The sequence below is a fragment of the Prunus mume genome, linkage group LG5 (assembly GCF_029339155.1).
Source record: "Prunus mume cultivar Tortuosa linkage group LG5, ASM2933915v1, whole genome shotgun sequence".
In the NCBI taxonomy this organism is placed as follows: domain Eukaryota; kingdom Viridiplantae; phylum Streptophyta; class Magnoliopsida; order Rosales; family Rosaceae; genus Prunus; species Prunus mume.
This window is the reverse complement of record NC_142702.1, coordinates 4,658,068-4,730,156: the sequence shown is the minus strand read 5'-3', so window position 1 is coordinate 4,730,156 and position 72,089 is coordinate 4,658,068. Positions and strand designations below refer to the sequence as shown.

The following is a 72,089-nucleotide window of genomic DNA, read 5'->3' as shown; positions in this document are numbered from 1 at the left end:
TTTATTAAACGGGTGGGTTTCGGGTCAACCCACCAACCCGTTAAAACACATGTTTAACCCTTTATTAAACGGGTCGTGTCAACCAGTGTAAGACACGTCAACCCGCGAAAAAATATAGAGAAATAGAGACTTCAAAACACACATATGGGGGGTTTTGAACCCCCACGATCCTCATTACTCTCCAACACCTTATCCACTATGCTAGATACAACTTTGTGATTATATACTATGCCTTTTGATATTTATAATGTTTCTTTGTCTTCTTTTGTTTTTCTTTATTTTCCGTCTATCTTCTCTTTTGTCTTTTTTAATTTCTTTTCCTTCTCTCTTTTCTCCTCTCTTTTTTTACTTCTCTTTAGTTTTCTCTCCTCTCTTATTTTTTTCTTTCTTTTCCTTCTCTTTAGTTTTCTCCCCTCTTTTTTTTTTTTTTTCTTTCCTCTCTCTCTCTCTCTCTCTCTCTCTCTCTATCCTTTTTTTCTTTCTTTTCCTTATATTTTCTCTCCTCTCTCCATTTTTTTTATTTAAATTTTTTCAGTTGTGACTTTTGTAACATGCATGTTATTATTTATCAACCCGTTACACGACTCGAAACCCACGATAAAAGACGACCCGAACCCGACACGACACGCTTATTAAATGGGTTGGGTTCAGGTTGAGCATTCTTGACAAGTTTAATATCCCGACACGACACGAACCCGACACGACCCGACCCATTGCCAGCCCTAGTTTTAGGCAAAGTCGGTTTTACATAACAGAAACTCTGGATTCCACCTCTTCCCATCCTTGGCGACGATGGTATGCTGCTCGACTTTCAGGTTGTGTTGAGCTTGGATCTACAGAGCTTTGACATATTTCAAGACACGGCGGATGCGCTCGTAAAAACAAGAACAAGATCAAACCAAACCCAAAAAAAGCCACCTCTATCACGTCTTCCCTAACCCCAACCCAACCTCTCCCCATACCCACCATCTAGATCCACCAGTGTAGGGCAGTGGGTGGATGTCAGATCCAAACAGAGTGCATCAAGGCCAAGTGGTTGTCTCCTCACACGATTTCTGCGACTGAGACCGAGTTGGACGAGTCGGTATTTGAGCTGTAGGAGAGTTTGGGTGAGGAAAACAAGACGATAGTGTCGAAGGAATGAAAACCGCCGGAGTTGAAGCCCAAGAGATCTCAGACTCGGGTTAAGATGGGGACTGGTTTAGCTTCTGCCATGGAAAATGAGCCATAACAGTAATATTTTTATTTGGATTAACTACACGTTAGTCCCTGGAGGTTTAGTATAAGTATCGAAATGAGCCCCAAGGTTTCAATTTAATCAATTTCGTACCCAACATTTCGAAATATTACCAATTTACACCAGCCGTTACATTGACCGTTAAAGTCGGATGTTAAATGTCTGACGTGGCGATCATGGGACCCACCTCATAACCAAACAGCAGTTAGAAAGAGACGAGACGATGGGCAATTTCAAAAAAAACACACATGGTCGGCCGCACGCGTTCCAAGGCATGCTTCGATTACTGTGCTTGGAAAAATCGAACAAACTCAGTTTCTGAGTTGTGTTCGTGTATTGAGACATAATAGAGGAGAGGGTTTGATGGTTTGTTCGTGTTTTGGAGTGCAAAAATTTGAAATAGACTGCAAAAATCATACTGAAACGGAGGTTTCGGAAAGATTTGAAGAATATGAGTTGGGGACTTCGTCTGGAAGGATATGGAGAACCTTTCTACAGTACGTATGGCTTACTATTCAAATAGAGTCAGTTTCGAGTTTGATGTCGACTGAAAGTTTGGCTTTTATAATGGATTGTGAGTTTTGAGTTAGGTGTCGGTATCACTGTGTCTATTTAATTGGTGGATGGAATGGTGTGAATGGTAGGTGGTATGCGGAAGTAAACTTTGGCTTTTGTATGTGGTCCTACAAACATTGTGAATCTTACCTTTTGTTTATGTGTTTATTGACATAGAAACCTGCATTTGTATATGTGTGTTTGTATTTGTTTGTTTGTATATCTGCATTTATATATCTGTATTTGTATTTGTATTTGTATGTTTATTTGTATGTGTATTTGTAAACAGGAGTACATGTATTATTTTTGGGTAAAATTGGTAAAATTCATGTGTGGCTTTCGACTTGTAGGGGATGAGGCAGGATTTTCTATTCAAATGTACCATAATGGCGAAATAAGAGGTAACTATTATGTGAATGGGTCTATGGATTGATTTGATTATTGTGATAAGGATAGAATGTCAATGACTGAGATAGATGCCATGGTGAAGGAGTTAAGGCACGAAGGTTTGATTAACCACTGGTACAGTATTCCAGATGATAGTTTTGATGGTGGCCTAGTTAAGCTGAGTGAGGATACAAATGTCTTAGACATGCTAGTATTTTTGCCGGACACTAGGGTGATAAATATATTCTTAGAACATGTCTTGGCATGCAGTCAAGAGCAGTTTTACATTCAAGTGGGTTCAAACATATTTATAAATCTGGATGATGAATTTGGGACCAATAGTGGGGTAGTTTTACAAGAGCTTGATGACAATTATGGTGCCATTGTTCCAGTGGGTGGGGGAGTTGGTAAGGTGCAAAAGGTGAAAAAAACAAGTGTTGTAATAGAAGAGTTGAATCAAGAAGCAGGTGGAGAAGGCAAAGAGTTGAATGAAGATGGGTTGATTGATGAAGCTTCTAAACAAGGCAAAGAAACTGCCACTGTGCATAATGAGGAGAATTCTGACAAGGGCCAAGAAAAGCCAAGTCAAGGTTGTTATGATAAAGGCAAAGGCAAGGATAAAGACATGTCACATAGGGTGAAGCGTGCATTTGGTAAAAAACGATGTGGCAGTTTGAGGAGAACAAAGATTGTTCACCATAAATACAAAGTTGTGGAAGGAATGGTTGATGGCGTCAGGACCGAGTTTCAAAGGCATTCCATGATGTTGAGAAGTGGAAGAAGAATGGCAAATGCTGTAGACTTTGAAGATGAAGATGATGATGCTTGTGATAGTGATAGTGAGGACTCAGATTATATGATTCCCAAGAACTTCAGTGAAGATGAAGATGATGTTTTTTTTTATGAATAGGTGGATGACCAAATTGAATGGACAGGGGTTAAAGAAACTGGGAATGAGGCTGCTCTTAATTGGCCTACAGATGTTGAATTGGATTCAAGATTCTGAGTGCAGGGATTACGCCAATTATAATTCTGCAAGGAAGTTGATAAGAATTGGCCAGAGTTCAATGCTGCAACTGACATGGCAGATCCAAAGTTTGAGATTGGGATGTTGTTTAGTGATTTTAAGGTGTTTAGAGCAGCTCTCAAAGAATACTCCATATTGCAGAGAAGGAATGTAGTGTTCATTAGGAATGAGGCTTTGAAGCTGAAAGGCAGTTTGTAGGGACCCAGATTGTGGGTGGATGATATATGCTTCAAAAATTCAACATGACAACACATTGCAAGTGAAGACATATGTAGGTGAGCACACATGTACACAGCTATGGGAGAACCCTACTGTGAAGTCAACATGGATAAGCAAGAAATATGTTGACAGTTTGAAGTCCAATCGTGGCAGTCAGGTCATTCAAGCAGGCTGTTGAGAAGGATTATAATACAGGGGTGTCAAGACAACAAGTGTATAGGGCAAAAGAGAAGGCACTAAAGCTGATTGAGGGCAGTTTCAATGAACAATATTCAAGAATTTGGGATTACTGTGAGGAATTAAGGAAAAGTAACCCAGGAACCACAACAATGGTTAAGTGTGATTTCCAACAACAGTTGGGGCAACCAAAGTTTCAAAGGTTGTATGTTTGTTTAGGAGCTGCTAAGGAAGGCTTCAAGGCTAGGTGCAGGCCTATTATAGGTTTAGATGGGTGCTTTTTGAAGAGTGTTTATGCAGGGCAACTATTAACTGCTATGGGTATAGATGCCAATAATGAAACCTGGGTAATTGCTTATGCAGTTGTGGAATCAGAGTGCAAGGAATCTTGGATTTGGTTTCTAGAGCTATTGGTTAAGGACTGTGAGATTGTGAATCAATTTGGCTTCACCTTTATATCCAACAAACAAAAAGGTTTACTGCCTGCTTTTGAGCAAGTGGCCCCTAATTGTGACCACTGGTTCTGTGCAAGACACCTGTTTTCCAACTATAGGCTGCTTTTCAAAGCAAAAAGCCTCAGAGACAAGTTTTGGGAAGCATCATATGCAACCACTATCCCCCACTTTACAAGGGCCATGAAAGACCTGAAAAAACTGTCAAATGATGCATATGAATGGCTAACCACTCCAGATAAACCTCCAAGGCATTGGTCCAAGTCACACTTCAACACTCATTTGAAATGTGACATGTTGTTGAATAATCTTTGCGAGTCTTTTAATGCTACCATATTGGAATGTAGGGATAGACCAATTATGTCAATGTTTGAGTATATTAGATGAAAGCTGATTAGGATAATACAAGGAAGAAGGGACAAAATGCTGACATGGAACAAGCCTATCTGCCCAAGGATATTTAAGAATGTGGAGGGAAATAAAGCCAAGGCAGGTGATTGTGTGGCAATGTGGTCAGGTGGAGGTAAATTCCAAGTGTCAACTGGTGGCCATGCACAATATATTGTGGACTTGGAATTGAGAACTTGTTCTTGTAGAGCTTGGGATTTGCAGGGATGGTCTTGTGTTCATGCTATTGCAGCCATAAATTATAAAGGGGGTCTTAATGTCATGGATTTTGTGGATGACTGCTATTTGAAAACAACTTACTTGAAGACATATGAGAATCTCATACTGCCTATGAATGGGATGGATATGTGGGATATGAGTGACTTTCCGCCATGTCTTCCTCCTTCTTACTCTAAATAGCATGGAAGGCCAAGAAAATGTAGAAACAAAGAACAGGAAGAGCACAAGGGCAAGATGAAGATGAGAGCATCAAGCAACCAATCTGAAACTACATTGTCTCGCATTCCCAACACACAGGACTCTCTCAAATGTGGCCAATGTGGTAAAAAAGGGCACAATAAGAGGACTTGCCATAGGAATCTTCCCCCAAAAGCCAAACCTGCAACTAAGAGAAAGAGGGGTACTGAAGACACCTAGGTATAGCAACTCAATCTTGTTGAATTCTATCCCTTAATAACCCTAAGCTTTTGTTGCAAACTAATGTAGTTTTTAGGTTATAGACCACTCCATCTGACGCATCCACTCTAGCTGGTGGTCTAAGCACCCTAAAGAAAAAATCCAAGCCTCCAAGGCGTGTGCAAAAAGGGAAGCCAAAACAAGTAAGAAAGGACATGCCACTTCTGAAGCACAACCAGCCTTCCCTTCATGTCCTCATGCATCAACTTCTGTTTCAACTGCATGATCAAATGTTGTACATTGAAGCTGATTGAAAAAGCTATTTGATGATTTTGGTTTAATTTGTTAGACTGGCAGTTTGTGATTAGAAGGTTTTTGTTTTTGATAAATTAGTCCTGTATAACTTAAGTGCTAACTTTTTTTATGGATGTAATGGCATTCACATAAGCCTTAACCACTGTGAATGCAAATACATCCACTGAAGATGATGTTTTGGAATGAATTTGAATAGACATGAAATATGTACGATATGCAATGTTATTATCTGGCTATTTTGAGCCCATTTTGAATGTAGAATTTTCTGAGTTTTTGGGTTGCCACTTTGCTCAATTATTTTGTTCATTCACTTCATTGTTCCATGTGCATCCATTTTCTAAGCCATTTTATAACTTCCCTGCTGCATTTTTTTGCCATTCCATTTTCTACAAATTTTGCCATTCCATTCACTTAATCAACTTACAAAAAGTCGGCAATTAAGCCCTTAAGCCTTACCTCTAAAACCCTAAACCCTTACATAACAATTAAACCATTACAAAATGCTACTAACAACCCAACACTTACAGAATCACAGAAAATACCCTAAACATCCCATAAACAATACATTCATTCAATGGCAGAAGCTAATTCCAAGCTCCTCTTTTTGTTCACTCCACATCCACACATCCCTCCCAAAATTATGCTTGCAAATAGAACCCATGAAGCCACCAACAACACCCAAACGACCTTTTCTCTTTGTCTTGCCTTTGCCACTGACTTTCTAGCTTATTCCTCGATTTTAGAAGCCCAAGAATCACTGCCTTCGACCGTTCACACATGGTCGGATCAAACCATACCCAGAATTGACAGCTCTTAAAACCCTTCTTAGTCTCACGTACCTTTACTGCACACATGGAAAATCACCTCCTAGGATTCGAATCTGTCTAAGAGGTTCGAATTGGACAGTTCGAATTGTTGCAGCCTTTCGGCACCAACACATCGCGCCTTTTCATTCATTTCGCCCACCAATCGGATCTTCTTCGATTTCCCTCCACTTTTTCCTCGCTCCTTTGCTCTCCAAAACATGAATCCAATCCATCCGAGTTTGTTTGATTTTGGAAAACACAGTAATCAAGCACGCATTGAAACGCGTGCCAATCGTGTGTGTTTTTTTCTTCCAAATTGCCCATCATCTCGTCTCTTTCTAACTCGCTATTTGGTTATGAGGTGAGTCCCATGACTGCCACGTCAGCATTTAACGTCGACTTTGAAGGTCAATGTAACGGTTGGTGTAAATTGGTAATATTTCAAAATGTTGGGTACGAAATTGATTAAATTGAAATCTTGGAGCCCATTTCGATATTGACACTAAACCTCCAGGGACTAAAGTGTAGTTTATCCTTTTTATTTTTAATAGTTAAACTAAGTTTTTAAAAGACTTTTTTTTTTCTTCACACATGGCACTTAGTTTAGCAAAATAGTTGGTCCTATTAGTGCCACGTCAGCATTTTTAATGGACTTTTTAACAGACTTGACGGTGATGGGCAAAGTGAGACAAAACATCACTCAATGAGGCAAAGTGGGTCACTTTAACTTTAAGGGCGTTTAGTGGGAATTGACCAATGTTTCAAGGGGCATTGTAGAACTTAAGCCTAAATAATAATTAAAACATAATGTGATTTGAAGGAGCAGTGATAAGTGAAGGTCCCCGTACATCATAGTGAATTAACGTAAACGGAGTAGTACACTTGTTCGACTCAACAAATAGGGCACACGGTGACTCTTGGCCAAATACAAGTATCACATGTGAAGTCGGAGTCCTTGAAACCTGAGAATAAATCTTGTATAAGATGCTTCATATAACTAAGAGACGGATGTCCCAATCGACAGTTCCATAACCAGATTTGCTTTGTTTGCTATTAGATGGATGCGTCATACTATTTGCCATGCTGGAACTGAAGTCATCTACATAATATAGCGCCCTTTTCTTAGTACCACGACCAAGAATCTCCTTCGTGTGAATATCTTGAAGCACACAAAAATTCAAGTAAATGAGTACACAACAATTCAATTGGTCAATAAGTTGACTAATGGACATCAATTTATTGGATAAAGATGGAACAAGTAAAGTATTAGACAGTGAGAGAAAGGATGAGAGTGCAACAGTGCCAGCCCCTATCACGGGATAAGTAACTCCATTGGCATTAGCAATACAAGTTCATCAGGATTGAGTAGTATTCATAAAATCATTAGGATTAAACGTCATATGATCAGTTGCACCAGAATCAATTATATGGTGCGTGGAGTCAATCTTATCCGAAGTATGGAATCCATAACCAGTACAATTACTAGTCGTATCGCGTTGTGTTCGATCTTGAGAGTAGCCCACCATTCAGAGTAGCCATACAATTTAAAACAAGTCTCACAAGTATGTCTTGGATCACCACAGTATGTGCAATCTTGTCCATGTGTCGGGGTCGTTAGTCGAGAAGTCATAATTTGTGCAGTGGAAGATGCATAGGATATATGTTTAGTAGGAATCCAGATCGGGATCTGAGCCGGAGTACGAGTTGGAGTCGGAGTCAAAGTCGATTTGGGTCGAATCATAGACAGATTCGGGGTCGAGTTCAGGGTCATCATCGTCATAGTCGGGGTAGTTAAAATAGGATCTTGATTAAGGATCTAGTTCGAGGTCATCAAAATAAGATCCTGATTCAAGATCGGGTTTGGGGTCGAAGTTTACATATGTAGGAGTTGAGCCACTTGGGCACTCAACTCGGCTATGGTGGGTTGAGAAGGAGAGAAGGAGTCATTGGTGTTACCTCCATGAAGGCTGAAAAAATCTTCAACCCCCATAGCGGCAGCGGGGGTTTGAAACTAGAGTCAGCAATTCCAAGATCGCCACTCTGATACCATGCTAAAATATAAAACCTAATATGAGAATATTTATTTGTGGAAATTTTCTATATATTCCTCTCCTTGTATGAGATCATATTTATAATACAACGGAGCCTTAGTGGCCAAGTAAATAATAAATTCTTATTTCTATTTACAGTAGGAAATCATGAATTAAAGTAAATCAAATATAATTATAATGGGAATCCTTCGTGTATATGGCGATCACTTTGTGTTTCTTGCTCCATGTTTTACTAATTTGGCCAATTACATTGATCCTTATGTTTTAATAATCCTTCAACTATCTTAGTTGTTATTCAATTAAATCACCACCATGCTCTTGAGTTTCTAATTAATTAAGTTGGTGGATCAATTGGCCAAGTTCATTGCGTTTTAAATTGTACTGGATAAGACCGCCATCTTCTGTTTTTTTGCTTCTCCATGTTGTTACTGATTTGGCCAATTACATTGATCCTTATATTTTAATAATCCTTCAACTATCTTAGTTATTATTCAATTAAATCACCACCATGCTCTCGAGTTCCTAATTAATTAAGAATCTTGGCGGATCAATAGTGGCCAAGTTCATTGCTTAATTAGTGAGAAAGAGTCAACGAGCCAGTACTAAGAGTCTCAATTGGTTGAAATATACAACTAAATAATAATAAAAACATCTAATAATGTTCCTTTCTTTCAATATTTTGTAAGATGTTGGAAGATTAAGGTCTCGTTTGGGATTGCTTTTTTTGGCCAAAAATCTGTTTCACTTTAATGTTAAGTAGTTTAAGGTGTTTGGTAAAAATAAAATATCATGAACAGTTTAAGTGATTATTAGACAAAATAAAAAATATAAGTCAACAAATAAATTAAATGGACTATGTTTCTTATATCACCATCTCTTAAGTTTATTGCTACTTGTTTTATCTGATTTCTTTGATTTGGGTTGAGTTTTGAGTTACATCGTACTTATGATATTAATTAAAATATTTAAATACTAATTCTTCACTAAATAAATAAATAATAATTAAAACATAATGTGATTTGAAATCATTTAGAAAAAAAAATTGAAATTGTCCTCAAATTACAGAAGAAAAAATTGCATTATTGTTGTTTTTTGAGTTCTTCATAGCAACTCCAGCGAGGAGCCCAAGCCCGAGGCATTTGGGAGTCCAAGCCAAAAGCAGTTCCAGGCCACGTTTGCCCAAGCAGGAGGTGGGACCCACGAAGATGGCCTGCCCGAGTGGGGAGCCGTCGCCACCATGACGTCAATGCATGGTTCAAAAAATTATCATTGGCGCGTGCATTGCACGCTCAATAGTAAAAAAATTTGAACTCGCTTGTGACGCCACCTGCGCTAACGGCTAGAAGACAAGTGTCGTCGTCTAGGGACTCCGATCTCCTTCTCTCTTCCAATCCAACAGCTGGCCTTTTTTTTCTATAAAATTATGAAAAAAAACCAAAAAATTCAGGATTTTTTTTACTATAAATACCTACCATTACTCTTTACTTTTAACACCAAATCCTCATACATTTTTTTTTTTAGTTCATTGTCTTTCATTTCATTGTATTTTAATGTTTTGTTATAAAAATTTGTTGTAATTCATGTATTTTATTTAATTAGTAGTAATTCTTAATTACTTGTAATGGTTTTCTTTGAGTGAATAAAGAAAGCATTAAAAAAAAAAAAAACCTTTATTCAAAACCAAAACCAAAGCATAACTAAAAACAAACTACAACCAAAGCATTAAAAAAAATAAAACCACAACAAAAGCATAACTAAAAATAAAACACAACCAAAGTAAATAATATATATATAATAAAATAAAAAATCTTCTGATCCAGGAGGATCTACCAACAAAAATAAACATAATATAATATAATTATAATTAATTATATTATATTATATTTTTACATTATTATTACATTATTTAAAACCATAAAAACTAATGGTTTATAACGAATTGTTATAAACCATAAAAAGTTAATGGTTTCAAAATGAGTTAGATTTTAGGCCATTCATTCTTTATGGCTTAAATAATTTACTATTTTAGTTTAGTTAATTTTATCAACCGAACCTTGTATAAATACGTAAGTTATTCATTGAAATGAATCAAGCAATTCTGAAAGCAGAACTCAAAACAGTTCCTTAGTTTCTTCCTTTTGTTTATCTAATTGTCTTAAAATTCCTCTCATTCCCTTATTCCTATAAACTAGGAATTCATAGTTCTATTGACTAGAAGTTTTGGATCAAGTGGTATCAGAGCTCCAAATCCGAGAGGGTGATGGTGGTTTATGGTCTCAACTCGCAATCAACGCAAAGCCTTTGGAGAAGAACTTTTAGGCCCTTTGCTCGTACACCAAAAGCCAAGGTTCAAGAGAGACAATATGACTGGAGAAAACAAATAGCATACATCTAGTGATGGCGATCGCATCACTAAACTTGAGCAAGAAGTTGAAAACTTGTCTGCATCAATCCTTAAACTCGTGGAGAGTTTGAAGACTGGAAAATCTTCACGTCTATCAACTTCATTTGAGCCTGATCAAAAGCTCAAGAAAAAGGTTGTTGAGGATAGCGAAGATGAAGACGACACACAAGCTGATCCAACGAAAAAGGAAGCTGAATCAGGTGACAATAAAAATTCTATTGATACCTTAAAGATTGATTTTAAGGTTGACATCCCTATATACAAAGGAGATGTTGATCCTGAAAAGCTAGATAACTGGATAGACACATTAGAAACTTATTTAACAGTTTATAAGTATTCTAATGTGCAAAAAATAAAATTTGCGAGTTTGAAACTTTCAAGCCATGCCCTTACATGGTGGAAGTCCTATCAGATATGGTATGATGTCTCATAATTGACTTGGAAGAACTTCAAGAAGCTTTTGAGAAAATAATTTTATCTAGTTGGCTATGAAGATGAAAGATGGTATAAGTGGCAACACTTCAGACAAAGATTTGGGCAGCTTGTACAAGAGTATACAATAGAGTTCCACAGCCAAGCTATGGTTCTGGACATTGACGCCAACGACTACAACATTTTCATGAAGTATACCGAAGGTCTTGCTGACTACATACGGAAAGAACTAAAATTGTTCACCGTAGATACTATTGAAGAAGCTACTGTGAAGGTCATCGTCATTGAGGTGAAAAATAAAAGAACTGAAAAGAAGGATGACATATCAAAATGGGAAGCAGAGCAAGGAAGGTCAGACACATAAGGTCTACTGTGATCATTGTCAAATTAGCAGACATGCCAAAGACAAGTGCTGGATACTTCATCCTGAGTTATGACCAAAGCGCTAGAAAAACAACCAGGGGAGAAATGACAAAAAAGCCACCTTAATTGCACAACAGGCAGAAGAGCTTCCAGAGTTGAAGCAACCTAATGTTACACTTACCCTTATGACAAGACCAGCAGAATCGAAGACACGTACAAGTTGTAATACGGTACAACCGTGAAGAGTTGTTTCATGTGAATATTCAGGTGAAGCAAAGTGTTGTACAAGCTATCATTGACCCTGGAAGTCAGAAAAACCTAATTTCAGAGGCTTTAGTAAGAAAAGTGGGTTTAAACACCACACCACATTATAAGCCGTACCCGTTAGGATGGATTCAGAAGGACGTTGACTTATAGATCACAAAGCAATGTACCTTCAAATTTGCTATCACCAATCGATATATCGATGAGGTGACATGTGAGGTGGTTCCTTCGGACGTTTGCCAAGTCATATTAGGCAGTCCATATTTACGGGATCGAGATGTCATTCACTATCGGAGGCTTCGCAAGTATCGACTTGTGAAAGATGAGAAGGAGTTCCACATCAACGCTTGCAAGCCTCAAGCTACAAATAATTTGCTTACAGATAATTTACTGACAGCTAACCAAGCCAATAGGTTAGTCAATTCATGTGGGCGATTTGTTTTGTTGATGATTCGACCGCAAGATCAGAGTTTTGGAGCTGTAACATTGTCTACTTTGTCTTTATCTCTTATGCAATGCTCAAACATAGGGAAATTACAGGAGAAGTTCAAGGACTTATTTCAAGATGTGCATGGTTTGCCACCACGGAGAGCTATGGAGCATGAGATCCAGTTGGTAGGAGATTCACCTATACCAAACTTGGGTTTGTATCGTACTTCTTTGATGGAATCTGATGAGATCAAGAAGCAAATTCATGGACTTCTTGAACAAGGAGTCATCAAACCTCGCAGCTCACCATGTGGTTCGCCAGTGTTACTTGTGCTTAAGAAAGACGGATGCTGGCGTATGTGTTTTGATTATAGGGCACTCAACAAAATAACCATCAAGAATGGATATCCATTGCCGAGGATTGATGACCTGCTAGATCAACTATATGGTGCACGCTACTTCACTAAGCTTGATCTAAAATCTGGCTATCACCAAGTTCGCATCCATGAAGAAGATACTTGGAAGATTGCATTCAAAACAAAGCAGGGACTCTTCGAGTGGTTAGTCATGCCATTCGGGTTATGTAATGCTCCAGCTACCTTCACACGATTTATGAATGAGGTACTCCGCCCTTTCATTAACGACTTCGTCATTGTATACTTAGATGACACTCTCACATTTAGTATCACATGGGAGGACCATCTTCATCATATTGCTCAAGTTTTAGAGGTTCTACGAACAAATCAGTTACAGTTAAATGGTAAGAAATGTGAATTTTGGAAACAACACCTTGTATACCTAGGATTCATTGTTGATGCAGGAGAACTGAAAATGGACCTAAGAGAAAGTACATGTGATTTCTCAATGGCCTACGCCTTCAGAATCAAGTTCTGAGCTTTATAGTTGCATGTCAATATTTGCGAAAGTTTATTTGGCACTTTTCACAAATTACAGCACCCTTACATTCTCTTACAAAGGCCAATCAAATGTTTGAATGGTCGAGAAACCATGAGGAATCTTTCCAGTTGTTAAACGGAAGATTACAGAGGCCCCAATATTAGCATTACCGAATTTGCAAAGACCATTTGAAGTGGAAGCTGATGTATCGAACTATGCCATGGGAGCTGTATTATTTCAGGATGGGAAAACATTTGCATACCATTATGAGATGTTTAGTGGACCAGTATTGAACTATCCGACTTATGACAAGGAGTTTATGCAATGCACTAAGCAGTGAAGCATTGGAGAGCTTACTTGTTGGGAAAAGAAGTTGTAGTTCACTCAGATCATAAACTTCTTTAGTTTTTAATGGCACAGTCTAAGTTACAACAAGTTTGCCATATGAAATGGATGTCTTACCTACAACAATTCAATATTGTGATAAAGTACAAGAAGGGAGCAACTAATAAGTTGGCAGATATGTTATTTAGACCACCTACACCAGTTAGCTCCGCATTGTTGGTAGCTATGAAAATCCAACCCACTGTTCCTTCTGAATATGCCAAAGGGTACGATACATATGCTAATTTCAACTCAGCCTATGCCAAGCTGCAACAAGGAAAAACTAGTGAGTTCCAATTGAATGATGGACTAATGTACAAAGGAACACAATTGTGCATTATAGAAGATGGCGACATATTGCAGTGGATTCGTGAGGCTCATACTTCCAAAGTAGCAAGACATTTTGGAGTTGAGAAGACTTTATTGAATCTTCGTTGCTATGTGTATTGGCCAAAGATGCATCTAGATGTTTCACGATACATTCAAGGTTGTGTTTTATGCAACACATCGAAGCCTTCCAATAGAAAGTTAGGATTATATCTTCCATTGCCAGTACCTAGCCAACCTTGGGAGAGTATATCGACGGATTTCTTAGGTGGATTGCCTAAAACCAAGTCTGGAAATGACTACTTGTTTGTGGTGGTAGATCGTTTCAGTAAGATGGTGATTCTCATTCCATGCAAGAAGATCGTTACTGGAGAATGAGCTAAGTTATTTTTCCACCATGTTTGGAAGCATTTTGGCTTACCTACATCAATTATTTCTTATAGAGAGTCGATTCTTAGGCCATTTCTGGAGGTCATTATGGGGAATGATGGATACCATATTGAAAAAAAGTACTGCATTTCATCCACAGACAGATGGGCAAACGAAGGTCGTAAACCGGACTATGGTACACTTATTGAGGGGTTACAATTCCAAGCGTCCAAAGACTTGGGATGAAAGTCTCCCTTACTTACAGTTTGCTTTTAACCGAGCAATTCATGGCTCCACACTCAAATTTCCATTTGAGGTTTGTTTAGGTTATTTACCCCAGAGTCCTTTTGATTTAGCATTCACTATGCGTGACCAGCCATTAAGTGGGAAAGAAGAAGAAGAACATATTTGAGCACAAAAATTTCTCGAACAAGTCAGAAAAATTCATACTGAAGTAGAGGCACAATTGAAACGTTCTCAGCAGCGGTATAAAGCTTGCCATGATAAGCATCGTGTGCCATGTAACTTCAAAGAAGATGACCTAGTATGGTTACACCTTGGAAAGGAGCGGCTAACTGGTGAAGGCAAGAAACTGAAGCCTATTCGTTATGGATCGTTCAAGATCATCAAACAAATTGGTGATAATGCCTTTCAACTTAAATTACCACCATACATGCATATGTACTCGGTCATCAATGCCGAGAATCTTGAACTTTTTGAGCCATCTCTACTTGATGATGATCCCGAAGAAGACACTTGTCTTTCATCAGTTGATGACTTGCAGATTGAACGAAAAGATCATTTGCAGGAGGATTGTATGTTGGAACAGAAGGTTCATGAGACTCGACATGGAAAGTTTGAGTATTTCCGTATTGGTAGAAAAGGTCAACTTCCTAGCAAGTCGAAATGGTTTATTCAAGACAAGGCAATATTAAAGTTTCCTCATCTCAATTTAGCTTGACCAGGAGTTCAAGCATCTTAAATGGGGCAGCCATGATCCAGGAGGATCTACCAACATAAATAAACATATAATTATATTATATTATATTATACTATTAAATTATTTAAAACCATAAAAACTAATGGTTTATAACGAATTGTTATAAACCATAAAAAGTTAATGGTTTCAAAATGAGTAAGATTTTAGGCCATTCAGTCTTTATGGCTTAAAATAATTTACTATTTTAGTTTAGTTAATTTTAGCAACCGAACCTTGTATAAATACGTAAGTTATTCATTGAAATGAATCAAGCAATTTTGAAAGCAGAACTCAAAGCAGTTCCTTGGTTTCTTCCTTTTGTTTCTCTAATTGTCTTAAAATTCCTCTCGTTCTCTTATTCTTATAAACTAGGAATTCATAGTTCTATTGACTAGAAGTTTTGGATCATCTTCACTTCACTTCATTCACCGTCATTGTCTTTCACTGCCCATAAATGCTCCATCAATTCAACTTGACGTCGTTTATGAATATAAGACGATTGCATCTCTGTAAATCGATCAATCATCAGGGTCTTGAAATGGCCGTCCCTAACCAACGATTAATGCTCTAATGGTTCTCCACTTGGCCCCATGAGCCTTTCATAAATTCTTGTCAAGGTCATGTTCATGGGATCCTGTTCGTACACCTCTGCAGCATCATAATCATACTCGTCCTCCACAATCATGTTATGAAGGATGATGCAAGTCATCATTATGCTCCTCAGCACTCCTCATCAAACATGAGAGCCGCACCTCTAATAATAAGCCATCGGGCTTGGAGGATACTAAAACACCTCTCCACATCTTTTCTGTAACCCTCTTGATAGGCAACAAATAATTTTTGCTTCTCGGATCGGGGATGCAAAATAGATTTCATACATGTGGTCTACCTCGAGTAGATGTCGTCTATTAGATAATACCCATTTTGGTAGACGATATTGTTGATTTCATAGGTGATATTCGGAAGCTTCACTTCTCAGAACTTCATTGAACACCAAGGATTGACCCAGACGTTCAAGTCGTTTTGAGATCTGGCAACTTCGAAGAAGGCATGTCAAACCCATGTATCGAATCCAGCAACGGCTTCAAGGATGATACTTTTTTGCCCTTTCCTATTTCCATAATCTCCTTGCCATGCAGTTGGGCAATTTTTCTATTGCCAATACATGCAGTCGATGCTACCAATCATTCTTGGAAATCCTCGAGCTTCGGCTTTTTATAGAAGTCTTTGGAGGTCCCTGTGCGTAGATCTATGCAGGTAGTCCCTGATGTACAGAGTTTCGATTGCATCACAAAATCTTACCAATCTCTCCAAAGTAGTGGACTTCCCCATCCGGACAATCTCATCCACCTGATCAGCAGATGAATCATACGTCAAGATTCAGTATTACACTGTAAGCTTTTGCTCGGGAAGAAGTCCCAAAACCCGAGCAACATCACACTTTTGAACAAAGTATTCATCATAATTGCAAATATCATGCATGACTTTATTGAACAAATGGGGTTGCATTCTATATCGCCTTCGAAAATCAACATTAGAGTACAGAGAAGTTAGGATAAAATAATCTTTCGAAGATTCTTACCCCGAGAATGCTTATGTTTATCCACATTCGAGCCGCTGCCAACTTGTGAACCACGGCGGCAGCCTTGGTTTTCTTCATCAAGCAAAGCCATTGCTATGATAATTTTTTGATCTAGTTCTCTTTGCACCCTTTTGCCTTCAGCTCGTCTACGCCTTCTTTCTCTAGTTTATCGCTCTTGCCTCTCCAAGACCTCGTTCATGTCTGACATTGAGAATGGAGTATGAATTCTAAAATATGATAAATGAAAATATAGAGAAGATCTGGTGTGTGAGGTATGAGCTGAACCTCTAGTTTTATAGAAAAATTTAGGCATATAAAGATGACACGTGGCGCGATTTTAGAGTGTGAAAATCCTTTCTAAAATTTGAAATTTATCTGAATTTTGAAACTAAAAATCATATCCGAAAATTTTATCCGATTATGAGATATGAATTTTATAATAAATATTAACACGTACGAACCCAAAAATCTTATCTGAAAATATTATCCAAATTAATTGTTTATGTAAAAAAATTTGTAAAAAAAAAAAGAATAGTATTTTCTGTTTGTTATTGTAACGGGTGAAAATACATTCTTTTGCAAAGCGCCACCATTCACATGAATAAGAATGCCCTAACACCCTATCATTGTTATGGTAAAGAGCAAATGGGTGAAGTTGCTAATAATCTGGATTCTGGACCTTGGCCTTTTATGTATTTTACATAATAAAAAATTAAATTGCATTTTATCCCCATAAAAGGTGATCTCTTTTGTGTAATTACATGCTTACCCTGCAAAGCCCTAAACCCCTAATCTCTCTCTCTCTCTCTCAATTCCAGGCCTCCCCCCCGTCACAGGCTCACACCGAGAGGCAAGAGACTATCTCACTGGACATCATCTAAACCCTACTTTCTCCCTCTAGGTTATGTCACAGAGAGCAAGTATGCTGCGTCGGAAAATTAGGTTAACGAGGGAGTACTTGTACAGAAAGGGCTTGGAAGGCAAACAACGGTTGCTCTATGAGAAGAAGCGCAAGATCAGAGAAGCTCTAGAAGGTTCGCCCTCTCTCTCATACTCTATAGATACATATGTTTGTTCATGTTTTCTTCATTTCTAAGTTGAAGTTTCTGTGTTGGGTCAGTGAATTGCTAACAATTTCGGGACATTTTGTTTTCTTGCAGAGGGAAAACCAATACCCACTGAGCTTCGAAATGAGGAAGCTGCCCTTCGTGAAGAAATTGATCTGGAGGACGAAAACACTGCCGGTATGGGTTTATGGAAGTTCTTAGTGAATGATAATTTATTTGTGAAAGTTCTTGTTTATATATCAAAGTGTTAAATTTCTTGTGTGTTTGGTAATTTATCATATTCTGGACGGTACTTTGAAGTTTGAAGGTGTTTTAGTATTTCAATTGATTATGCTGTTGATTCTTCATGATTTTTGTTTCTGAATCCTAGTGCCAAGGTCACATATTGATGATGAGTATGCAAACGCATCACAGAGGGACCCCAAAATTTTACTGACTACTTCCAGGGATCCGAGTGCTCCGCTGATACAATTTGCAAAGGTTGGTATAGCTTCTTTATTTTCGTATCATACAAATTTTTTCACCTAGCTGCACTTCTCGTGTTCACTTTGGTGGGTATCATGCAAGGCTGTCGTTGATTATTGATTATGGTTCAATGATACCGTTGTTGCAGGAACTGAAACTTGTTTTTCCTAATGCACAACAAATGAATCGTGGTGGCCAGGTTGGTGCACCATTTTTCCTATCTTTTTCTACTTATGTTTTCCTCTCTTTTTGGTTATACTTAAATCCAAAGTTGCTTCATGATGCATTTGGACTGCGCTGTAGTTTCCAAGTTTTGTTTTTAGTGTTCTTACCTGGAGATCTGAGATATAAGCGATCAATTTAAATCCAGAAATATGCAGTACACCTTTGTATGAAAAAGATACTTGGAAAAAGTATTTAGCTTTTCATTTGCAAGATCCTGAATTAGTTACAGTTAGTGTGGACTGCGGACTAGCTAAAACATTGTGTACAAGCATGGGAAAATAAGATTGGTAGCTGGCTAAGACCACTTAGTTACGCTCTTTTAATTGCTGTAGTAAGAACACTTGTATAAGCTAATATTTCCCATTTTGTTCATAATTCTGGAATGTCAGTAGAAAATATCTTAGCTTTGAGATAAAAATAAAGAAAAAAAGAAAAAAGAAAGATAAGGAAAATAGAAAATCTGAAAGAGGATAAAAAGATGGAGACAATTTTTCCCACTCAAAGAGCCTTCTAACCATTAATGAATTCTTGACCTCCATCAAAAGCAATGTCATTTCAATCTAATTGCTGACATGAGAAAATAGATGGAGCTCTACTCTGAACTTATTTGAAATATATGTATTTTTCTGCGTCATGCTGTTTGATCCCTTCTTATGAATCAACCATGCATTGCTTGACATTGAGTTATTGGAAGATGTTTTCTGTGTATTCAGTGTGTTAATTCTTGTGTGTGATTTTTTGTGTTTTACATTGTTTATCAATTGTTGTGTTACAATTTATATATAGATTGAACCCTTGCTCCAGAATATAAGTAACTGCTTTAGTTCTTTTTGATATTGTCATGTTTTTCTTATTCTTGCAATGTATTAATTGAAAGAGTTGGTACCTCTTGACAACCTTTCAAATTTAAGGACATACCTGCCTGGCTCTGAAGCTTCGCTCCTTTTACATAGTAGAGCATACATTTATTTATTTTTTTCTTTCAAATCCTGCAGGTTATTTCTGAAATCATTGAAACTTGCCGTGCACACGATTTTACAGATGTTGTGTTGGTTCATGAGCATCGTGGTGTACCAGATGGCTTGATTATAAGCCACCTTCCTTTTGGTCCAACAGCTTATTTTCAACTACTCAATGTGGTAAGTAGTGTGATAATCTTTACGTTAATGTAGGACAAGCATCTTGGTATTAAGACTGATGTAGTACAGCAGAAAAGAAATCCAGACAACAGTAAATTTCTAGGGATCTTCAGCAGCAAAACTTAGGAAAAAGTGAGGAAAGGATACAATTATAAACAGTGAGAGGCACACAAGGTCTAAAGGTTTGAATTAGGGTAGAAAGGGTTTAGTTTTATTGCTATCAGGAATTGGAAATGTTTTGGTTACTGGAAACAGCTTTTTAGAAAGAGATGGGTTTGGGTCTTCAAATTTGTGATTTTCAAGGGTAGATTATGCTTATAAAATGTCTGATTGATGACAGAACGTGATATAATAATAAAAAAAGCAGTAGCTTCCTAGTGCAAAGAAATATAGAAGGATTGACCGTGATAATTGTAGAATGCCAATCATGAAGAACATTGAAATTAAATCATATTTTATGAATTAATTAATATTTTTTTTTATCATGACATTGCTTTTGAGAACTTTTCATGCCTGTACTGGATCTATGCTTTGACTTGTTAATGTGGGCATTCAGCTAATAGTATTTCACTTGTAGGTTACAAGACATGACATCAAAGATAAGAAAACCATGGGAACGATGCCTCAGGTTTATCCACATTTGATTCTCAACAATTTCACGACTAAGGTATCATACCTCAATTAAAGATTTCAACATATTGTTTACCCAATTTACTCTGTATATTATGCCAAGATATATTAGACCCAATGATCTAATAAAAAAATATAACCCCTGGGACGTGGTTGACAGAACATTTTAGGGATCAGGATCATTAATTGTAATTATTTTCCGAAGAAACCAGTTCCAGTTATTTATGACTTACCTACCACCTATGAAAATGATGGAGGAGTTTCACTGTTGGAAGCACATGGTATCCCACTTGGTTGCTTTCCCTGTAATAATCATTCTTATTTTTTCTAATTCCTTACTCCTGCTACACATCTTAATCTTATGTAAAAGTATATCACTCCATATTTTTTAGTTGCCCCTATCAATTACTTATTCAGTGTTTTATTTTATATATATATATTTATATATATATATATATAATATTCTTTTCTTGATTGTTAATAGTTGGGTGAGAGGACAGCAAATATTTTAAAGCATCTCTTTCCAGTGCCGAAGCAGGACACGAAACGCATAATCACTTTCGCCAATCAGTCTGACTACATTTCATTCAGGTTGGTTGTTTGTCACATATCTGTAACTATCAGACCCAAATAAATTTGCTTACAAGGGATAGCCATCTTCTTAGGCTTTGACTCCTAAGACTCGTAGGAAGGCTAAAAGAGACATTAAATTTGAAAGGCCTGTTCGACCTATTTATTATTAGTATTATTTATTGACCAACATTTACATTCCCATGATATTTCTGTTTAGACAAATAAGTGCACATGCAATGCTTTCATTTCCCATTGACAGTTTGAAGAACATGCAGGCATCATACTTATGAGAAGCACAGAGGCCCTAAATCCGTTGAGCTGAAGGAGGTTGGTCCTCGGTTTGAATTGAGGCTTTTTAAGGTTCGTACTTCACCCTTCATTTTATCTTCATTCTGAGAAATTTGTGTGTTGCAATGATATCACTTGCGCTTGATTTTGCATTCACATGGTGGATGTGGTTGTTGTTCCGTGGATAACGGTTAAAAATTTGTGTTTGCAAAGGATCCACTAGTGTAGTGGTTTGGAGCAATTGCTCCCTCAGGGAAGGTCCTAGGTTCCAAGTCCTAGCATCTATGTAGTGTGTGTGAGTTTAGTATGTTATCGCCCCTCTTAATATGAAAGGTCCTAAAAAAAAGTTGTGTTTAATTATTTGAGGTATTTCTGTGTTTATGACTAGTTGACTGTTTAATAGTCCAGACTTGTTCATACCTTCTTTGCTTTGGGGTTGCAGATTAAGTTAGGAACAGTGGATCAGAATGAAGCCCAGACTGAATGGGTTATCAGACCATACATGAACACAGCCAAGAAACAGAAGTTTATGGGGGATTGATAAACTACAATTTTTACCTACAATTTTGGTAACTAGGCCGTTGTATGATTCAACCAGCTGACCTCTTTTGGGCTCATTGATACAATCATCACACTATCCAGCCTCTTAATCTTTTTCTGATTTTTCTTCAGTGCGACTATTTTCCCGATTTCTTCTAAACTAGGGTATGTTAGTAATTTTCATTTGTTTTTGTGCTTCTTTTAAATTAAAAGAAACAGATGAGAGCCGTTGTGTAGAAATTACACATGGTTCTGAAACTAAAAACTGAAATGTAAAAAGTTGTCTTAATTTTATTTGCTTTCACTCTTTTCTTCTTCATCTCTAAATGATTTTGTTATATTTCTTTTTTCTTTAATTACAACGAAAAAATGGCAGTTACCCCAGCAGTTGAGATCATGTATTCGAATACCCATATCACCTATGTTTTACAATAAGACTAACTTTCATTTTCGTAGTGTGCTTTCAATTCGTTACCAAATGCCCTTGGCTTGACATGAGTCTATTTGTGGACTTAAGATGGAGATATTTGGCAAGGATCCACTAGTGTGGTGGTTTGGAGTATTTATTTCCTTAGGCAAAGTCTTGGGATCAAGTCCTAGCATTCGTGTAGTGTGTGAGTTTAGTATACTATCGTCTCTCTTAATAGGGAAGATCCTTAAAAAAAAGATGGAGATATTCGGGAAATTATAACAGGTTTGCTAAAGGCATTGATTTCTCCGAAGATGGGGATTGCAACGCTGGCTCGTTGCCTAGAAGAAAGGTTCTCATAGAGCGAAGAGAGACTCGAGTGATGAGAGGTTGGAGGAGGTGAGTATGTGACATATAGACATTGGAGAAGGCTCTTGCCTGTTTAGCTCCCCACTGTGATGTCACTATAAGAGCATCTTCAATGGTAGTAGCAAATTAAACTTTTCAAATTAAAATGTGTTAGCTTGTGTGGCAATTTGAAAAGGTTGATTTGTTACTTGAATAATTTTTGCTCCCAGAAACTCTTCAATCAATTAATGGAATATCAGGAAAATGAATGAAAAATATGAAAACATGTTAAAAATGTCCATGTATTTATTATCAAAAAAGAAAAAAAAATTGCATGTTTTAACATTTTCAAGGTAGGTCCTATGTTTACAAAGTAAAATAAAATGTTTTGAAGAATCAAACTCAACTTACCAGTCTTAAAGAGAGAAAGCGATTGCAACTTTGATAACTGAGTTTGACAAGGTTGTTAAAGAGATTTTATATTATGTGACTCATCTATTTAAGCATCCCAAAGTGGTTGAAGAGGCTATTGTAGATCTTTAAGTCACTAGTGAGTTGACCAGATTTTTGACATCTCCAATTAGGCTTGAAAGTCTACAAAAGTTATTTACTTAACAAATTCTTTAAAAGTCATTAACTTTTTGGATACCCTCATTAAAGTAATTTATTCTATGAAAGTCTTTATTTCTCCACAAAAGTATGTACTGAATAATCCCCTTAATTGGATTTTTGATTGTTACCTATTATATATAATGTCCTTATTTAAGTTGGATACGGATCCTTTGCTCTAATTTTCTCTGCCATGATCTGCTTGACTTTTTTGTTCTATACACGCCACCTCATTAAAATTTAATATGAGGGATTTAAACTTAACACATCATCCTTAAAATTAAAACCCAATTTACTCCTAATTAAAAATTAAAAAATGTCATAAATTCTAACATTTGTAGAACACTTGTAAACATGGAGAAAACCATATTTTAAAGGCTTAAATGTTACAGTGCCCCTTGATACATTGGTCAATTTTCACTTTACCCTCTCAAAGTTAAAGGGACCCATTTTACCTCCTTGAACAATGTTTCGTGTTTTACTTAACCACTTTCCGTCAACGCCATTCAAAATTCCGTTAAACCAATGACGTGGCGGGGTTGGTCCAGGATTTTTCCCACCTGTGACGTGTACATGTGGACCCCACCTCTAACATCGATATAGCTCAAAGCGGCTTGATTGCTGCTGATGTAGAATTGGGGACCCATCTCTCAATCAAAAAGAACTCAAAAATAGAAAATCGAGGGAAAATTGAGATTTGGGGATTTTAGAGCTAGGGTATGAGAATAAGGATCGAGAGAGAGAGCGCTCTCAGTTGGTTTTGACAACTTGAAGGCAAGAAGAAGTGACGCGACTCGATGACGACGCCCATTTGGCGAGAAGCAAGAGCCAACGTACAAGTGATTCTTCCAAAAGGACTGTTTTCTAAAAAGGAATCTTGTCCTTTGACGTGGAAAAGAATCTTGACATGATAGTGATGCGCATTGTGTAGAAATTGATGGGGTTTAGGTCTTTTGTGTTATGTGTTGTCGGCAGAGGGGGTTCTAAAGCAGTATACCTTTCCTGATGTTGTCCCATTTTTGTTTTCTTCTAGTTGGGTTTGAATATGTTAATCGAACCATGGTTGTTGTCTTGCTTTTAATAAGTGGCTTAGAATACTATTTTGCTTTTGTTAAAAACAAACCCTTTTTGTTTCTGTATAGAGGACAAAGAATTGGTCACTTTTGAAGTGCATCATGGTGAATTATGAAAAACAAATGAATAAGTGGTGTTATACTGTAGGATATTTGGATTGGTGTATTGTAAAGTATATAAATATGTTAGAGATGTGGGAGCAAGTGAAACTACTTGGGCACATGGGGAAAGTATCTCTTAAAGGAGTAGTAAATGATGAGTTACTGGATATCTGTTAAGTTTGTGTGATAAGGTAACACTTTCTTACAAGAGAGTGGTGCTGATTTATGTACAACACATTGAAGAAGAAGGTGTTGCAGTGAATGAGGATTGTGAAGAGGTAGCTGTGCCATTGAATGAGGATAGTGAGAATATTGGGCCTATTGGTGATGAAAATGGGGCTTCTCAAGAGTGGGCCAATAATGATAAAGACCTTTTATTGAGGATCATGGGCACCTTGCAGAGTTGAAGACTGGGTTTCAAGTGATGATGATGGACCCCTGAACAATGAGGGTAGTAAGGCTGATATAGGTGACACTAATGGAAGACAGTGAAGAAGAAGACAAGGAAGAGGACCCGATTTTGTTGGTGTTTATGAGCAGAGTGAAAATGAATGTGAGTTGTTGACAAAGGACGATAAAGCATTTGAAAATTATATATACCAGCCAGAAGTAGTTGAAGACCTAAATGCCCCTGTAGATGAAGATCGGGAGTCAACTGATGTAGCTAAAAGTGATGTTGAGAGCTTGGATAGTAGCTCATATGATGAGGATGATGGGAACCAGAAGAAAAGGAAGAAGAAATTGCCTAAATTTCAAGAATTTAGGCTTGAAACAGACATGCGCAACCATATGTTTAAGCTGGGTTTAAGGTTTGCAACCACTGACCTATTTAGGAAAGCAATTAGGAATTATTCAATTGTGAACAGGAGGATGATTAAATTTAAATGCAATGATCGTGATAGGGTGAGGGCGTGTGTGCAAGAAATTGTAACTAGGTTTGTTTTGCTTCAGCAGTGAATGGTAGTGAATGGGTTCAAGTGAAGAAATTGGTTTATGAGCATGATTGTGGGACAGTTGATCACAACTTTCACGCTAACTCAACATGGTTAGCTCAAATATATGCTACTCAACTGTCTAGAAAGCATAATTGGGATATGGGAACTTTTAAGCAGTAGGTACAAGAAGATTTGTCTGTGATAGCTTATAAATCCCAAATATATAGGGCAAGGCAGAAGACAACATCCATATCTGAGTGGACTTATGAAAAATAGTATGAGTTATTATGGGATTATGCTGCTGAACTAAGAAGGACAAATGTGGGTAGCACAGTCATTATCAAATGTGAGTTGGAGGGTGAAAGGCCAAGGTTTCAGAGGATTTACATTTGTTTGGCTGTAGTTAAACAAGGGTTTTTGCAGGGATGTAGGCCAGTTATAGGATTTGATGCTTGTCATATAAAGGGTCATCACCCTGGACAATTGTTATCTGTTGTTAGTGTGGATCCTAACAATGGCATGTATCCTATTGCGTATACAGTGGCTAAGGTGGATAATTATGAAACATGCTCATGGTTTTATCAACTGTTGGCAGAGGGCCTTGGAATGATACCTCTTTATCACAAACAAGCAAAAAGGCTTGATTGATGCAGTACATGATCATTTTCGCCTCAAACACTTAGAAGCAGATTTTTTGCTTGATGGTCACAGAGGGTTGGTGTTGAAATCGCAAATGGAGAAAATCGCAAGGAATACAACCATCCCATGGTGGGATGCTGAGATGAAAAGTATGAGATAGCTAAGCCAAGCTGCATTTGATTGGGTGGCAGCCTTAGATTCATCACAATGGTATAAAGCTCACTTTAAAACTCATTCCAAGTGTGACATCCTTTTGAATAATATGTGTGAGGCTTTTAATGGTGCCCTTGTAGAAGTACGAGACAAACCTATTTTAACCATGCTAGAGAGAATTAGATATTATATTATGTTGTTGATGGCAACTAGAAGAGCATCTTGTGAGAAATGGAAACATGACATTAGTCCAAGGATTTTTGGGATTTTGGAGAAAACGAAGAAAGAATCAACTTGGTGCATTCCAAAGCTTGCTGGGGAGAGTTTATATGAGGTCAAAAACCATGATGGAAGTCAGGTTGTGGTTGATTTGGCAAGGCATTGTTGTTCATGTAGGAGATAGGATATTACTGAGATCCCATGCAAGCATGCTTGTGTTGCAATTGGCCAATTAAATGGGGATCATATTGCTTATGTTGATGCTTGTTACAAGAAGGAGGCCTTTATGAGATCTTATAGTCCAATGGTTCATCCAATGACAAGTAAAGACTTGTGGCCTAAGTGTCATAGGCCTCCTTTGATGCCACCACTTTATCACAAACAACCTGGGAGACCAAGGAAGAAAATGATGAGGTCAACAGGTGAACAACCAAGCAAATCTAATCATACAGCCACCAAGTTGCAGAGGTATAACTTGGAAACCAAGTGTTCACTTTGTAAACAAGAAGGCCATAATAAGAGGAGCTGCCCTAAGGCAAAAGAAGGCAGCAGCATTCAGTTTGTCTCTTCCAAAAAGACATTGGCAATGCATTTTTGTTTTGGATCTTTATTATTTATTTATTTTCAAGTGATTCTCTTCTTATGTTAGGTCCCATGTAAACGAAAGGTAAAGAAATATGCCCAAGATATGACATCAACTAAAAGGGTTACATGACAATCAATAACCAAGCAACCTGTAAGTGACTTTATTTTTATTGATATTAAGAGGAAGATGTATGAGATGTAGTTGATGTAAATTGGAATCTTTTACAATTTTTAGGTGAGAAGAAGGTTGGAAACTAGCCAGTGTTCTCAAACTCCACATGGTTCTGAAACAGCCCAAGCTTCCTAAACTGCCCCAAGCCCCAGCATCTCAAATTGCCCCACCTTCAGAAACTACCCAAGCATCTCAAAGTGGCCAAGCTTCAGAAACTCCCAAAAAAAAGAGGTTTAAGTCTCTTGCAAAGAGGATTAAATTTCCCAAAAAGAATGATGGTTCTCAAACTCTGCAAGGCTCTCAATCTGTGCAAGGAACTGACCAGATACAAGCTTGTCCAGTTTCTCAAACTGGCCAAAGTTCTCAACCTACCCAAACTTCTCAAATTGTGCAAGGATCTCAACCAAGTGCAAGCTCATCACACCTTTTACCAGTGATACGAGCAAAAAGAGGTTCAAATCTCCTGCCAAGAGGAAGAAATTTACCAATCGGAAGGATTTGTTGGATGATTATCAGCCTTGGAGATTCTGACCTTTTCATTCCACTTTTGTTTTGCATGTACAGCTGTTAAGGACAACCCCTTCAAATGGGGCTTTTGATTGAACTATTATTTTGCAAGTCTAACTATTAATTAGTAATGTTATAAATTGTGAGGATTTGATCAGTGTTATAAAACTCATGATTGTCTGTTATGAACTGTTGCAAGTGTTTGTGGTACTATTGATTTGGTTATGTTTTTCATACCATTACATATGAGGTCAAAATTCAATCAGTAACTCCCACATTGTGTTCAACAACCACATTCATTACATAAGTACCAATACATTGTTACATCCAGTTGCAAATTCAAACCATGTTCCTCCATCATTACATAGCTACCAATACATGATATTTTACATACAAGTGCAAAATACAGACTTGTACAATCTGCCTAATTCCTTTATTGCAATGGCCACATTTTGTGCCAAGTTGTTACAGACATTGCTAAAACACCACCACCATTACTAAACCCCATGAAAGAATAAGCCAACCTATTAACTTTCTTTCTCTTACTTAACGATGCCCAACGTCCTTTTCAAGTTCCTTCAATCTTCTAAGTAGCCAACTCACCAGAGCCTTCTCTTTAGGTGGAAATTCAACATCCACCCAAACAAAAAACCCACATCCTTTTTTCCTCCTCTACATCAACCATTAATACCAATTAATAAAAAAATTTAACCGGATTCACAAACTTTCAACAACATAACTTACCCCTGATGAGTTTGGACAAACATGGAATCTTCGAAGTGGGTTCGCCTCATCCATGAAGTTTGTAAGCGTTTAGCTATCTTCCCACAAAGCCGACAGACCGCCGAAATTTCAAACCGGGCCGACCCGTCTTGGTGCCGACATCTCCCGATGCCGGGCCCACTTACTAAAAACCCGAGACATCCTACCAAAATTTTGGCAGAGTCTCCCCTGTAAAATGCTCAAACCCAACAACATTCAACCTGCATAATTTACATAATATAAATCCCAACTGCCAGCATGCTTTCAACATACAACAATCCAAAGTAAAGTAGCCTTCAACCTCAAGTAACAACCTAACATGGGCGATAACAGAGCATCTAACAGAATTTGTTTACAACAAACAGTTGAGTACAAGGAATTTACACAAGTCCTATCTACGGATGGAATGTTTTGAGCTCGCAACCTGCTCGAACGCTTCCAAGAGCAACTACTGCCTGGGGGGAGCAAAACAGAAATATGTGAGTGGACAAAAATAAAGTTTGCATTTTAAAGCAATATAATAACCCCACTGTGTAAAAATAATGCTCTAGCATGCAGTTTCACAATTCATAAACCAAAATACTCAAAACACATAATCCCAAAGTCCAATAACTCTCAAAATCTCAAATCACAACTCCATTCCCAAAAGTATGCAACTCTCGCCAACCCATACATATATATATATATATAACTATAATATAACGTATACTTCTCTCCATACTAATGTACCGGGGAAAACAATCCAACTGGGATTGTTTTGCTGGTACGCAGGATTTCAAGCACTAACCCTCGTCCAGGATGAGTAGTCCAACCGGGACGAAACTCATAGCTCACACGCCGCACCGCCAACGACGTGTGTGATAATACTAAGCAATATACATACTCTTCCCATACGCGGCACGCCAACGACACGTATGGGAAGTGTCTCACACACCGGCATCGCCAACGATATGTGTGAGACCCACAATCTCATGGCCTTCCCACCCCACCGGCACTGCCAACGATGTGTGTGGGAAGCCTAGTAACTAGGGAATGGTACTCACCTAACATACTCATACATCTCACAATCATCCCTCAAACTCATATCTTTCCACAATCTCACCATAACAACTCCTCATACTCTATACATAGGCAATATAGATAGACATCCCAAAAACCATATAAACATATTCATCATACTCAAATATATCCATACCCAATATATATATATATATTGCTAACACGTATAAGAATATCCAAATCCATCAACCAAATACTTATTAAATCACATTTACCATTTAAAAACATATGCACAAATCTTTTATCAATAAAACCATGAACATGCTTAAAACAAAGTCCACTCACAGATAATCCCAAGATGCCCGGCCCTGAGAGGCTCCCTGCTGCGTATGATCGACCGAAGTACCTATTTCGAGATACGAACTCTTGATTAAAATAACGCACTTCAAAACAGAAATTCACAAAAGAGAATACTTAAATCCCCGAGTTCCCGGTGCGTGTACGTCCAATGGGATATCCTAAGGTCCGTTACAGTTTGGGAATCGCTTCCAATCGTACAGTTATGCTAATCCTCAAACTTCGAATTATTGAATAGGAACATCCAGGGCTCCGATTCATGATCCGCGAATTCCTATAGGTTTCTAAGAGTACCTAGATCAGCATATTTCAATTTGGAAACGATCCAACGGTTAGAACCTATCGAACCTGGATAATGCACAATATGCGAAATCCGTTCGATAGTCAAACGACATCCAAATTGAGATCCGTAAAATCCTATGCACTCGTGACAACCTATGGATCTTATCAGGATACAAAGCAACTTCACCAGCCTTGCCCACGCGCCGCCACACGCGCCGGCAACGCATGGGTGTGTAGAGAAATTTCCGACGACGGAAAATCTCCACACAAACGCTCACTCTTCCTACACTAGCTTCTTCTTAAGGTCAGGATCACTTTCTTCAACTACCACAAGGTCCAATTTGTACGGGAACTGGCCGGAATTTCAAATTGAAAACCGGCCAAAACCTAACTTCCAAAATCAATTTCCAAACTTCAAAATCGTTCTAATCTAACCCCATAAACAGCTAGAGCACGTAAAAAGGAGAAGAAACCTCACCTGGTTCACCGGAAATGGACGGCGGAGACGGCGGTGCGATAGCGCGAAAACCTCCGGTTTGAACCAGTCAAAGCGACGGCGGATTCGCGGTTTCAGCAGGAAATTGGGTGGGTCTTGATCGGGACTTCACGACGAGTCGAACGGGACCGTCTCACGCCACCGTGGCGGCCTTTGGGAGATCAAGAGAAAGAAAGGGTCGGGTCGAGAGTGAAGAGAGAGAGAGAGCGTACATGCCGAGAGAGAGAGAGAGTGAGGTAAAAGTGAAAAAATCTGATTTTTACCAAACTTTTCGAAATAATTACGGTTCCACCATCGAGCTTAATTTGATCGCCAAAACTTCGTTACAATTCCGATTTAAGCCTACCGCATGTCTACGGTTTCATCTCAGTACCACCTACGCAACCAAACCACTCGTGGTCCCGAAATCCTTCCGGATAAGAAAATGACCAAAATTACCCTTAACCCAAGGGTAAATTCATAATTCTCTTAATTTAATTAAAATGAGAAATAAATTTGGAGTAGGGGTGTTACAAAAGCAATGCGGTGCCGCCACATCCAACTCTTCCCCTCTGTCAACTATTTCAATCTTTATCTTCAATTTTCGTGGAACCCAACCTCTGATTTCTAGGGTTTTAGAGGAAACCAATTTGGGGTTTTTTGGTTTAAAAGGCAGCTCAGATCAATTGGAACGTTTAAGCTATGTCATATGTTAGAGGTGGGGTCCACATGTACACGTCACACCCTCAGATTGGTGGGAAAAATCCCAGCTTAGTTGAATGGACCAAACTACCCCTATCACGTCATTGGTTTAACGGAATTTGGAATGGCGTTGACGAAAAGTAGTTAAGTGAAACATGAAACATTGGTCAAGGGGGCAAAGTGGGTCACTTTAATTTTGAGGGGGTAAAGTGAGAATTGACCAATGTTCTAGGGGACACTGTAGCATTTAAGCCTATTTTAATTGCTCTTTTTTTTTCCAGGTTGTCGCTCTCTCGCTAAAGAGGAGAGCCATGCGATTTTTCCAGGTTTTTCCTTCCACGCCCAGCGTCATCGTTGTCTAGTGCCTTACTTCGATTGCGTCGATCTTGTTCTTGTCTTTCTCTCCATTCTTGAGTGGTTGTTTCTTTGCGTGTCGTCTGGTTATTTTTGGCTTCGAGATGGTGGTGTCGTCGGTTCTTTTTGGTTTTGAGGCAATGAAATCGCTTGGTGCTTTTGGTTTCGAGGCGGCGGTGGTTCGATCGCTATTTCTAGTTTCGCGATTTGGGTTCACTACATTCTCTGGTGGTTTCACTTGCTTTGGGTTTGATTGGTCTTCATTGGCGCTTTCAGAGGCTGCCTTTGCCATGATCATTCTTGACGTGACCTCTTCGCTTAGTGGCTAGCCACAACTGCTCCACCAGATCAAGTCTAGGGCTTCGCCCATGGTCGTGACTCAAAGGGTGACTTTGGAAGGTTGTGGTGAGGTGCGGACGCCGTCTCTATTGAAGGAATTGCGTTGTGTAGTTTTTGGTTTTTAGGTGCCATCTCTTTACCTACATGTACGAGTTTTTTTTTTCTTTTTCCTTTTTTTTTTTGTAATGAGGGCTAGGGAACCGAGTGGTGATTATGTCCTTACTGTTCTTGAGCAATCTTTCTGGAGACTCGTGCTCACTGGTTTTTCTAATGACTATCGAATTTACATTCCAGGTTTTGCTGATAAGGCGACGAAGACCATGCTAGAAGGTCTCCCTGATATGCTCACTAGAATGTTTGTGGGCTTGACATCTAATAAAGCTAAGAAGCCAATCTTGATCCCCTTGCCCTATCGAGTAGGGGTCGAGATTAAGATTCAAGGAGTTGATATTTAGTACTTATGGTCGCTATGTTCTGACGATCATGACACGTTGTTCTATACATCGAGCTATGCATGCATAAGAGGTTTTCTTTAACAATATTACGCTGTGGCGGTTGCTCTTTGCAGGGCTTAGAGTTGTGCTGTGTTTTGTATGTTTATTTTGGGTTCTTTGTAGCCGTCCAAAGTGGCCTGTGTCAGACTCTCTTGTTAGTCCATGGCATGCGTAGTACTCTTTCCTACCCTGTGGTTTGTCCTATGTAGTTTTCCTTGGAAGGTTTTAACGAGGTCACAGTGGTCTTTGTATGCCGTTTTGGTTTATGAGACCATCTCTAAGTGAGGGCCAATTTTTAAATTATAGCCCTAAATCCCCAAAACTCATCTCCAAGAGTGGGCTACACAAAGGGTTACAAAAATAGGAGGGCTACACATATGGCCAATTCCTAAATTGAGGGCCACATGTGGCCCTTTCGCCACCCTGGGTTAAATATTTGGATGGGGCCCAACTAACGTCACTTGAACATGACCATGTATTGTCAATTATTATTTGTTACGAACACCAAAGTTGTTTTTAAAACAAGACGAAGTCTTGTACATGACAATGTATTGTCAATTATTATTAGTATTTAGTTGCAAACACAGAAGACTAGCAAGAGCTCTCCTTGACCTATTTGGGTCAACCTCCTTATTGTTGGAATCTCCACCAATGTAGTCATCCCATTGCCAACACATGGATGTAAAAAATCTTATCCCAAAATATTTTTCTCTTCTAAAATGTATTTTAAATATAATATAAATAGTAGTTTAATTAAATTAACTAATAAATTTACATAATATACTAAAAATTATTAAAATATTTAAATGTAGCATGACACTATTCTTATAAAATTATTTTTTTGAGGGATAAATATATCCCTCCTCACTTGGAGATGGCATGAATGAAATCTTGTTCTTAAAAAAAAGAAAATTGAATTTATATTTTATTTTAAAATTTTCGTAAGAATAAAATCTAAGAGCACTTCCACTACAAGGGGGGAGGGCAGGCAAAAGGGGGCCTCAGGACCAAAAACCTCTCCAGCGTAAGGTCCAGTGCAAGGGTGGGACCCACCAACCCGGCAAGCCCACGTGCAAGAATGGTCGAGTAGTGGCTCAAGGTCGCGACATTATTGTGACGCCACGCTAACATTAGTGCCTTGATGAAACCAACGGAAGAATCCACGTGCCGCTTCCCGGACACTCCGAGAAATCCAATGGGTGAGCTTTTTTTGCCTTTTGCCTAAAAAAATTGCAAAATAATACCAAAAATATTCTGAATTTTTTTTCTATAAATACCTACCAATATAATTCACTTTCCATAACAAATCTTCATACAAATTCTTCTCCTTCAAATATTTTTCACTTTCCACACCAAAAATTTTTCTGCTTAGGTATTTTTTAAAAATACCAAAAAATTCTGAATTTTTTTTTCTATAAATACCTACCAATATTTTTCACTTTTCGCAACAAATCTTCATACAAATTCTTCTCCTTCAAATATTTTTCACTTTCCACACCAAATATTTTTCTCCTTCACTAAATTCCATTTGTGTCAAAAAATAAATGGCCTCTTCCATTGAAGCTGGAGGCACGTGGACAACCGTTGAAGATATTTTGTTTTCTGAGTGTTGGGTCAAAGTTGGTCATTGCCTGATCACGGGCAATGAGATGAACTTCTCTCATATGTGGAGAAAAATTTATGAAGAATTTTGTGAAAGATCGGGTTCGACCCTGACGAAAATGGCCTTGGCTACTAGGTGAATATTTTTGAATAAAGAGTTAGGGAAATGGAGAGATGCGTTGGCAAAAGCGAGGGAAATGGTTCGAAGTGATGAAAATCTTGGTGATGAGGTTACAAATTTCTAATTGTCGTTTTATTCAATTTAATGTCATATTTTTTAATTATATTTTCTTGGATTTCCAATTTTATTTTTTTAATAGATTCTTCAAGCACAAATGTAGTTTTGTGCCATTGGCCAAGGTAATAAATGATTCAAAAATCTCTAATGTTGGGACATTGTGAAGAATTGTTCAAAATTCACCACACGTGGTTCGTTCAGTTGTGTGAAGAAAACCATTGCACATGGCTCCTCAAGTGAACAATGTCCGCAATCGGTTCCCGTGGTGCGTTTCTTGGAGGAAATAATGGCACTATTATTTCCTCCAAAAGAAAATACTCCCCTACGTCATGATCCGGTGGAACCACCTTCGCCAATGATTGAGTCATCCTTATACTCTATTGTGTCGAATTATGAGGATCGGGAGTATTTCAATTGTATGATGAGTGAGTCAGTATTTCAATTGTATGATGAGTGAGATGTGAATTTTATAATAAATATGGACATGTGGCAACCGAAAATCTTATTCGAAAATTGAATCCTAAAATTTTATCTGAAAATCTTATCCGAAAATTTTATCTAAAATTTGGGATGAAAATTTTATAATAAATAGTAACATGTGACAACTGATAATCTTATCAAAATTAATAGTTTAAATATAAAAATAGAAAATAAATTAAAATGAAGCCCTTGCCCTTGCCCTTGCCCTTTGGGGTGAAAACAAAAAGACGTACGCTACTATTCACATAAATAAGAATAAACTGGCTTGCCTTCACCTTGCCCTTGTCCTTATCTTTTGGGGTGGAAGTGTTCTAACATCACTTACGTCAGAAATTTATCATCCATGCTTCTTATGATGCACCCTACCCCACGCAATCATAACTACACTCTAAAACCCAAAATCCCTTCTACCTCACTTAAACCCTACATTCGCACTCCGTCACTAACTAGTTCACAAAATGTCCGAAACGTTACCGGAACTTTCAATCCTCCGCGGGTACGAGCTGCGTCTCCTCCGCTGCACCCTGCAGTCTCCGGCGTCCGATCACTCACCCCATCCCCAACCGTCCGATCATGCCCATCCCACCCACCACCTCCACCCTCTAATCAACGACCTCTTAACTTCCATCGAGTCGGGCCACTACCTCCGAGCCCTCACCTCCCCCGACGTAAACCGCGCCGTTTTCAAACTCGCCGAGTCTGACTCGCTCGGAGACTCGGCGGAGTGCGCTGACAGAGTGTACTCCGAGTTGCTGGACCGAGTTGAGTCGTTTATATCCAAGGAATGCGAAGAAGAAGAGAATGATAGTGGCAAGGACAAGGCCTACAGAGTCATCGTGGTTCTGTGCATTGCCGTGGCTGCCTTGTTCGGTTTTGCTCAATGTAACTTGACTGGGTAAGTTCAAAAGCTAAAAAGAAAAAAACTTGAGTTAAATAAAAAAAAATTTAATTGATTATTTTTTTTGGGGTTAATTTTAAATTTTGGGAACTTGGAAATTTAGACCGTTGGAGGGGTTGCCAAAGTGTCCTCTGCCACTGGAAGTGCCTCAATGTGATGAGTGGGAGAATTGGGCGGGTAATCAGCTTATGGCTGCTGGGTCTGACTTGCTTGGAAAGTTATCCAATATTCAGGTACTGCCTTTTCTATTTTTGGGATTGTTACATTTTGCCAATTAATTTATGCTTGGACTGTTTTCTTAATATAGGCCCAGAAATTTTCATTTCTGTATCAATTTTGCCTATTTCCTGTGTGCGATGACTTCTTTGAAAGTTCACGCAAATTATGAGCTTGGTTTAGTTGCGTCTTTCCTAACTTATAATTATAAGTAACTATATGTTCAAATTCTGGCTGTACATGTGTGTGTATGTGTTTTGTATCTCATCTGAAATTAAATTTTATTGCTTTGGTATTGTTAGTCTTAGATTCTTACTGACAAGAATTTCTGAAAGATTGTTATTTTTAGTTGTTTTACAAAATCGCACTTTGATATGTGAATTGGTGTTGTTTTGTAGTATATAGTTTATGCGAAGATGCTGGCCATGAAGATGAAAGATTTGTTATTTGACGGAAGTTTGCCTTCTACATATGGAATTAGGAGCATTTCATGGTGGCTCATTAGGATCATCCTTCTTCATCAAAGAATTCTTGATGACCGGTCTTCTTCTCTGTTCAATCTTTTGCAAGTCTTTACGAGTGAAACTTTGAATCATTTTGGCACTTTGGAGAAAGTAACAACTTATTGGGGTAACAATTTACGTAATGATGAGGGTTCGTCACTTGTCTCAATGATTTATCTGGAAGCTGGAATAATGGAATACACCTATGCAAGAGTTGATTCATGCAGGTGAGTTGTCAAGGATATTTTTGTTGTTGGCATTTTGGTTAGTATGCTCCTACTAAACATCTTATTAGAAATAGCATTTAAAAAAAACCATCTTATTAGTGAATAATAATCTCCTATAAAGAAACCATCTTATTAATGATCGTATTAATATGTCATTATATATAATGTATGCTGTGAAAGGTCTAACTTGTTTCCAAATAAAGTTTAACTGATGTTTCTTTTTAATTCCTCCACTGGACTACAAGCACTTGAGCTTTTTTTTTTTTTTTTGGTTTGCTAAAATAAGCAAGTGAAATTTTCAATATTTCACTTCCATGGAAGGTCACTAATTAGTAGAAGTTTTCATCTTCCTGTCATACTATGTTTCATTGGTTTACTTTGATCTAAATTTGTTACCTGCTCTGATGTATATACATATGGTTAAATTTAGTACTTTGAATAAATAATCAAGGAAATTGTACTTTTATCTGCATTGGTCAGAGAACTCTTTTTTCTTTCTTTATTTAATTTAATTTTATACAAAGGCTTCAAAAGCATAAAGTTAGTGAAATAACCATTATTGTTGAACAGTGGACATGTAGTCCACCAACAAAGCAAAAGAGCAATTCTAACCTTCTAATCACACACAATTACACAACAACATGATGCACATAAAATTCAAGAGAGAAGCCTGAAAGTGCAGGATTCTGCTCCTCCCTCAATTTTCCTTCAAACATTCCACCTGTCCTTTCTAACCAAGCCACCCAAAAGTTTGCCTACATGCTGCAATACCTCAATATTTTTGCCTTTTCCCGTAGAAAGCTCTCTAGAGTTCAAAAACTGATTCTCAGTTGATGTCCAAAGTTGCTGGTCTTTACAGTGAGCAGTGATTATAATAGCTATCAATATGGTAGTAAAGCCTAACTAGGTGAGTGTCAAGCTATGATCCTCGTTTCATGAAATAATGAAACGATAGTTTATGTAAAACCTAACATATATAAGTTTAAAGTTTATGCAGTTCCTTTTTTATTTTTTTTTGTGGTATGGAGAGAGGTTGGTGAAAACTAAAAGTTGTTAAGGATAGTTTTAATTCCAGTATTATTATCAAATAAATTCAACATTCAGGGATTTTTTTTTTTTTGCACCATAAAGTTGTTTTGTGTCTCCATGTTTTTTAAACATAAATGGTGTGTGTGTGTGTGTGCGCGTTTGGCTGAACGTTTTCACTTGCTTTTATTTTATTTTATTTTTTAATTCCATTGTATATTGGTTTTTTTTAATAAATATTCTATAATTGGAGTCTTTATTTGGATGCTGATTAAGTTTTTCTTTTACTTCCGTTATTTCATTTTATTTGCTGTGGCTCCTTTATGGTATCAGGCTACATTTTGAATCAGCTGAAGCAGCAGCTGGTCTTCAGCTTTCTGTTACAGGTGTTCTTGGCTTCCGTACTGTACATCAGGTAAATGTTGAAACTTGAATGCATGTAAAAAGAATTTTATTATTTCTGTTCTTTAAATATCAAAACTACTTCTTAGCTTTACATATCATTTTTTTCCTAAAGGTAGAACCAAAGGCACAAATGGTACTTTTAGCAAACCCAACTTCTTCGAACAGCAGTGGTAGCTGCCTCGCAGAAAGCCCTGGCTCCCAGACAAACAATTCTAGCATTGGCAATCTGCATCCATCTGAAACCTATGAGGTCTCTGACATATTGATGACCCCAAAATTGTTAGGGAATGATAGCAATTCTGGAATTATTTCAGAAGGCATTCAAGTTGGTGGTACTGCTGCTGTTCCTTTGAGTGCAGTCCATCAGGCACTGATCCTGGCTAAATGCCTTCTAATTGAGAAGGGTACACGACATGATGAAATGCAAAGTAAGTTTTCTTGATCTATACATATTTAGTAATGTTACCCATATTCACAATATTCAAGCAGGGCATTAACAGAACATAATGTCTACTATTTTTTCTTCAATTTTATTATTGGAGCACAATAACTTTCTTACTACATATGGTTGAGTCTATAGTCTTTGATGTCTCAGCAACCCAATCTCTGTTTCAGGATGGGAAATGGCTCCTTACATAGAGGCAATTAATTCTCAGCAGTCGTCATACTTTATTGTAAGTATAAAGTCACAACATTGTATGGTTTTTGAATTTCAATATACTTTCCATTTTTATTGAATCATTCTTTCTGATAACAGTTTAAGAATTTCAGTGTTCAACAAATCGTAAAAGTTCGATGACTTATCTCTTATATTGTTAGAAATGAAACTATTCTGGTTGGTAAGCCAATAGTCTTTTGGAAGTCTTCCAAGCGCCAACTGAACCAGCTTAAACATGCTGCACTAACAGATAAATCTCTGTTAACTGTTAACAACAGCAAACAAATAATAATGTCAAAGACACCGTTCATGTTAAGACTTCGACTATCGAGAATGAAAGGATTTTTTTTTTTTTTTTTTAAAAAGAAAGGAAACCATTCTGCCCTACAAAGCGAATTTTTTTATATAAAAAAACATATAATATAGAATAAAATATGAACATATGGGGGGGAGAGTAAAAAAACATATAATTTAAGCTTCCCTCATCGGTGTTCCTACATTTTGTGGTGGGTTTTCAAAGGGAGAGTTCCTGACAAAGTGACGTACGTTCCTGTCAGAGTCCTTTGCCATATATAGGCAGTATCGTAGCTTTCTAGACTATGTAGATATACAAGTACAAGACCTTGAACTATGACAATCTGAAAAGGTCATAAACCCTCTTTTAGATATACATTTCTGATGACTCCTGCTGAAACATTTCTTCATAAAACTCCAAGAAGTGAACTGCAATGGAGTCCACTGTATGCCTAGAACTTGTCCTTGATTTCTTGTTTATCATTATGTTAATTCTTGAACCTTGCATTTGCATTTCAATCTTTTATACCTCTTTCAACTATGCAAAAAGAGCTGAGAGAAGTTTTATAATTTGACTTGCCACTTTCTACATCCATTGTCATGTTTTCCCATAATAATTGGTGAAACCTTCAAATCCTGTTTCTTCCTTGTACTTCATAAATTTCATACAAGGATTGTATTTCACGAAAATATTGTTTGAAAACTTTTGACAGTCTCTGATAAATTATAGATCCCCGCTTTCCACAAGCTCTAATAATTTCATAAGATTTTGCATTGTCCTTTGTGGGCTCCTATACTCAACAAGTAATGGCTATACTGTACCCTGTGAATGTCTTTCATGACCCAACTCGCACTGAGATAAGGCTTCTCTAATGCCATTTGTCTGCATCAGGTCCAGAGTCCATACCACATGACCTTAATTTATATTTTTGCTTTTGTACTTTCAAGTCTTCATGTATCTGGCATAAGTTACCAAGGGGCCAAATATTTTTCTCACTACTAATTCTGTGTTCTGGCTGGGAACCTACTCCTTTTGAACTTACTAAGGTCACTCCATCAAACAAACAATTTCAGTATCCCAAAACTATGTATTTCAGCCCATGGAATGGATCATATCTTAATTATTGCACCTTGAGAGTGTCCATAAGCTACTTTTATGATCAACGACACATCTTTTGTATCTAATAGGATAGGGCTGAACCTCCCAAAGCACTCTGCTTCTCTCTAATTAGGTTATTGCACACATTGACACAAGAGATGAGAGATGAGAGATGAGAGAGAGAGGGAGGGAGGGAGGAGAGGAGAGATTTTTGTACTGTGGACTCTTCAGTGAGATTGATATATTGTTAACCTAGATTTCCTTAATTTTGAAATTATTTAATGTGATAAATTTCTTTTCTTTGCATCAGATACGATGTTTCTGTGACATCCTACGGATTCGGTGGGAGTCAACACGTAGTCACACAAAGGAACGTGCATTGCTGATGATGGAAAAATTGGTATTACGTAGCATCTTTTCTTAAGATTTTGAACTTTTTCTTTGGCATAATTTCTGTTCTTCTCGATCAGAATCTTTTTCCTCCAGTTTTCTAAATGGATCCTGCTCACACGATCCATGCATTTCCTTTTTAAGTCTCATATTTCCATGTTAATTGGTAGCTGAAAAATGTTAAAACACAAGACATGACGGTGAATCAAGTTTTACATTAGTTAAAACACTCTTTCTAAGGACAAGTTAGGTAAATCTCATGCAAAATTGATCCAATTATAAATATATATGCACTTCATACACATATAGTATAACCACATGAACACACTATTATGTAGAGGCAGAAGCTGGCTTTGGCATGCAATTTTACTATTTACTGATGCTAAAAAGGATTATGAACTTGGTCTCGTCGTCTGAAGTGGTTACTTAATTTCTCTGATGCCAGATGTAGACTTACTACCATTGTTAGATGTATAATAGCTTTGTTTATTTTATATTATTTAGAAATGAGCACTGTTTTGATATCTGCTTCTCGTGATCATTTTATTTTCGAGCTCTTGTATTTCAGTTAACCCATTTACTTATTGAGAGTTTGTTTTACAGCAGCAATGTTTTTTTATATTTCAGGTTCAGGGTATCTATGACCCTTCTCCAGGAGTGGCGGAAAGGATTCTTTTCTGCTATGGCGTTCAAATTCCTACCATTCCTGCCCTGCGGAAGTATATCTTCATCTTACATTGATGAGGAATTTTATTGTGGTTTTCTATATTCTTCTATCTGTTGTTTCTTATTGACATTTCTTGTTCTTGTCTATTTTGGATTCATTTTAGGGAGTATGGTGAACTTTTAGTTGGCTGTGGTCTTATAGGAGAGGCGGTTAAAACTTTTGAGGATTTAGAGTTATGGGATAATCTTATATTCTGCTACCGGTATGATGACACATAATGGTTATGGAAAAATCGAATCCTCTTATTTCATTTTTATTTATCACCATTTGTTGCCAAATGGAGTCTCATGTGATGTACTATATGAAAACAGCCTATTGCAGAAGAAAGCAGCAGCTGTTGAACTGATCAAGACACGACTTTCTGAAACACCCAATGACTCCAGGTTATGGTATGTGTTAGGTTTTCTTTTGTTAATTGTTTTAACTTACCAAGAAACCTTATTTTCACATGTTAGTTAAATTTATCATGCGGTCTCTTCTAATCCATTCAACTTGTAAAAGTTATATTGAGTGCTGATATCCTCAAAATAAATGCAGGTTTTGATATTACCCTTATTCAAAGTGAACTACTAGTAGATTTATCTATGAGTATTTTCCTTATTAGTCGGCGTGTTTGAATATGAGAGAGAGGTCTTCCGTTCAAGTCTGAACCTATTTATCAGTCCATGTACAAAATATGAGATATTTTATGTTTGCCCTCTTAATCTTCGTGCATTGTTTGTTAACAACCTGTTATCTGATTATGAAAATTGACAAGGCCTTCAACGTCACATTTTCTGGACTCAATTTCCATGTCTCAAATTTTTTTTTGGCAGCATATTGAGATGCATCAAGCCATTTATATAGTCTTACAGAACTTGAAACCAACGGAACATGCCCAGTTTCAGATTAAAAATATAACCAAGAGTAGCACGACTATAATTTATTTATTTATTTATTATTTTTAATTTAGTACTAATTTAGGACACAATTATTGTGTTCATATTTGTTTGTCTTGAATCTCTATTTCAATATGATGGCTCTGAAGCTTCTTTTTATTTATCCCCACTATTGCTGTCTCCATGCATGCCCTACTGCATTTTAAAACGTATAATACATGACATAATAATTTTAAGAGTGAACTCCTAAAATAATTTCTAGGTGCTCATTGGGTGATGTTACTAATGATGATGCCTGCTTTGAAAAAGCCCTGGAAGTTTCAAATGATAGATCAGCTCGAGCCAAGGTTATGTCCTGAAACTCATTCCTTATGAAAAGACATTCTGAGTCATCTTTCACAGATTTTTAATGTTATTTTTTTCTACTTGATAGCGGTCTCTTGCTCGCAGTGCATACAATAGAGGGGACTATGAAAAATCAAAAACCCTATGGTACTTTTTTCGTGTAAAGCCTTCCTCCTCGTCTCACTCATATCAAATATATCATTTGTTTATTTGATAATCTTTATATTTCATAATTGATTTAGATGCACAATCACATTCTGCATTCCATATTCCAGGGAGTCTGCAATGGCCTTGAATTCTCTGTATCCCGATGGCTGGTTTGCACTTGGGGCTGCTGCGTTGAAGGTAACTTGTGTGATCCATGATATGTTGCATTATTATTCATTTTATAGGTTGCATGATGTATGGAAATGAGGAGAGTCGTGCTGTATACTGCCTTTTTATCTTTATTCCTTCTAACAAGTGTTAAGCTTATTGCTGAGATGATATACAGGCTAGGGATACTGAAAAGGCATTGGATGCTTTTACTCGGGCTGTTCAACTTGATCCTGAAAATGGGGAGGCATGGAATAATATTGCTTGTTTGTATGCTTTCTTCCCCTTACTTTGTCTTGCATGTCCTCTCTGAATATTCCTCATTTCTTTTGTTTGTTTGTTCATCTCTCAATATTGTGATAATATTTTGAGTGTTTTTTTTTTGGCTTCTGGTGGCACTGGGTGCCGAAACCCATTTGAGCTTTTGAGTTATATTTTACGTACATTCTTATCTTGGAATTAGACTTCTTGATTTTAATGGGGGTTTCAGCTATGTCTGTGAAAGAGTCTAAAAACTAGAAAATATTGGTAAAGTATTGCCATTATCTCATAGAATTTTAGCTATTTCTGTCAAAATTCTGTTGTTCCACAATATTTTGCATTAGTTGGATTACCAATGTGTCCAATAGTTTCCGCTAGCCTTACTTTTTCCTTGCAATAGTGTCCAATAGTTAGATTTTAAGGTTTAGGGATTCAAATTGACAAATGCCTTCCTCTTTGGTGAGGGGCCTAACCACCACAGTACAAACATCTTTTCTTATAATAACCATGTCTTATACTTGTTAGATAAAATTAACAACACACTTGCAAGACCGATGTGATGTTATTCAGTGTAGTTCACACAGTAATATACTATTTTTTGATGTGAAATAAACAAACAAACAGTAACCAAATCATATTCTAAACTTAGGTTGTTATTTTCTTTTTTGGTTTATATTAAAGTAAATACATGTTCTTCAGTTCAACGAATAGAGTCCTCATTAAATTATTACAAGTAAAAATTTGTTTCACATTTAGTCTTTTTTTTTTTGAGAAGAAACGAAATTTATAAAGCAAAAGAACATGGAGGTGGATAAGACAACCACAACTGGAGAACAACACCAACACACAAAGAAACACAACACCAACCCCTCCCAAACTAACAGGGAGGAACAAAGCCAAAAAACCACTGAAACAACACACCCCCCAACCCTCACATAACCACTGCTGCCATATCCCTCAAGATAGTAGAAACAGAATAATCTTTAAAATCTTCAGTAACAGAAGCCCACAAAGCTGCCCAGTACTTAACTCTATCCCACAAATCACTCACTCCCACTCCCTTGTAGTCTTCAAAAATTCTCCTATTACGCTCCATCCAATTGTTCCAGAAAACAGAGTGAACCAGACAGCCCCACAAGGTTGAGGCGCGCTTCCCCGAACCCCACACATTTAGTCATATTTCAGTAACTACTAAACAGTTTGAATGAATAATTTATGATGAATATATGTGGAGTCATATTATTAGTCAGTTTGAATTTTTTTCTTCTTCTTGTATGAATATACAATTTTCGAATGCAAATAATAGAGTGGTCATGATGTCTTAGTTATTAATTATTATTTTGGAAAATCAATTCAACTAATTTTTGTTTCTTGCTTTTCCAATTATGCAGGCATATGATAAAAAAGAAGAGTAAAGAATCCTTCATTGCATTTAGAGAAGCTCTGAAATTCAAGTTCTGTCTTCCTCCATTGACTAAATTCTCTCTCTCTCTCTCTCTCTCTCTCTCGCATGTGCCACCCCCGCCAACCCCCCACCCCCCTTTTCAGAACTTTATATTTGTTGTTGACAGTTTGGATTATGTAATGACTGAACATGACTGATTACAGACGAAACAGCTGGCAACTGTGGGAGAACTACAGCCATGTTGCCGTAGATGTTGGCAATGTTGGTCAGGTAAGTGCCTTCGTCTCAGTAGCATATTTATTTTCACATGTGACAGCTCACAATGTAAACTTGTCTTGGTAGGCTTAGATTTGGTTTGTAAAGTGATGTGGAAACCTTGCCTTTGATTTGGAGCATGGCAAAGGACATTGATGAACTGGAAAGAAAAATTAATTTTAAAAAAAAAAAAAACTAGTAAATTTGAAACCCTTGGTCTTTTCTAGAGTTATATTGCAGATCTTCATTTATAAGGTCCAAATGTCTACACGTTCACTGCTTCAGATCAACATTCGTGAACTGTAAAAGAAAATTAACAGAAAAAAGCCTAGTAAATTTGAAACACTTGGTCATTTGGCAGATCTTCATTGATCAGGTCCACATTGCTTGAGATCACCTACCTTAGGGCATTCCATTGTTATATCCTTTATCACTTTCAATCTTCTTCACGTGGACTGGTTGTGCCCATCATTAAGTATTAGTTTTCAGCTGTTCTTACTATTTATTTTTTCTTATAGGGTCTAGAAGCTGCACGGATGGTGTTGGATATTACTAATAATAAAAGAATCGATGCTGAATTATTGGAAAGAATTGTGGCTGAAGTCGAAATAAGGGCTTCACATATGACTCCAGATATGACGGATGAAGATAACTGTTCCACTGAGGTGGGAAAATTTCGGGAAACTGAGCACTTAGTAGAGTTCCTTGGAAAAGTTCTACAGCAGGTATGATTTCGTTATTATCATTTCCTTTTGTTTGCTTATGCTTCCCTGACCTATATTTTTACAGTAGATTTTCAACTAAAATGAACAGTAACCAGTTGCCCCGTACTGATTGATCATTTCCCATGCTTATTATTAGACTGCTGCATGTGTTTATTGATTATTGTTTTGGTCTAGCACTATTTTCAAAAGCTTATGGCCCATTTGATAACCGTTTCAATTTTAGTTTTTAGTTTTCATTTTTTGTGCTATAGTATAGAGGAAAAAGAGTGAGAATGGAAGTGAGAATGAGAGTGAAGATGGGATTGAGAGGGAAGATGAGAGGATATGATGGAAGGGAGGAGTAACAAAAGTGAAAACAAAGACTAAAAACTGAAATCTATTTCAAATTGTTTTCACATTCAAGTTTTTGTTTTCATCCTCCCCTCTCATCCTCTCTCTCAATCTTATCCTCACTCTCATTTTCCTCTATACTCTAGCACAAAAAATGAAAATTAAAAACTAAAATTGAGATGATTATCAAACGGGCCCTATTTTATGATGTAGACCAACTAATGGTAAGGCCCATGTTTTGATTCCATGTGGTCTGAGGTTCGAAAATCCCAAAGGTACCTATCTTGCTATTTGTTAGTGTTTCCTGCCTCCCAAAGATTGTAGGGTTCGGTGGGGTGTCCCTGTTTCAAAGCTTTGTCCGCGAAGCTGCTTGGCGGATTTCTTGGTATAAAAAAAAATGTTGACCAACTATTGGGTGGTTGATTTACATAGATTTGAACTGAAGGGTCTACTCTGATTTTGTTAGTTTTCTATTATTCTCAGAAGCTTAAGGAAGGATGTGGGCCAACAAATTTTTATTATTTATATTTTAACATAGGTTAACTTAGTTATGGCTTATCATTTAGGGTTTAAAATGTTTATCTATTTATTTTTTGCAATTATGAGTATGGTTAGGGTAGCCTGCTACAGAGGGTGGACAATACTTAGGGGCACCCAAGGGTGTGTACCTCCTTGTCCACCCCATCCCCCTCACGTTGTGATTAACAAATCCTCACCATACACATGTCATAATTGGAATCATTCATTTTCTAAATTACCATTTAAAGATCATCTCTGCAAAAAATCAATCAAAGTGGAGATCGTTTAGTCATCCGTATGTATCAACTAAACGGACAGTTCATCATGAGGATCTTAATTGTTACCAAAAATGTCAGATCACTCCATACTCTCTCTCTATATGTGTAACTTTACTAATAAGAAATTTCTGGGCATTGTTCTAATATTTATATGTTGGATGGAATGTGCCAATCAAATGGTGAAGCCTCTTGGTGTCTTTTCAGTATATTTACCTAAAAAGTAATGTCTTTTTTGGTTGGGGGTAAAGTAATAAGTTGCATGCAATATTTTCCTTTCTTTCTTTTTGTAGATAGTTCGAAGTGGAAATGGAGCAGATATTTGGGGTTTGTATGCAAGGTGGCACAGAATGAAAGGAGACCTTACAATGTGCTCTGAAGCTTTATTAAAGCAAGTTAGATCATACCAGGTATCTCTAGCAGTGACTTCCTAGTTTTAAGTTTTTATTTACCATTATGATTACTTTTTTAGTGCTTTATAATTTTTGTTTTCTTAATCTTTTGAAAATTGGTTTATAGATGTGCTAGTAATGCTGAGAGTATTTCTACACATGTGCGGGGCAGTTGTTAGGGACTTGCAGTATCTTTGCAAGTAGTGGTTATCTCATTCTCCCTTTACTGATTAATTTTCAATCTAATGTTGAATATAAACCAACTATTAAAACTGTCCCATTGTACCATCCGTGTCATGAGTGAGGCATGTGCATTGGCATCATCCTTTATTAGATCTCGCCATTTTGAACATCATAAAAGTCAACAGTTTGAGTAGCATGTGGGTTTTGAACATAAGTAACAAATATTTGTAGAAAAATGAAGTTTAAAAATATGTGATAAATTCATCACTCATTGGTTCAGGGGCTCATTGCAAACTGTGATGAATATAACATGATGAGTTTTCTATTTATTATTTTGCTTTAGATATTTCCTTTTTCCATTTCATTTATAGTTACTATTTGTCATTAAATGCCAATCTAAAACCAGTTATAGTCCCTTTATAATGCTTATATAATCACAAGGATATATTGTCAGGGATCTGATTTGTGGAAAGATAGAGATCGGTTTAAGAAGTTTGCTCAATCATCCTTGGAACTCTGTAAGGTGTATATGGAAATTTCTGCGTCTACTGGTAGCCGTCGTGAACTGCTTACAGCAGAGATGCACCTAAAGAACACAATTAAACAGGCAAGATACTTGGTATTTCAGAAAAGTTAACTTTGAGTATTGTAATTTCCGTTCCTACTTTCATTTATTTACTTAGCTGTATAATACAAATATTTTCTATCACTAGTAATTTCATTTATTCGGATTTTTATGCTATACATATTCTGACTAAATATACACATTTGGGTAATCTCAGGCTGTGAGTTTCTCAGACATGGAAGAACTTCAGGATCTTAAAGCTTGCCTTCATCAAGTGAAGTCAAAACTCGAATCCGATTCCCTATGTGTTTAGAACTTCATTTGGTGTTTGCCTAATTAGAATTTTCAGTACAGTTTTATACAAGGTTAGTCCTGCTCTTACATATCTCGGTTCATATAATTCAGAGAGAGGGATTGGGGTTGGGAGGAATTAGAGGAGGAAGGCGTGGGTTGCAGCAATGGAGGAAGGGGAGGGTTGTGGATGAATTTCCGAATTTACCCTCACTTTTGACAGAAAATTTAACAGAGTTTGACAGAATGACCAATGATGTAACACACCACTAAATTGGGTGACCTCTATAACTATTTTTGGAGTTGAGTGACCAAAATGTAATTTCAAGTATAGTTGAGGGACCATTGCTACAATTAAGCCTTTTCTAAAACCTACTTAAAACTGTGTAGTATAGCTGTTTTGGTCTATGTTTTGGGTACCTAATGATGACCTTTTTGACGTATTAAACTCTTGACTAGAAGATATCTATTGCTTCTCGTATTGTTATTGCCTAATGAGTCTTTGAACAAAATGTGAAGTTACACACTCGGTGCATAGGCAAACATATGACACTTTGCCTTTTAACTTACAGGAGCATGAAGCCAACAATAACGTATGCAATCGGAATGTGGTGGCTTTTTGCTGGATGACCATAAGTTCACATCCAATACAGAGTTCATGAAGAGAATCTTTTTCCTTTTCTGCGTAGAATTAGTCAACATATATGTTTGATTAGCCAAATGTAAAGAACCAGTTCACTCATTACAGCGAAGAAGTAAAAAGAGATTGAAACTAGCAGCTAGTTTAATTTGCTTGTAATTTTAAATCTAAATTCACCTTATTTTATAAAAGTCTAAGGGCTAGTCTAGCATTGTTGTGATGTGAAAATAATCGTTATTAGATTTGCTGTGAGAGAAAGTAGTTTGGCGTTTGGTAAACTTTTTGTTAAAAGTGTTGTTGGTACTGATTCCTGCATAATCAGAAAATGATTCTCGCATAATCATTAAACCTAACGTCTCTTTGAAACTTATTCCCGCATAATCAAAAATGAAAGCACCTCATTAGTGCTTTCTTTTATATTGTTCTCTCATAGCAATTTTTAACAATAAGTGATTTTTTCACAAGTTACCAAACAAGATGGGCTTTCCAAAAATTTTAAAAAATTACTTATCAACTCAAATAAGAAATGTCAAATGGGCACCAAATTGCATTAAAGCTGTAGCTTATTGACGTTCTTATATGATAGTCTTCAATCCTGTTATTGCATTGCAAGCTCTCTTAAACACTCTTACAACATAATTCAATTGTTGGAAGAGATGGTGACAAGCCAAAGACAATTCTGAGAAGGTATTGCCAGGTAATTCAAGAAAACCTCAGTAAGACATTGCTAACTAGAACGCTTTTTGTTATTAAGGAGGATGTTTGAAACACATGTGACTATAATCTATGGACGAAATTGCAATTCCCTTTTCGTTTTGTAGCACCTGCAAGTGAGCTAGTTGTGACAACCCATGATGCTAAAGTTGCAAGAACGATGGGAGCCACTCAAGTTCATAAGATATTATCAGAAGATGATTGTTGGGAAATATTTGTGCAACATGCATTGAACGTTGGCAATTGCATACTGCCAAAGTTTTTTAGTATCAGGAATAGGCCAGAAGATTATATTAATTGCAAGCGTCTCACTATTAGCGCATTAAAAAGCCTAATAAATTGAATGAATGACGGAAACTTCATTAACGTAACCTAACTTTTCAAACAAGTCACTGTGAATTAAGTGATCATCTGGTTCAATATAGGTGTTTTTTATATGCATGTATATCGTGGACGAGGAGTTAAACAGTGACATATCTTGATTGAAATCAATGAATAATACAAAAACTGCGAAATTGTTCTAAATTGAAGGCACTGCCTACAAACATGAGGAATTTAATTAATTTGCGCCATCTCAAAAATTCAAATTGGAAGGAATGCCTCCGTAACCAAGTCAATTGACTAACATGCAAGCATTGCCTAATCTTGTGGTGGTGGTCAAAGATAGTGAGTCAATGGTAACAGAGATAGGTCCCTTACTGCATCTTCAAGGGACATTTTGCCTCTCAAGATTGGAGAACGTAATGGATGCGAGACAAGCAAATTGAAATGTCACGGAAGGGCTTCATGCATTGCTGCTAGAATGGAGTGACACAGCTGAAAAGGAATCAGACGTTCTGAAAATGTTAAAACCTCATAGAAATCTCAAAGAGCTCATGATCAAGGGTTATGGTGGTTTGCAATTTTCAAAATGAATAGGAGATCATTTATTCACTAATGCAGTTCTTGTAAAGTTAGAGAATTGTAGTGATTGTCGATTCTTGCCAACCCTTGGACAATTGCCTTCTCCTAAAATGCTTTATTTAAGAAGAATGTCTGGAGTGGAAAGTGTGAGGGTCTCGAGTTATTGGAGAGTGAAGCTTGTCTTTTCCGCAATTGGAGACCCTTGAGTTTGAGGTATATGCAACATTGGAAGGAATGGTATCCTTGTGAAGGAGATCAAGGAATTAGACCCCTGTTTGAAAACCGTTTCGATCAATAGATGTCCCAGACTAGATGGTAAGTTACCTGAAAACCTTGATTCATTAACAAATCTTATGGTTCATGATTGTGAGCAGTTGGTAGTTTCAATTGCCGACTATAAGCATCTTTGTGTATTCAACGTCCATAATTGCAAAGGGGTGGTGTATAAATAAAAGTGAGATTGACTTCGAGTTACTGGAGTCTCTTATGTTTCAAAACTTTCAGAGTTGAGGCTTCGAACTGAGGGATTCATGACAGGTTGATTAAGAAAGGTTAAAGAGTTGCTGGATTCTAACATGACATCTTCATGGCAGAGTGAAGATATTAATGCCATACCTGATATCTCTTCGCAGTTTGTTATTCAAAGTAACTCTCAAAATTTCCAAGTGCATCACCTGACATCACTTCAATCACTGCCCAAGTCTATTTTATATTCCAGAAGCTAGTTTTCCACCTTATGTTGAAGAAATAAAGATCGACCTCTGCAATTCTATGCTGTATTTTGCAGGATCTCATTTACCAACAAGTATAAGAAGAATACAGATAAGCAGGTGCCAAAATTTGAAATCATTAGTGGAGCAGGAGGAGGAAGTAGAGGGTTGTCTTCTCCTCCTTGTTTGATGCAAGAGTCTTGAATAATTAGACATGTACGAGTGCCCATCTCTGGCATCCTTATCATCCAGGGGCCAGCTACCCAGATCACTTAAATTCCTTTGCATAAGGGATTGTGAACAGATGAAGGCAATAACTGAAAGTTTTCATGGTAACACTCGTTTTGAGGCTATTATAATCGAGCGCTGTGCAAATCTTAAATCTTAAATCCTCACCTGAGGGCCTATGCCACCTTGCCAATCTTTGATATTTATTAGTTGATTATTGTACAAGTCTTGTTTCCTTCCCGAGAGGAGGGTTGCCAACAAGATCATCCAACCTGACATTCATCTCTATCGTGGGTTGTGATAAGTTGGAAGCTCTCCCCAAAGGCATGGACGAGGACAACCTCAACCTCTTCAGACATTGACCAACAATGCAACTTAATTTGACATGCATGAGTAAAATACTACCTCAGTTACTTTGACTATAATATTTTCAACCTTGTTCGTAATATTTTTGTTATAACATAATTATGTGAACAAAGAACTTGTCTAATGTGGAGTGACATAACAGTTACCAACCTTCTCTCACTTTATGGGCTGGCTAGTCAGTCGTAGGGATATGTCATCCCTTTGGTTTCTAGATAGGAGATGTTTTCTGCAGATTTTAGGGCAACAACTACAAGTTGAGAAAGCTGGGAAACTGCTGGAAAGACCATTTTCCTGTTGTGGTGTGGAATGTACTTGAAGAGCAATGTACTTGGAATGCACTTTTCGTAGTGAAGTCCTAATCTCTTCAGAGTGTGAGAGATGACCACACTTTAGAGAGAACATATGAGATTTGGTGTGTATTTGGGGTTCTTTTTTTAAAGGAGCAATAAAAGCAGAATATTTGATGATAAACTGTTGGAACAGCTTACTTCTCTTCTGTTGGCAAAATGTTTTGAATTTTTTCTTGCCCTTTTAGAGGTCTCACCATGTTTTATTTTTCAAATAAAATCACTCAATAGTTCTTGTGAATACATTTTGGGGGTACTGGAATGACCAATGTTCAGAATAAATTCCATTTCACTTCTAAATTATGGAAAAGATGAAGCCATAGTGACTTTTTCACCATAAAGGAACTTGAGTTAGAGCATCGCAAGCAGACTCTTTATCCTTTGATCCCTAGCTACTTTGGCTAAAAAGAATGAAAATCCTCCTTCCAACAGACTCCCTACTTTGCCTTCTATTTTGGAGAACCAACTTTTGGCTCTCTACATCCAGCAAGGAGGAGAGAGAAAAAAGGGGAAAGAGATAGACATTTGGAAGGTTGGTGGTGTTATGTTTTTACTTTTCTTTTTAATATATTTGATTTGGAAGAGAAAGAAGGAGAAAGAGAGAATAATAATAAAATATTTCAGATTAACCAAAATAGAGAACATTGCTGGAAGAAACACCTTTTAAGTGGTTTGCTATAATAACTTTCTAGTTATTTTAGCTAAAATTTGGCTAAAATTCAGAGACTCCTAGAGATGCTCTTAATCCCCAAATTACATGTTAATTCATTTGCACGCTAATTGATAATTAGGATCAACAAAGATACAGAGGTGATGTGTGCTACAAAAGGATTTCACTTACAATCAAACCCTTCAACCAGCCATAAACATGTAAATTTCCTATGAATTTCTGCAAAAATTTCGCACTGTACATAAAAGCATGCTCTTTGCCAATCTCCACAATATATACTTCTCCATCCCACAAGCAGCACCACCAAACATCACCACACAGCTAATATGAATTGTATCGAGGCTTTGGTTATTGGTTTCCCTTGACCGAAGGGTCTGGATTAACTCAAATATCTGGCAGATTGACCAATTATGCAAAAAGAACATCCACATGGGATCGCTGCTAAGCATACTACTCTTCCATATTAGTTTCATCAGAATTGCTTTCAGGTGGCACATTTCTGTCACCGCCACCAGCTTCCACATCTGTCCCCCCATTTGAGTGGTTCTCGAGTGATGACTCCAGATTTTGACCATTTGCAAGGACATCCATTTTTATGCCTTCTTCCAAATTGCTTCCATGCTGGGTATTATTATCCTCTGGCGCCCCATCGGAAGTTACAGGTATATCTGTATCCATGGGATGTTGCCCGGATATCGACTTTTGCTGAGTTGTTTGCTCCTCAGATGCATCTATGGATGGAGCTACTCGACCTGAGTAAGCCATGTACTGATGGAACTTTACCTGGCAAAGAGAAGAAAGCTTTCAGAAACCAGATAACGAAATTCCAACCAATTAGTAAGATTATGGGGCAAGTCTTTTGCAAGAGAGTAAGTCCTCATCAGCCAACAGGCCAGATTTAGCTTTTTCTCTACTGATTACTAATTCAGAAATGTCGATGGCAGTCAAATGTTGAAATTTATCAGAAAAGAATAACCAAAAGCATATAATATAATCTGAAGGGGAGTGTAATCTAAGGGCGCAAGAGAGAGAGATATGACCCCCATGTCATCTCACTAATATTCTCCTAGGTAACCTAACTAGGAGACCAACTCACTCAAATTGAGGTTTGAAACTTTAAAAAAAAGAAGATTATAATTGCATGGAAGGCATACCTCATAAAGCTGTTGGTAGATACCAATCATCTCATCAACACTGCTGACAAGATGCATAGGACCAGTGTCTTCAACATGGCGTTCTGTGTTTGGTGAAATCTCATTCAAATTAAGAGCAAGGTGGTCAGGTCTCTGGAGTAGAAGTTGGAATGTGGGCTGAAGTTCGTAGCATTGTTCAAACAAAGAACGGCGGCAGAACACATAGAGACCCAGTCGGGCACGAGACATGGCTACAATCAATCTTCTAACATCACGAAGGTGACCCACAAAGCGAGTACGCACAAGAGAGAGCAATATGAAATCATTTTGCTGACCTTGAAATTTATCAACTGTTGTAACCTGAGAGCATTACACAATGAAAAACATTTTTCACCAATGAGATCACAGAGCTCAACAGAGACAGTATTATACTAAATGCAATCATTAAGTGTAAAAAGCGAAAAATGTTAGCAGAGTTCATGGGTCAGGATGCAGGAAATTTATCTCTGGCATAGCACACCATAGAGGCCTAAATGCATTAACAATACCACGTAAAGAAACCTTCATAGTTCCTGGTGTTTTATTCTGAGGGGATCAAAGAGAAGTAAACTAACCTACAGAGCCAACAACTTGCTGACAGACCTTTGAATTTCACAAATGGACGGTTAGATTCTTATATGTTTGGTGTGGTGTGCCTGATATTTAATATAATATATTGCCATTCTAGCCCATTTGTGAACTGAAAGGGTGATCTTATTACTTACCTTGCTGGGAGGGCCTATGAAGTCATAGGGAGCACATCGTCTGTTGATAACATCACGGATTAAAAGCTTCTGGCCATTGTAAGTGGTCAATATGGATATCTTATTTGCAGGGTACCCAAGTAGACGCATATAGATATAGACACTGACAATGTATTCTGCTTCCCCCTCGTTTTGGTAGAACCAAGGTGATGGAGCAGACTCACCTCTGTCATGGTAATCTGGTACATCCACTAATTGATATTCATAGGAGAACCCAGAATTTGCTCTATGGAAAATGGCATCCTCCTTTACATAAGGAAGGTCTCCCAGATCTCTGTATCTCCAGTTGTACAGTTTGGCTATACTTGGCCTGGCTCTACCCTGGGCATTAAGTTCAATATAAGGAATGCCCAAACGGACAAACCTTGTAAAGAGAGACTGGTCCATGTGGCTGTACTTTTGGAATGCCATATTCTTGACAACAGGAGGCAACTGGTGATGATCACCAATTAAGATGCAGCGTTTCAGCCGTGCATAACCATCTTCCTGCCTCTGGAGCAACATTGGAATGAAAGTTTCAATCTCCAAAATTTGAGCACTTTCTTCCATGAGCAAGTTGTCATACTTGAAACCTAACTGAAGGAAATCCTTCCTCTTTAAAGCTGCATGAGTGCACGTCATGGCAACTATCTTTGCTTGCTTAGTCATCAGGTAATTTGCTCGATCAGCAGTGGACTTGAGTAATTCAAATGCCCTACACTCTTCAAGCTCTTGAAACATAGTCTTAAGATGACGAAAGCAACCCTTAGCTGAGCGCATATCTTTCTCGAAGGACTCACCAATAAAGACTGGTTTTAGTGTGTTGGAGAAGAACTCCTTGAAGGGAAAACGATCTTTAACAAATGACGGTTTATCTTTATTGTCCACACAAGCAGCAAGGAATTGCTCCCAGCGCGAGTATACATGAAGCAACCAAAAGTACCCAGCAGTTTCACAAGTATAACCTACATCCTCGGGCAACTGGAGAGATCTTGCCAGCCTCTCCACTTCACTTAGCAACTCTAAGCGCCGCACAAGCATGGCATTGACACGACCTTGTCGGCTGAAATCAAGATCAGTTGCTAGCTCTTGTTCTCCTTGACCAAGTCGAAGAAGATAGCGTGCAGGCACATCCCTCTAAAATAGAAAATAGGAAAATATTAAAACTTCATGCCAGCTTGGACTATACGCAGGATTTAACCAACTAAAATATTAGAATTTAAAATTTCAACCTGCATTATCTTCTCAAAAAGGTCATTGAGAGCCTGGTTCGAATGAGTGATTATCAATGTTCTCTGAGATGGACAATTATGATAAAGAACATTCAGAATTTGGACAGCTGTATCTGTCTTTCCTGTACCAGGTGGACCCACAACCATTGTGAGTCCTGGCTGAATACCTGAGATGATTGCTCCAACCTACACAACAAGATTAGAACTTTTAAAATCAGAGACTAAATAACACAAACACGGTTCCTAATTAGAAGTTTGTTACTTTACCAATCCATTATAACTTCACAAAGAACTAAAAGATGTTAAAAAAGTAAAACAATCTACAAATTCTTATTTTGTACTACTATTACCATCATATACTGTGTTATGTGATTTTCAGAGAATAACTAAAGCTGATACAAAGAGGATATAAAATGTAGAAACTATTAATCTCAGATACCTCAATAATCTTGCTTACTAATGTATCAAAAAATAACCTGGCTTAATAAGTTTATTTATTCATCCAAGGTCTTACCTCAATTTTCTTTTTAAGATACGACAAGTGGATATTGCAACAACAGAAGAAAGATCATATGTAAGCACGAAAGTCAGTAAAAAAGAAGGAATAGCACCTGAGTGGGTGTGAATCTAACTGAGTTCTTCTTTGGCTGATCTTGGGGATAAGGACCTGGGTCAGGAGGAGTGTATGCCTCAACAACAATTTTTTCCTTCTCAATATCAGAATTCTTCACAGGGACATCACTGATAGAATCAGTAGATTTCTTATTCCCTGGAAGAGCATTAGTGCTGCTTTTGATCGTCTTGGGAAGCCTTATTCGAAAAGGGGGCCTTGGATTCAAGTTTTCTGTACCGTCTGGACTAATAAAACAAACCTAAAAAGTGAACATGCAAACCAGAAAGTCTTTAGTAAAATCACCCTCCAGGATACTAACAGACAGAATGACAAAAGTTCAACAAAAAGGAAATATATCAGCAAACCTGATCATCTGGAAAACACTCCTTCAAATGCTCTGCATCAAGGAAAGTATCTTTGAAATCAACAGTACCCAAAAGACCTGGCATATTAGTCCATTGTGCAGCAGAAGGATTACCATATCCCAGAAAAATGTTGTGCAACCAGTCAGGAACAATACAATATTCATTCATAAGATCTCTAATGGATTCTAAAATTGCTTTAAAATTATTCTCCTTGGGCTTTCTCCTCATCAATATGTTGAACGTCCCATAAACATCTTCTGAGCCTTTTGCAGCAATGTTGCTGACATCCATGTGGTATTGTGCTGTATCTAAAGCAACAGTCACAGTTCTCAGTTCTCCCTTTGGAGGCTTCCACTCATCCCGTTTAATTCTTCCAGTAAAATCATTCATTAGAGTTCCCTCCTCATCACGAATCTCAATGATTTCACAACCCCGTACATATTGAAGACCAAGCCTCTGAGGCACACTAGCTTTTCCATCCTCCTCTGCACTTAGAGGCTCAAAGGAAGGGCGGATAGAAAGTAAAAATAGAACATCATGCTCTTTAAGAGCATTCCATTCTGATCTTATCTGTGCTTTATAACTGGAAACGCTAAAAGTAACTTCTGCTGTTACAGCAGCTGGCTTGACTTCACCAATATTTGGCTGTTTTACCTCACTGATCCTAAATTGTTTGATCGGCACAGCCATCCTTGACCAACCACGAAAAGCAGTTTCTCCTTCATTATTAATGTAGGAAAGAAGATGCGGCACCGCTTCCTGAATATCCTCACGAATCTCATATGTTGATTCGAGACGAAAGAGATTGAAATTTCTGAGGAGATAATCATGTAATGTTAAGAATTGTAAATTAAGTTTCGGAAGGGCCAGACAACCTTCTCCAGAGTAATTAATGCTTGGCACAAGGCTTTCATCCCACATAATCAGCTCATTTGGGTAAAGTGGAAGAGCATTTATTTTTTCCTTTTGAGACTGCTGCTTCTCAAAAAAGGAAACCATGACTTCAATAAGGAAATCAACCCTCTGTGACCAAGGATCATCCTTTGAAACTACTTTCAGCTGCATAACGGAAAAATATCAGCAAAACAAAAATTCGCAATATTACATAATGATGAGATTTATCACTATAAATTTAGCACAGATTCATAACTATAAATTTAGCACACATACCCACACAGAGAGAGAGAGAGAGAGAGAGAGAGAGAGAGAGAGAGAAGCATGGAGAAAACTAAATTGGAAAGCTGACATTCCTAAGACACAAGTAATAGATAACTCAGAGACCAATGAAATAAAAATTGCAACAAATTCGTCCTGAAACAGAAAAAAATATGGACAGACAAGATTAACTTGAATACTTTAACAAACTTGAGCAAAATCATTACTTCATCTCTAACTTTCTCAATATTAAACGCAACTATCCTATAAAAAAAAGAGAGAGAGATAAATACAATTACAGTTCTAATGCTAGATTCATTATATCAAGTCAGCTCGACTAAGCCTTTATTCGGTAACTTAGAAGTTGTCTACATGAGTGATCTTTCTCCCTCTTCTAACAGAATTACTTTTGACCCTTAAACCAATTCCTTTCTCCACTAAACAGTATAAAAAATAAAGCCTACAAAAAAGGAAAAGAGTTGGCCTCTAGAAGTCCATATGGCTAAGCCCTCTAGTACAGCAGCCTAGACATAATGGTCCAAAGTCGAAAGTCTGACCAACCCCAACTAAACATTTATTAAATACTAAATTTTAAAATAAAGATAAAATAGTTCATGCTGCCCTACCTACTCATCTCACTAAACCCAATGCCGTCAACACTATACATGCCTCCCCCTCTCCTTGTTTCTATCTCTACCTCTCCTTCTCCCTGGAGTCACCATTTGGCATATCGCTTTCACCCTCACCTTTTCTCTTCTCTAACTTCTGATCTGTTGCCCATGGTTTCATCAACTTAGTTTAAGTTTTATTCATTTGAAAATCATTAAGAAAAAAGGAAAAAACAGAAAGAGAATAACCAAAAGAGCCAGGATAGGTCTTAGCTGTGGCCATTAGGACCAGGCTATGGCTTGGCTGGAATGCAGCACCCCTCTTTTTGTTAACTAGTAATTAACTTGAGACAATACACTGTTAGATTAAGTGAAAGCATTGTGTACATTACCTTTTCACTAACAATTTCCACACAAAACACAACAAAAAATAAATTAAAGCCCCATGCTCATTAGCAGAGTAAATATCAGCTCTGGGTAACAAAATAGCGGTTTTCAAACTACGCCACCCTCACTAACAAGTCTATCAATCTGTCATACATACCTTTGAACAAACCAAATCCTTCAATTCTTCAGGAGGAAGTACAGACAATTTCTTTGAGAGATCATTGCGCTTGTCAATTGAACCAATGTTAGCCAATGCAAGCTCTCGCAACTATAAGCACAACAGGAGAGAAAAAAATCAGAACACTAGCATCAATCTATGGAGAAAAAGACGGAATAAGAAAGCAGAAACTCCTTTTAAATCAGCCTCTGTACATGACTGCTTATATACAGACCTTAGGAACCTTTTTAAAGGCAAGTAGCTGGAAAGATTGGACGCGATCGTAATGAGATTGAAGCACCTCATCATCTGTCAGTTGTGTCCCATCATGATCATTAATCTCAAACCCTTCATAAAACTGGAGCAAGTCGACCAATTGTGCAAAGAGTTTCCCCTTCTCGTGTCTATACAGAGCACTCAAGTGGCATTTGGCAACAACAGCAACATCAGCAACAAGAGGCCTCAAATACCTGCAATCAAAAGAAGATAAAATTGATGTAATAACAAGAGAATAAAACAAAATATAGCAAAATATAGCCTTCAAATTGAAAGCTCTAACTCTCATAACAAAAGCACATGCCTATAGGTTAAAACCTCAATATAAAAGTTTAACAAATAAAATGATCCAAATTGTGACCCATTTTCCGTAAACGATATCTTTGCGGAAATGAATCTATCCTCTGTGTTATAAACAAAATTTAAAATGAACGGAGAAAATAAGAGAGTGGGCATATGATGACATTCAGGAAAACTGAAATTCACAAACCATCCTAATACCACCAAACATATTTCCACAAACAATTACACTGAATTAGCAAAAAACAAACTGGCAGAGTATATGACTATATCAAAGGAAAAACTGTAGTACACATAACACTCTTCTACTATTATACCTATGCTAGCATAAATTAACCCAATTATCGAGGATAATGGTAAAAAAAGAAGACCCATCTGTTCAAAATTTTATGTATAAAATAGAAAGGTCAATAAGAAATGAACATAAATGCAAAATGTACCTCCTTGTTGGTAGTTGGCTCAAGAGGTCAATAAGAAATTCCATAAACCTTTCACAATACAAAACACAAGCATCATCAACATGCTCCAGTCTATTAGCATCAAGTTGATCATCTTCATGGATACTACGATCTGGGGGCACAACCTTGGAATCAAGTATCTAGAACAGGCACAAAAATAAAAATAATAGTTCCATAAATTCCTTAGTATTGACAAGCACAGACCACAAGTATTGCTCAGAATTTAGAAGTGTGAAATTTTACCTCCAGGAACTCTTCAATTAGGTTTCTCAAGAACTGAACTTCGAGTGTAGTTGAGGGGTCAAAAGGCTCTCCTCGTTTTGCAGCCTCCTTGGCTTCCTTTCTTATCATCTTTTTCCATTTCTTGATCAAATCAGGATTAAAACAAAGCTCCATCTGCAAATGAAAGAAGCAAATCAAGCACCATAAAATCCAGATCATATATAAGTTCTGAAGACAACGAAAATAGATTTTTAAAACAGAAAACATATATGTTACCTGAAAACGACCATATGACAAACTGTGCCACGATTCCAAACTTGCTAACGTAAGGACAGTGTTACTGACAATTTCATCTTCCAAACTCTGTCACAAAATTCAGTATGTGTATGATATTAAGTACTTTACCACAATAGCCAAATCATTTATATACTTCACCACAATATTCAGATCCTCTAAAAGAAATAAGTGCATGAAGACTAATTGGTATGTTTATAATTACTTTAACCCATTAATCTCAGTACACAGATTGATATAGAAAATTGATGCCATGCCAAGATAGGTGAACAACCTATGCAGGCTAAACCTCTACAAAGGCCAGAATCATATATTATTATCAGTAGATGATGTGCACATAGTTGATGGCTATTAGGCCATTTGACCAGATGAATGTTTTCTGGACTTAAGAAACAAAGGCTGTCCAGATTAAACAAAGTGGAGAAAGTTCAAAGACACTGATGCTTTTGAAGGTAAAAACTAATAAAACACTTTATACACTAAAAATCCTAAAAAAGAGTTTAACCGGCAGAAGAAAAGAATGAAAGAAAATTTGGCTGTAAATGCAAAATCCTGAGACACATCTAGCAAAAGTATCAAGCATCTCACTGCATATTTTGAAAGTAATTAGGTATTGAGAAAAAATCTCACCTGCACGCTGTTGCGTTGCAGATGCACAACAGCGTACAGGTTTGCAGGATCACGAAGTCCCCACATCTAACGCTCCTGCATGTTGTCAATCATCCACAACAACGCACAGGTGATGATTGGTCAAGTATCAAAAACTGAAATATCATAAATCACTCTCTGGAAGTACATTTCAATGGAAATGTTCAAAAATAACGAATCAAAAGTTTGCTAAGACTTTACAGATGTTCAAAGAGTTTAAGGATACTGCAGTGCAATAAGAACCAATAATTTAAATATAACCACATGAAGTATTCACTCACTTTAATGAAAGTCAAAAGTCAAACAAATTAAGAGTCTTGTTTAAGTAATAAAGTAGATATAGGCTCTAGACAAAATAATAAGAGTTTAATGGTGAAGTGTATTATAAAAATCATTTATTAACATCAACAGAAACAACAATGTATTGTTTATAGGGAGCAAGGACAAAAATATCGTCCGATATATTGTTATTTTCAGGTGTCGACATCGCTACAGTGGGGGTAAGCCTATTTCTCCCCCACTCAGCGATATATCTCCAAAACTTGCGATATCTTCGATATTTTCTATATTTCCCCAATACCAGCCAAATAACCCAGAAAATGTTCTTTAGTTTTGAAAGTAACCGCAGGAAGAAGATGCAAATTCAAACCCAATAATCTAACCCAGCCACTGAATCAACCTAAATACTCCTACTGCTTTTTTTGGGACACAGTTATTCACCTCTGGGTAGGCAAGGTGAAATTCTTCTTCTTTTTTTGGGCTCATCTTCTGTCTCAAATTCTCTCTTTATCATTAAGTCTCAAGCCTTCTAATGGGTTGAGTTATGTCTTTGTTTTGTTGGGTTGTCAGTTGTCAATGGGTCATTTATCAATTTATTTATAGCCTTTTGTTCTGTTGATGGGTTGTACTTAACATCCATGAAAATTTTACTCCAAACTTCTGTGTTTTAGGGCCAATATCTGCCTTTTTTGTCAATTTTTTGCGATACCTAAAACAATATTGATATATCCCCTGAAATATCCGTAAATTGGAGGCCCGATATTATCTGCAGGGCCGATATTTTCATCCTTGATAGGGAGTAGCCGTCCAACACGTATTTCTAGCTCCGGATATATCAGATAAAAGTATAAAAACAAACATTACGATGCTACCATACCTGAAAGGCATTAATCATGAAAACTAGATAATTTGTCTTCTCTGCTGTACTTAATTCTCTTCCCTGCAAACATAACAACATCAGTATAAGCCTGAAATGTAAAACACTTGAAGAATTCATTAAATTCAAACTTATCTCCTTGATATCCCCCGGCCCCCAACCAACTTTTTAAAACCATATTTGAAATGTCAAACATTAGCATCTATCAGTTTCTGAGTACTCAATGATCAGAGACCATTTAACCAGATGGTTCATCATATGCAAATCTAAGACTGATTATGCACCAGGCTGTACACATACAGAATACTCCTGATTTTACCAAAGGACTACATGTAACTACCTAACAAGGCAAGATTGCTACTCATGAACATCATATGCAAATTTAACAGACTATGCACCAGGGTGCAAACATACAGAATACTCCTGATTTTGCCAAAGGACATTAACCAATATGTAACAACCTAACAAGGCAAGATTGCTACACTTGAACATGATAAATATATGGAGAGAAGCACCATATAATGAAAAAGTAGAATATTAATTGAGAATAAATCAAGAAATTTTGTAAATGTCTTCATTCAAGGATTAAAAAGTCATAACAATAACAAAATAGGGAAATAACAAGAAAAATAGATAGGAGAACAGAAAATTGGACACTATCATGAGAAGATATCAGTACAAACCAAACCCACAAGCACTACTGAGTAAAAAGGTGGATTATTTGTGGGAAAGGATTCACTTTTGGGCTTCTCTTTAGGCATCAGTGTTTAGTGAGAGCTTCGTTTTCTGTTATGTTTTCAAAATTGGCATGCTGTTGCTTCTTAATGCATCTTGGATGTATTTTGTAGGTAGATGATAGTTTATTTTGTTTTTCCTTTAGAGAATAAATTGTCCTCGGTATTGTACCATTGCTTTTAATTAATAAAGCCAGGTTTCCTATTTTAAAAAAAATTTATGCAAAATTTTTCAGAACTCATAGAGAAGGAGTCACATAAACCATTCCAACTACATAAAAAATACCAATACTGTACTGGACAAAATCACGTAAGCTTCATAGCACCATATAAACTTCAGTACTACTGAGTTTCTTTAAAATAAAATAAGTATCAACAGAAAATCCCTTAAACCATTTTTCATAAATGAAGAAATATGGGATTTCCAATAAGATGGGGACATACCGATTTAAGCCGAAGAACCCTCTCAAGGAATCCCTTAAACACATCTTTCCGGTCATAAAAGCACACCCAAGCTGCCACATTCTCTCGAAACTGAAAGTCCAAAAATCAAGAGACACAAGTTTAATCATAATTGGTAATTGATTGTGTTTAATTCCAAAACCTACCTCCTCCCTTACACTGCCTGGAAACCTTAAAAACTGAATACGTGAACCTTAAACTCTAAGAAACACACTATTCGGGACTATCTACCAGAGAAAATGAAATAATTGTTCCACTATCTAACCCAAAAAAATAGCTACTTGGATTAGTTTTCTTGCCCAACAGTTTCTTAGCAACCAAGCATACCCTAATTCCACAAACATCAAAACTACAATTCCAAAACTCATACCTTCTCATTGACCATGAGAATCATCGACATAACGTGCTCGAACGTGGAAGTTTCCGGGTCAAAATTGGGCCACAGATAGTTCTCCAAGTACTGACTGACCTCCAAAATCATCACCCTCTGTAACGGTACGGTCTTTCTCTGACCCTCTTTAACTGACAACTCCGTTTGATAGATCTCCTTCACCAGCTCTGGTTCGAAGGGTTGCTTGGGCTGTGAGGTGTCGCCGGTTTTGGACCAGTTAGCAGCGGCAATCATCGTAAGGCGGTCCCGCTGAATCTCCGACAAGGTTATAGAGCTCGGGAGCGCCGAACCGGGTTTGGCCTCAACCGGCTTGTCGCCGGGCTGGTGGAGTTGCTCGACCGGGTACTCGGCGACATGGTGGCGCTTGAAATCGTATGCCCCTGTTCCGTACACCTTCGTCATTGCGAATGTGCTCACTGATTGAGGAACCCAAATTAGGTTTTGGGATAGGAGGACTGAAGAGGAGGTGTGGTTTGAGGGAAGTTAGGGTTCAGTGGAGTATAACAGGGAGACTTGCAAAATTTGGGGTTTTTGAATTTTGGCTCTGATAAAGATCACGTTAGTAGTACTGCTTGCTTCCGTTCCTCTCCAAAACCCTCCATTTATAATTTCTCAACAGTTTTGTGAAGTATATATATTCAACTCAGATTCAGAGGTTCGACCAAAACACACACACAAAATAGCACCGTTTGATAATTATTTTATTTTTAGTTTTTTACTATTTTTTTTTTTTTAGTGGAGTATAGAGGAAAATTAGGGTAAGAATAGAAGAGCGAGGATGAGATTGGGAGAGAGAATGAGAGGAGATGATGGAAGGGAAGAGTAACAAAAGTGAAAATAATTTCAAATAGATTTCAGTTTTCAGTTTTTGTTTTCACTTTTGTTACTTATTCCTCTCTCTTCCCCTTTCATCTTCAATCTCAATCTCATTTTCACTCTTATTCTCGCTCTTTTTCCTCTATACTTTAGCATAAAAAATAAAAACTAAAAACTAAAAACTAAAATTGAAATGATTATCAAACAACCCTCAAATTCGAAGGGTTTTAAAGAAGTTCATAAAGTCTTCTACATTTCATATTTTTATTTTCTTCACAAACGATGAATGCTTTTACAAGGATCAATACACCCATCACATAACACTACATCACCATAATGAGACTAGCCACAACTAAGGGGGTGTATTGAATTGAGATTTTAATGGATTATTTTGAAGCTTAAAAGTATAGCGGTATTCAATTATGATTTTTAAGTAATCAATAAAAGTCTGGTAGTATTCAATTAGGACTTTTAAAATATAAGAAAAAGTATCGTGGTATTCAAAAACTTACTGATTTTAATGTATTTCATTAAATTGTGTATTGTGTGAGATTTTTGAGTGTGTAATACAAACAACAAATCACATAAGAAATCCCACCCTCCTATGCCTGATTCTTATATACGCTCTCATACGTTTTTTTTTCCCATTATTTTTCATGTTTTTCGACTGTGCAAAAAGATATAAATTTAAAAACAAAAAACAAAAAACTCTTCAGCTGGTGGGCTCGTGTGTCTCGATTGGTTTCCCCTCCTACCTAGGTAGTGGTGGCATTGGTCCGTGGTCTTGAGGTTGTGGCTGAAGCTGAGTGGTGGGTACTTTGGCTTGGACTTGGTTTTTTATTTTTATTTTATTCTTTAGTGGTCTTGGGTGGTCTTGATGAAACTTTCGTGGTTCTTGGAGTGGACAAGCTAGCTATGTGGATTTGCTTTTCATTGTATGATAGGGTGAGAATTGAATTATGTTATTGAAAAAGAAAAATCCTTGATATTTGGTGAGAATTTTGTAGGATTTGCTTCATAGATGCCTATAGAAATTATGAGAAGTTGAGAACTTTTGTATACAGCACATACATCCGTTTATGAGGAGATACACTACTGTTTAAAATGATGTTATGTTTGATTTTTTAGGTTGTGTTTTGAATTTCTAATTTGGTTTATAATTTCATGAATAAGCAGTCAATATTTGTCTTTTAGGTTTGACCTGTGATAATTGGGTTTTAATTATCTTCTTTGGGTTGAATATCTGAGTAGTTTTGGATTGTGCCTTTGGAACCAACTCTTTTCTCAGTTTATCGTTGTCAGTAATTGTCAATTAACTAGAAATGAGTTTTATTTTCGAAATTTATATCTTTAAAGGGTTGAAGGACCTTTTCTGATGCCCTTGTTTCTCTTTGAGTAGGCACAAGATATAATGGCCATAACTCACAATGAAGAGATAGCGACAACTTCGTAGCCCTTGTTCGATGTGAAGGGATGCATACCCATGCATATCACTAATTGTTTGACGTGAGGGGATACTGACCCAAAAAGCGCAACCCATCAAATTTCACGATACATTTTGTTGTCACATCTATCCCACAAGGTACAATAGCTATATTAGATGGTGATATGGTGATTATTATCAACTCATTTGATTGATTGTTGACATTATTTTTTTGGCGCTTGGAAGCATGTTTTAATGCAGTCCGCTAATGTAATTAGATTTTAGTGATGCAAGTACCAAAATCCTGCTTGGCAATTGTCTTTGATACAATTACATGTATTTGTTATTTTGTTCTATATGCAATGCATTCCATTGATGCAACTAGATGTCAAATATTCAATTACCTGCTTAATGTCTAACAATTGGATATTTGTAAATCCAATTGCTTTTCAAGTTTGCATAATATCCATCATTTTGTTTTTATGTTCCAATAATCCAGCTGTATGCTAAGTAAATCTTTGGCCATTTGATTGATTGTTGAGACTATGTTTAGTTTTCTCAATTTGTTTTTGTGAATTCCACTAATGCAATTGGATTTCACATATTCAATTACTTGCTTCCTGTTTGTCAATTGGATATTTGTAAATCCAATTGCACTTCAATTACCTTGTGTCCAACAATGTTTGTTATTTACTTGTCACTAAGTTATTAACACTTGCAATGAAAGTAAAAGTTAATTGATGTGCTAAATTCTATTGTTTTTACTTTTAGGTATTTAAATCATGGAAGAGAAGAAAAATTAAATGACAGTGGTTGTTTGGCAATTACCATTCAAATGATCGGCTTCTGCAAATTAGAATGACAATTACATATTCAATTTTTTATTTATTTAAAGAAAGAACAGAATGGTAATTACATAGTGCCACAGCAAAATAAATGAATTTTATATGAGCTTGGTGACGTAAGATGGGCTAAATTGAAGATGAGAGTGATGTGGGAAAGTCCCAGTCCTTTTTTCTTTTTCTTTTTGTAGTGGAATGTAATTCAGTTTTTTTTTTCTTTCTATTTCTATTGTTATTTTGGTTTCAGTCTTTATGTTATTGGCAGCTTTTTCAATTTTGAGAATGGTAATACATTATTTGATTTGTCAATGCAATTGACAATTAGGTAGTGTCATTTGCATCCTAATCTTTGTAATTGACAAACAAAGCAGTCCCATTTACATTCCAATCACGTAATTACAAGCTATAATTGATCGACATAAATAAAGTTACAAAACATTATATTTCTCACATGTTAAGCCATTTTTTTTCTACTTAAAACTTTTTTTATGCTAAGTCATGTCTTTTCAATAATGAAGGAATGCACAAATGATTTTCAAATTTGAGAATGTTAATACAATACGTGATTTGTAAATTCAATTGACAAACAGGTAGTGTCTTTTGCATTCGTGTCTTGCAATTGACAAACAAAACAGTCTCATTTACATTCGAATTGCGCAATTACAAGCTATAATGGATGGACATAAATAAAGTTACAAAGTATTTATATTTATCACATGTTAAGCTTTTTTTTCTTCCTAAAACTAGTTTTTTTTGTTAAAACTATTTGGATTTATATAAAGATACCCAAGTTTTATTGTTTTGAATATGGATATGTTGTAGCAAAATAAGGAAATTTGTATGAGATTGCAAGTTGGCATGAGGGCTTTTCCAAGTGGCTTTAGGAGTTTGATTAGTTTAAGTTATTTTATTTTCCTTTCCTTTTTTTAATAAGGACTTGTTGTCAAGTCCAAATAGAAAATATTAGTTTAATCATGGGAGATTTTGGAAAAACACAAAGGAGAGAGAAATTTTGTAAAAGAAGCCAAAATGGACAAAATTGCCCTTATTTATTTTTGGATTTCCTAAGGAATCCTTTACATTTGCATGTCTTTGATTTGAAAGTTGAGAAGTTTTTCTGTCTTTTTTGAAAAAGCTTTGGCTTTTTCCAAAAGTGATTTTTTTTTTGTTGCTAAAACCTAAATTTACTTTTAATCATTTACGAACTTTTATAACATTTGAATTGTGCCATACATTTGGACAAGTTATAACATTTGAAATGTACCATACATTTGGACAAGTTTATTTCCCCTAAAAACATTTGAATTAATTAAGGGTAAAACAAATACAAGCTATAACAAATAGAAAGTATTAGGTCATATAAATCGACATAAATAGGTAAAAAATAGAAAATATTAGTTTAATCATTTACGAACTTTTATTTTAAGTAACTACTTATGGTTAGTATTACCAATATTCATGGCGATTTAAGTAATTGACAAACAAGGACTGTGTAATTGACAAACATGGACTGTGTAATTGACAACTAGGGAGCATCCAATTGCATACCAATATGCAATTGCATTTAAGCACAATCTTATAACTTACAAGTTTAGGGATTTTGTTTACGACGTTATAGTATTATTATAACCAAAACAATGTAACATCGGTCCTCACTCTTGTAAACTTTTGTGTTTACGAGAATAAGGGCCACTTTTTACACAACAAAGGTCTAAACTTATTAATTCTTTGTAATGTGGATTCATATCCTTATAAAATAAGGATTTATAAGTTTATGGATTTGGTGAACCCTAATGTTGTAATCTTGATGCAAACACTTGTAAACATCCAAATCTTGTAACTTATAATTTTTGGGATCCCCTTACAATGTTATGGTACCCTCGCATCCAAAATATTGTAACACCGGTCCTTAATCTCTTAAACCATCGTGTTTACTAGAATAATAACCCCATTTTACATCCTCTAGGTCCACAGTTATCAATTCCTTGTAATGTGGATCCATATAGTTGTAAAATAAGGATTTATAATATTATGGATTATGCGAACCCTAATGTGATAACCTTGGTGCAAAAACTTGTAATTCGCTACTCAAATCGTGTAACTTACATGTTTATGGATCCTCTTTACAACTTTATGGTACCATCGTATTCAAAACATTGTAAAATCGGCCCTTAATCTTTTAACCCCTTATTTTACTAGAATAAGGACCCTAATTTACATCTTCATGGTCAACACTTACCAATTCATTGTAATGTGGAACCATTTCTTGTAAAATAATTCTGGTCCATAAATTTGTAACTCACGACCCAAATCTTGTAATGTACATGTTTATGGATCCTCTTTGCAATGTTATGGTACCCTTGTATCTAGAAAATTGTAAAATCGGTCCTTAATCTTGTAAACCTTCATTTTACTAAAATAAGGACCCCAATTTACATCCTCATGGTTCGGACTTATCAATTCTTTGTAATATGGATCCATATCCTTGTAAAATAAGGATTTACAATATTAAGGATTATGAGAACCCTAATGTTGTAATCGTGGTGCAAAAACCTATAAATCACTACCCAAATCATGTAACTTACATGTTTATGGATTATCTTTACAACGTTATGATACCCTCATATCCCAACCATTGTAAAATTGACCCTTAATCTTGTAAATCCTCATTTTACTACATTAGGGACCCCAATTTACGACCTCAAGGTCAACACTTTCGAATTCCTTGTAATATGAATCCATATCCTTATAAAATGATGATTTACAACATTATGGATTGGATGATCCTTAGCTTTGTAATCCCGGTCCATTAATTTGTAACTCGCAACCCAAATCTTGTAATGTACATGCTTATAGATCCTCTTTGCAACGTTATGGTACCCTTGTATCTAGAAAATTGTAAAATCGGCCATTAATCTTGTAAACCCTAATTTTACTAGAATATGGATCCCAATTTACATCTTCATGGTCTGGACTTACCAAATCTTTGTAATGTGGATCCATATCATTGTAAAATAAGGATTTATGACATTAAGGATTATGAGAACCCTAATGTTGTAATTGTGGTGCAAAAACCTGTAAATCACTACTCAAATCGTGTAACTGACATGTTTATAGATCATCTTTACAATGTTATGATACCCTCATATCCCAACCATTGTAAAATTGGCCCTTAATATTGTAAACTCTCATTTTACTATATTAGAGACCCTGATTTACTACCTCAAGGTCAACACCTACCAATTCCTTGCAATGTGGATCCATAGCATAAAATGAGGATTTACAACATTATGGATTGGTTGAACCCTAACATTGTAATTCCGGTCCATAAATTTGTAAATGACATCTCAATTCTTGTAACGTACATGTTTATGGATCTTCATTCCAACTTTATGGTACCCTCATATCGAAAAATATTGTAAAATCGGGCCTTAATCTTGTAAACACTCATCTTCACTAAAATAAGGACCTAATTTACATCTTCAAGGTCCACACTTACCAATTCCTTGTAATGTGGATTCATATCCTTGTAAAATGAGGATTTACAACACTATGTATTATGTGAACCCTAATGTTGTAATTTTGGTTTAAAAACTTGTAAATCCCTACCCAAATCTTGTAATTTATAAGTTTTGGGATCCTCTTACAATGTTATGGTACCCTCATATGTAAACTATTGTAATACCGATCCTTAATCTTGTAAGATCCTAATTTACAAAGAAAATGACACATAGTACATTGGTTTTATTATTAGATGGAACTCCGCTTTAAGGGAGAGGGGGAGCAAAAGGATACTCTCTTTAGTCTCTTTATTCCTCTACCGCCATAGAAAATAAAACTAGGATCAGAAGTAAAGTCTCCTCCAGTGCTTGGTTCATCAACTAGTTTTATTCAAAGCAAGACATCCGGAACCAGGGCACTCATCTTTATCAATGCAATGACTTAGGGTAGGGGGCGGCTCAATCTTTTCAGCTAAAAGCAACCTTTTATCTTATGTGCAAAGCACGCCACAAAAGCAAGAATAAAAAAGGCGGTAATCAACTCAAAGGCAAGAAAAGAAAGGAATGCTGCTATTTATGATTCGAGGGATAGCTTTGTTAGCTAGGCCACCCGCCTGAGCAGGGTTTCCATCCGAACTAGTGCCTTAAGCAGGAAGGAAGTTTCATTTGATGGGAACAAATGTTCATCGTTACCGATCCTCTTGGCAAAATGGTGGTATCGTATAGGCTGCTTTTAGGAGTGATCTGCCCCTCTTTCAACAAACTTGCTTGCTATCCCGGTCGTCTATCCTTAGTTTTCGTGTCTAGCTTGCTTGCTCACTTCAGAACTGATCTAACTAGAAAGAAAATCTCTAACTGCCCTAGAAAAGTATTCCAATTCTGGCTTACGGGGCACTCTCCATGGCTATAAGAGGGTTCCGGAAAGCCATTTGTTTTTCAAGACGCCTTTGTCCTCAGTACAGCGAGGTGTCAGATCTGACGAGAAAACCCTATTCATGGTTGGTTGACCCTTCTTACTCCCTTCCTTGGCTACTTAGAAAACACCCTTTAGCGTAAGAGCTCTTGAAGAGGGATCTGCATCTCGATCCGCCATCGCTACTCAAATTCTTCTGCGGTGGCGGTCTTTGGTAGTCCTGATGCGTGGTAGCCGGATACGGGGCGAAAGCGGCGATTCATCAAGTTCGAGAATTCGAGATCTGTCCTTCCGCTTGCAAAGACGAGAATGGAATCCGGATCGAGTAGATTCAATACAATAGAAGGGCTGAAAGAATGAAGAAATTCGTTGAAAAAAGCCGACTACTTCAGAGATAGGATGATCACTAGCCCTCTTCTCTTGACCTCCTTCATGGATTGGATTCCATACGGATTCCCAGATCTGCCCTTCTACGTCCTCTCTTCGAAAGATTCGCATCTTGAGCCCATCCCACTCCCATGCACTTCCCTTTCAAAGATTGACGGATTCTATCAAATTATCGTTTTAGGAAAGAAGTCAAATCAAAAGAAAGAAGAGTGGAAGCGGGTTATACTCTTTCATGTTCCCCTAGAGTTTTGAACTTCTACCGTCGAGTTATATAGCTAGTGCGGTCGCCTAGCATGTTGATAAGTTTCGTTACTGCATCCAATAAAAGAATCCGATGAGTGTGCGGATGGGAATTGGATTACCATTCACGCTGAATTTGAGTGGACTCCTACAAGGTGTAAGGCGTGTGAGGGTTTTGGGCATTCAATTTCCTCATGTAGTCAATTGAAACCTTCTCCAAGCAAGTAAACCCGCCATCATTTACCAGCTGGGTCTCTAGTCTTTCTCATGTATTCACTTTCTGAAATAGATCAACTACGATGTGGACTACAGAGCACAACAGCCCCAGATGTCGCGAGCACAAGTGATGGTGCAAAAGTTAACCGCATCCGGCTTGATTGACCCAGTGGGTTTT

At 37.0% G+C, this 72,089-nt stretch overlaps 3 protein-coding genes and 1 long non-coding RNA gene across 6 annotated transcripts; 3 read left to right on the top strand and 1 right to left on the bottom strand.

Moving 5' to 3' along the window:
• Positions 1–17,440: 17,440 nt before the first annotated feature.
• Positions 17,441–21,925, top strand: LOC103330609 (uncharacterized). Of its 2 annotated transcripts, none has more exons than XR_016127340.1 (9): positions 17,441–17,713; positions 17,840–17,923; positions 18,117–18,226; positions 18,360–18,410; positions 19,432–19,575; positions 20,153–20,242; positions 20,690–20,796; positions 21,038–21,138; positions 21,509–21,925. XR_016127340.1 is itself a non-coding variant. In XM_008233205.3 (9 exons), the coding sequence occupies exons 1-9, from the start codon at positions 17,584–17,586 to the stop codon at positions 21,605–21,607; spliced, it is 900 nt and encodes a 299-aa protein (XP_008231427.1). In that variant the 5' UTR covers positions 17,441–17,583; the 3' UTR covers positions 21,608–21,925. The 2 variants fall into 2 exon arrangements, 1 of the variants encoding a protein (XP_008231427.1); XM_008233205.3 differs by having other exon boundaries at positions 21,054–21,138.
• A 3,831-nt stretch (positions 21,926–25,756) lies between these two features.
• On the top strand, positions 25,757–27,542 carry LOC148916699 (uncharacterized). The gene is made up of 2 exons (XR_016127217.1): positions 25,757–26,829; positions 26,914–27,542. It is a non-coding gene; the product is annotated as an uncharacterized LOC148916699 (long non-coding RNA).
• A 7,222-nt stretch (positions 27,543–34,764) lies between these two features.
• Positions 34,765–48,541, top strand: LOC103330611 (uncharacterized). The gene is made up of 21 exons (XM_008233207.2): positions 34,765–35,336; positions 35,443–35,572; positions 35,954–36,285; positions 37,645–37,726; positions 37,829–38,144; positions 38,332–38,390; positions 40,078–40,167; positions 40,785–40,876; positions 40,988–41,086; positions 41,196–41,273; positions 42,025–42,109; positions 42,196–42,254; positions 42,383–42,452; positions 42,601–42,692; positions 44,075–44,137; positions 44,292–44,358; positions 44,862–45,068; positions 46,486–46,602; positions 47,222–47,374; positions 47,550–47,697; positions 48,196–48,541. The coding sequence occupies exons 1-20, from the start codon at positions 34,900–34,902 to the stop codon at positions 47,643–47,645; spliced, it is 2,724 nt and encodes a 907-aa protein (XP_008231429.2). The 5' UTR covers positions 34,765–34,899; the 3' UTR covers positions 47,646–47,697; positions 48,196–48,541.
• A 3,592-nt stretch (positions 48,542–52,133) lies between these two features.
• EMB2765 (P-loop containing nucleoside triphosphate hydrolases superfamily protein) lies at positions 52,134–64,181 on the bottom strand. Of its 2 annotated transcripts, XM_008233208.2 has the most exons (14): positions 63,554–64,181; positions 63,166–63,255; positions 61,988–62,050; positions 60,166–60,252; positions 59,911–60,063; positions 59,650–59,807; positions 58,869–59,103; positions 58,634–58,744; positions 56,327–57,385; positions 55,960–56,220; positions 55,349–55,534; positions 54,099–55,253; positions 53,356–53,694; positions 52,134–52,984 (listed from the first exon to the last, which is right to left on the bottom strand). In XM_008233208.2, the coding sequence occupies exons 1-14, from the start codon at positions 63,974–63,976 to the stop codon at positions 52,652–52,654; spliced, it is 4,653 nt and encodes a 1,550-aa protein (XP_008231430.2). In that variant the 5' UTR covers positions 63,977–64,181; the 3' UTR covers positions 52,134–52,651. The 2 variants fall into 2 exon arrangements, with proteins under 2 accessions (XP_008231430.2, XP_088908803.1); XM_089052677.1 differs by lacking the exons at positions 61,988–62,050; positions 63,166–63,255; positions 63,554–64,181 and adding an exon at positions 60,814–60,888.
• Between the last annotated feature and the right edge of the window lie 7,908 nt (positions 64,182–72,089).

What these genes read in the sequence shown, in the direction of transcription:
- LOC103330609 (XM_008233205.3), top strand. Translation starts at nt 17,584, where the DNA reads ATGTCACAGAGAGCAAGTATGCTGCGTCGGAAAATTAGGTTAACGAGG. An exon ending in ATTTTCAACTACTCAATGTG is followed by an intron (nt 19,576 to 20,152) that starts GTAAGTAGTGTG and finishes TTTCACTTGTAG; the next exon opens with GTTACAAGACATGACATCAA. An exon ending in TTGAATTGAGGCTTTTTAAG is followed by an intron (nt 21,139 to 21,508) that starts GTTCGTACTTCA and finishes TTGGGGTTGCAG; the next exon opens with ATTAAGTTAGGAACAGTGGA.
- LOC103330611 (XM_008233207.2), top strand. Translation starts at nt 34,900, where the DNA reads ATGTCCGAAACGTTACCGGAACTTTCAATCCTCCGCGGGTACGAGCTG. An exon ending in GAAAGTTATCCAATATTCAG is followed by an intron (nt 35,573 to 35,953) that starts GTACTGCCTTTT and finishes GTTGTTTTGTAG; the next exon opens with TATATAGTTTATGCGAAGAT. An exon ending in AGCAGTCGTCATACTTTATT is followed by an intron (nt 38,391 to 40,077) that starts GTAAGTATAAAG and finishes TCTTTGCATCAG; the next exon opens with ATACGATGTTTCTGTGACAT.
- EMB2765 (XM_008233208.2), bottom strand. Translation starts at nt 63,976, where the DNA reads ATGACGAAGGTGTACGGAACAGGGGCATACGATTTCAAGCGCCACCAT. An exon ending in GGGTTCTTCGGCTTAAATCG is followed by an intron (nt 62,051 to 63,165) that starts GTATGTCCCCAT and finishes TTATGTTTGCAG; the next exon opens with GGAAGAGAATTAAGTACAGC. An exon ending in CCTTTAAAAAGGTTCCTAAG is followed by an intron (nt 58,745 to 58,868) that starts GTCTGTATATAA and finishes TTGTGCTTATAG; the next exon opens with TTGCGAGAGCTTGCATTGGC.